We start from the raw sequence: 72089 nt of genomic DNA on the forward strand, positions 1-72089 counted from the left end.
AATACATGGCCAAGAGATAAAAAAAATTAAGGGCATAAAATAGAGATAATTTTTTTAAAAAATAAAACTGTTACCTCGTCATTGTTGAAAAATGATAGATATCATTGTGCCTCCATAACAGATAGAAGATATAAAAGTGAGGGAGAAGAAAAATTAAAATCTGTCAACCTGCTTCTTTTTCATGAGAAAATCAAACTTATTAAATTTTTTTACTCTCCCATTATCATTCAACCCGACAAAGCCAATGAATAAGGACGTGGTTTTTGCTGTGAAGAAATAACGATTTATTGTAATAAATATGAGTTATGGTAATATTTTCTATTATAGTTTAATTAGTAAAATCTATTTTATACAATCAGACTATACATATTTTTTCCAGACAAATTACAGGATACGCTATATTGGTAAATAATGAATAATCATCCTGCTTTCCTAACCCCTTATTTGGATAGAGAGAAAATGAGGGAGGAAAGAAAATTAGAGGGAAAAATGAAGACAGAAATGAGTTTTCTCTTGATTTGAATGAGGAAAGAAAAGCAGGATGAAAGAAAAATAGGAGAAAAAAATAAGGTGCGGGACCCATGTCATTTTCTTTTCAACTTTTTTCTCCACATATAGAGAGACTCACATTCCTCATATACTCCCCCATACTAGGTACATAAACATATATTTTGCCTTTAAAACAATTTTTTAATTTTATTTATGGCTATTTTTCATTTAGCAAATTATCTTCATGTAGCCAAATTTTATAATAAATTTTTATTATTTAGCAATAATTTTAAATAATATATTTTTATTTATTTTCTTTTATTATATTTAATTTAAAAATTATCCACTTTTTTGTTTTTTGTTAAAAATAACATTTTTATTAAACTATTTGATTTTTAAATAATAATATATGATAATATATTTTTATTAATTAATTTTATTTAAATTATTTGATAATGTAATATTTTTTGACATATAGATAAGGGTATTTTAGTCATTCACATGTTTGCTAATTTTTTCCTCTATATTTTCTCTCATTCATCCAAATAAGATGGGTAATAATATTTTCTCTTCACTTTCTCTTCTCTTCATTTTTTCTCCTTTTGTTTTCTTTCTTCCCAACTTTTTTTTCCCATCCAAACAGAACATAAGGAAATCGCCTCGCATGGAAAATTATTTCTCGATTTATTTATAAATTATTATATAATACACACAAGCGAAAAGTAACAAACAATAGAACAAAGCAATATTAATATTAATAATTTCTATTTTCTAAACTTGTGAGGGAGCACTCTACGAATCACACTTAAAAAAAAAAAAGTATATATTTGGTGTCACATAATGTGAAGGGAAATTATCATTAGATTTCAAGTGAGAAAACCAGGTATAAGTAGATTTTTCTAATTCCTTTTAATATTAATAAATTCTAAAAATTTAAGAGTAATTTTGGAAAAAAAAAAGTGTAAATGACCACAGTGCCCGTTAACTACGATCAACCTGGAATGATTGGTCGATCGAGCAAATATACTTTATTTTAATATAGTTTGCAATTTAAATATTATAAAAATTTTAACATTTACAAGTTGAGTTGATTCATGAATAATCATTCTACTTTCCCATAATAAAATTGCGTAGTAAGGAAATTGTTTGTCATGCTAGTTATTATACTCACATCACTTGGAGAGCAACACACATTCTAGGCGCAGTTATTGTGAAGCCAAAATAAGATTAACAATTTTTATGTTATAAAGTTGTGAGGAGGCCCTCCGAACATGAATTGCATATTAAAAAAACAGAAAAATTAATATTTCATAAAAACATAATATTAATATGCAATAAAAAAATAAATGAGACTGATTTAAATAATAATTTTATGACCTGAGAAATTTAAATGATAATTAATATCATCAGCAGTACTCCCGAAAGCTAACAGTTAAGAGAGGATGATCGAAATAATTATATGACCCGTATCTACTGTTGAATAAAAGAAAACGACGATATTGTGGCATGCTCTCCAAGTGGTTGTAAAAGACATGGAAAGAATGACGAGGTAAAGGGGATAATGTTGGGGAAGAGAGTTGTACAGCTAAGAGAGGCTGAATCCTCCTTCTGCAATCTTCATTAAGTGATTTCAGGATTATTGAAGCTTGAGGGATGATGCTACAACCTGTATTATTATTCCCAATAATAATATCACTCTCTTTTAATGTTAGTCGAACCAATAATGACCAGCGAGGAATGGTGTTGGGAATAAGTGTTGTTATTATTAATATGGTAGCACTCTCACTATCATCCTCATCATCATCCTCTTCTTGTTCATCTTCCATTAATAATAATGTCATCTCTACTACTTGATCACTTCTACTACTCATTTCTCTTTCATTCTCACTAATCATTTCTCTATCATCCTCATCCTCTTCTTCATCATCTTCCACACGACTTTCGCCTCTATGACCCCTCACCCTCACTTCAATACCAAAGCAATCATTTTGACTGTAATAATGATAAACATGATAGGTATGATGTTGGTTGAAATCATGCCCAAACTCAATTGGACTCTCAGACCATACAACTCTCCTCATAAATGGAAGTAAAGTCGCCATTCTCATGAATTCTGCCTTCTCTTTCAATGGCATTCTCACATGCTTAAATCCAGCACCACACATCATCTTCCCGCATACCATCACCTTCATTGTCACTTTATTAAATGTCAAATCGACAACATCCAAATAATTGTGCACAATCAGAAACCCTGATGAACTTCTCCCTTTCATACTGCCCCCAACATTTATCCGCATCGGCCCACAATCTTTTATAAATAAATGGACTTGCTTTTCCAGGACAGTTGAAGAATGGATTTGATCTAAATTCACACAACCATTAAGACTCATGTACTTAATCTTTGGGGCTTGAGACAAATCTGGGAGTGCCATGAGATTTTTTGAATTCTCTAGCCATATTTCCTTTAGATTTGGAAATTGCTGAAGAAAACAAAGTAGTGGTGTTAAATAAATCAGATAACTCCACATACGTACAATTTAATCAAGAATTTTTCTCATGCCCATTACAACAACAGTTGGACTCCCCCCAAATTGTACAATTACTACTCAACCATCAACTGAAAGATAATAATAGAGTAAACATTTGCATTTTGAATTATTTTAGTCAATGTTTCTTAGAATCACAAGAACAAACAATTATGACATATGAGAAATTATACGTACCTGATTTACATCCTAAAGCTAATGGACATTACTCTTTGGCAAATTAAGTTCAATAAAATTCTCAGCATAAAAACAATTAAACATTTGCATTGTGAATTATTTTAGTCAATGTTTGATGCCGCGTCTTAGAATCACATACACCAACAGAAACATTATGACATACATTTGAAAAAATGATGCGTACGTACCTGATTTCCATCCCAAAGCTGTTGGATATTACTGTTAGACAAATTAAGTTTAATGAGATTCTTAGCACAAAATTGTAATGGCACATATGGCAGTAGATATCCTTCCCAATGAAGAAACCTTAATTCTTTTGAAAGATAATCCAACTCTCCGCAAATATTCAACTTTGAAGGCTTTCTTTGATCAGACTTGTAAACATTAAGGCACATTAAATAATGCATCCTTTGGAAATGACTAGCCCTCAATGTCATGATTTCTATCTGGCTTGCATCCAATGACATGCATCGAATTGCCTCAATCCCCTGGTAATCATATCAAATCAAGGGAAACACAATTATCATTATCTAAAAAAATGACCATAAATACCATAGAATATTTAAATATATCAACTTTTAAAATATCCAAATTAACATCGCTATATGCATTTTATTCAAAATTCCTTACAATTCATGTTTTTCCCATAATAAATAAATTTCTAAAAAATCATAAATATGTAGACACATTGATGCGTATACCTAGCTATATGCATGCGCAGATATTTAGAATATAACTATAAAAGTGAAAAGTCATTTGTTTTTTATTTTCACATTGTACCTCAAATAACAGTTAGTTATGCTCACACGTGCGTATGCATATATCACTAATCACTGGATGAAAATTCTTTGTAGACTAATTTTGTCTTTTAAAATAACACTTGTCACAAAAGTCCTAGCTAATTTTAAATTATAATTCTTTTGAAAATTACTAATTGTTAATGTAATCCTCTTTATCGTATTTCTGATGTCTAATGATAAGCATTAAATTGCCTCAGCCGCCTACTGATCAAACTATGGGGAAAAACACCAGTAATATGTAAAAGGTGAACAAATAACCAAGACAATAGTTAAATATATTTCCTTTAGAAATTTCTTTGATGAACTTTATTCAAACAATTCATTTTATCTTGCAATAAATAAATTGGCCAAAACAAATACACAGCCACGCTAGCAGGGACAATCATATGAACGGCCTTACCATGCGCACATTTAAATTTTATTTAAGGATCAATATAGTTTTTGGTCCCCTCAAATTTATTATCATTTTGATTTTAATCCCTCGAATTTCAAATCATAAATTTTGATCTCTCCAGTTTTTTCTTTCCATCCAAAACATTGCTTCTTATAACTTAACAAAAACATGTACCATTTTGCTCCTTAAAACCAAAGCCCATTGTTTGAAACTCAAGAGAATAAAACTAAAATTTATGCAAATTTAAGGGACCAAAATTATATTAACCCTTGATATAACTGCTATTCTTAAAGAAAAATTAGTGCATATAAATCCCCCCGGGGCATATATAAAATTTTTAAAAATTTCTTTTATGTTCAAATTTCATAATTTGTACTTTTTTGCAATAGTAAATTTTAGGAGAATTACACTCAAGTCCCAAAAAAAAAAGCCTATAATGACAGGTTTCAAAATAAAAAATGACAACTTCTAAAACTTAGTTTGTAATTATTTTTCTTCCTTAAAACTTCATTATAATTCTCTCCTAAATTTTTATTAAGAAAACGCGTTAGAATGCAAATGCAGTGTGAGTATGCACACAATCACCTTTATACTACATCAACTATCAATTAATATAAAGATTAAGAATGTCAATCTTTGTGAATAACTGTATAATTTATTCAAGATTGTTCATGCTCTAAATTTTAGAAATGTCTTATACCATACTAATCATATTCTGTCTAAAAACTTAAGAAGAGGAATATTTCAAAGTTGAAGATTAATAAATCACTCCTAATAGGAAGACTATATACGACCCCTACCAATTTTAGTTGAAGAAATGACTTTTTTTTTAAAATAAAGAGTCTGATTCCGCATACATTGAGACTTACCAAAGATTTTAGAGAATAAACTAGTACTCCTCTGGTCCTAAATATAAGATCTCTTTTGTAGTGTAAATTATACTATGAAAGGGGTCTTATGTTTAGGACTAGAGGAATAGCTTTTATGAAAATATAATGACAATGAAATGAAATATTAAGAGAATAAAGAATGTAATAAAATCTGAAAAATAAATTATTACCTTGTCATTTTTCATGAAATGAAAAACATCCTGGGGTCTCCAAAGTCGAATGGGTTTTTCAGGGTTAGATATTAATTGTTGCTGAGAAATTTCAAGCCCCATCTCCACTAATAGAGCATGCATCTCAATATTACCATATCTATCCACTGAAATGAGGGATCTCTCTTTAAGTACACTTATCTCAATACGTGCATGAGAGCCATATAAGCCTCTTGTACAATCTAGAGAAATCCCATGTCCTACGTTCAAGAAAAATGCTAGGTCAAGAAATACATTCTTCTGCATGTCATCATCAAGTCCATCAAAACTCAATTTCAACACTTTAAAAATGTCCTTGTGAAGAGTATGATTTAGTTTTGTCAGAGCACTGTCCCATACTTCTTTTCCTCTGCCATGAAGAAAGCAACCCAACACTTTTAGAGCTAAAGGATTTCCATGACAATAATACACTGCCCGCTTTGATAACTCCAAGTAGTTTTTGAATGGCTGATTTTGCTTAAAAGCTTTCAAACTAAAGAGATGAAGAGCATCATGGTGATACATTGTTGGAACACGATATGTTAGAAATGCAGAAGTATTTTTAAGCACTTGCATGTCTCTTGATGTGATAATAATTCTACTTCCTTCCCCAAACCAACCACATGCTTTGATTAAATTTTCAGCCGCCATAAAATTGTCCACATCATCAAGTACCAGAAGAATTTTTTTACGGTGAAGCCTTCTTCTCACAAAATCAGACCTTAAATTGTAAGTGTTAATCTCCTCATCTTTTAATAATTCTTTAAGGCATTTTTCCTGTAATGCATTCAAGCCACCATTCTTTTCCAGCAGTTTTCTTACATCTTCAACAAAGCAGGAAGCTTCAAACTCTGCTCTCAACCTCTCAAATACGGCACTAGCAAGAGTGGTCTTGCCTATACCACCCATACCCCATATTCCCACAATGCGAGCTTCACTCAGTAGCTCTTCAACTTCCTGAATCTGATGATCAATTCCAACTAGTCCTTCCACATGAAAGGACGACTTGCGATTCAATTTGCTCAAAATATCTTTGACAATCTTTTTGACAAGTTTAGCTTCAGGCCTAGCATAAATATAAATTAAAATCATGGTTATGTTTAATACCCAAATTTAAGAAAGAAATATGTAAGAGAAGAATGAGCATAACAAAAGCTACCTGATATTTTTTGAATCCCACCCAAATAGACTTGCTATTTGATCAAAGCATTTTCCCACTTCTGCACTCTTTCTTGGTTGTGCTTAAATCTCTGCTTGAGCTTAGCAAACCCATCTCCAAAACTCCCATTCTGTTTGCGAATATTTGATGGATCTACCTGGAAGAAAATTGGGATGACAAGCCTTCCGTATTTATCCTTACATTTCATAATATGAAAGAGCTCATCCATACACCAAGTTGAAGAAGCATAATCTTTGGAGAAAATAATCAAAGATATCTCTGATTCTTCTATTGTTTTCAAGAGAATAGATGAGATATGATCTCCTTTGTGGAGCTTGTGATCCATAAAAGTATGAATGTTAGCTTCGCGAAGTGCTTCATAGAGATAACTTGAGAAAGCGTCACGAGTATCTTCCCCTCTAAAGCTAAGAAAGACGTCATATTTGGTCGCAGAAGGAGCAACAATGATATTAGAAGGAGAAGAAACCGTGGGAATCGAATCAACAGCATCTTTACAACTACAGATGGAAAGAAATCTTCATGAATAATAAATATTGGTCTATCAGCAAACCGTATAAAGTGAACAATTAAAGAAGATGTTACCTATCAGGAAGCGGAGAGATTAATCTGATAGCCTTAGAAATTGCTATAGCCAGCAAAATCAAGATAGCTTCTATAAGCGTTAAAGAAAAGGTTGCATCCATGTGACTGTAATCTCTTGTTTTAACCTGAAACTTTTCACCAACCCGAAATTAGCGTGATCAAGCAATTTTTTTTGGCTTTAACTTCTCAGGAGGTGCCATGGTTTGGTTCTTGATTAACGTGATAAAAATATCCAACAAAAATATTTAGGGAGCGAGAACAAGTTACAGAACGATTGATGCTAAAATGAAGAACATGTCTTTATGGATAGAATAATGCGAAAGAAAGAATTCATCACGTGATCAACTTACTAGTCAAGTGCACCCAACAACTTTACTGATTCATTTGATGTTTTTTATCAACAACTTAATTTATTCTAAAAGAAGCTATAGTGAGTAAAAGTCCATGTGTTGAAGGCACATCAGGCCGTGTGTTAATTTCTTTATTTTGTCAGAAGTTGTTGGACTGAATTAATGGATACGTATTAATGTTTGCATGATTTCTGTGAAAAATAAAACCGTATCTAGCAAGTGGATCATGAAAAAAAGAGAAAAAGCCCTGTTCGTTTGTATCAATGCCTTTTTCACGTGTAACAACGAAATGGGGAGTGATTAAGGTGAAAGGAAGAACAAGCACTTTGCTTTCCTATAAAATAAATAAATGGGCCATTTATTTCATTAAGGATCCATTTGTTATAAGGGAAACTAAATGGAAAAGCTTTTAATTAATATTATTACTATTTTATATTACTTCTTATTTTTATTAAAATTTTAAAAACACCACTTCTCTAATTTTTTTTAAATGGAGCTCAATAAAATTTTTCTTCCCCTCTCCTCCCCTTCATTTCCTTCATAACAAACAGTATTTAAAATTTGAATAAAATAAATGAAGACTATAATCAATATATCAAGTCCACCCATATCTTAGAAGGTTTTGGGACTTTGTTTTTCAGAAGTATAAAAAATTTCAAATGTTGAAGTTTTCTTAGATCCACAACTATAAGGTAATTAGGGAGGAGAATAAAATCAACAGGTGCCACAAGGAAAAGAAAACAGCAAATCTAATGCAGAATTTTTCTGTGAAAATTTCGCGAAAAAAGCTTGCAAAACAGTAGATGGAAGTAACAGAGAAGAACGTCAGCTTCATAACTTGCAAACTTGCTTTCTCTTTAGACAAGATCTTCAGATTCAGAGATCCCCGAATGCCTCACTCACATGTATTTATCTTTGTTTCAGAGGCTCTTATTCCTGTGCCGGGAAACTCGCGTGTTGATGGTTTGGCTCTTGATTAACGTGATAGAAAGGTCAAAGAAAAATATTTAGGAAGTTGCAAAAAGTTACTGACCGATCAATATATAGCAATTTGATGGAGAGTAACGATTGATACTAAAATGAAGAACATATATCTATGGATGGAATAATAGTGCGAAAGAAAGAGTTCATCATGGGGCGCAACATACCAGTCAAGTCCACCCAACAACTTTACTGATTTATTTGATTTTTTTTCACCAACAACTTAATTTATTTTAAAAGAAGCAGAGCTATAGTGAGTAAAAATACATGTGTTGAGGGCGTATTAACCAGGCCGTGTGTTAATGGTTTTTTTCTTTCAAAATAAGTTGGACTGAATAAATTGATATATCTTGATGTTTTTTAATTTTTGTTTTCCGTGCACAAAAGCAAAACAGTAGAAATTCCAGGAAAATACTGGTAAAACTGGAGATCGGCGGGATCAAGCAAATGGAACATGAGAAAAGAGAATACGCCCTGTTGGTTGCCTTTTTCACGCACAGCAACAAAGCGGGGAGTGATTAAGGTGAATGAAAGAAGCACTTCACTTTTTCAAATAAAATAAATAATTCAGCCATCTACCTCACTAAGAAAAATATGAATAAATAAATGAAGAACTTCATCAATAAATCAAGTGCGTCCATATCTTTGAAGGTTTTAGGACTTTGTTTTTTCAGAAGTTGAAGTATAAAAGAAATTCAAATGTTTAAGTTTTATTAGATCTATGACAGTAAGGGAGCTAAGGAGGAGATTGAATCAACAGCATTAGGAGAAGAAATAAAACAAAAAATCTTTTTCAGGCAGCAGAATAGAAGGATGATGGATTCATGGGATAAAGAGAGTAAAAGAGAAGAAATAACCTGGATGCGGAGGGAAGCAAAAGAAACAGCTCACAAGCTAAGGGCGGTCTCAAAAATGGCAGCTTTCTCAGAATTTGCAGACAATTGCTTTCTCTTCAAACAAGTTGCTCAGATAAAGAGATGAACAAATGCCTCGATCCCTCACATATTTATGTCTTGTTTCAGCCTTTGTTGTCAACAAGTGAAGTCAAGTCGTGCCGCGTCTGTCACTTTTGTGGATTGTTGCTTCATTGTATCATCATTCAGCCATTCGCTTTTTCGCAGGGTGAGAGTGTGTCTCTTTTTCTCTTTCCCTTTCTTTTTCTCTTCTTAAATGTTTCGAAAGTGGGACGAGGTTGCAAGACAACTAAACTTTACTTATTTATTCCATGTTTTTTTTTTTTATCAACAACAACTTTATTTATTTTACAACTAGCTATAGGGAATAAAAGTACGCATGTTGAAGTTGTTTTAATGGTTTTGGTTCTTTAATTTCTTTATTATTTCTTTTACAAAGAAATTTCCAAGCTTCAGCTCTTGTGGCCGACATAGCGTTACGTTCTTTATGAGTACCGCACTGTTTGACGATTAAGCAAATGCATATTTTGGAGGCTCTAATATCCCACCTCTCTCCAATGTTTATTGTAATAGCCCAACCTTCTTATTACTCTGTCCCGTATTAAATATAAGAACTACACATCTAATCTTAATTTTAAGAGATTAAAAAAAATTAGTTCAGATAATTATTTATGAAAAAATATTCTTACTATTATATGCGGTCAATGTGTAAATTTTCCTAAAATACCTTTTATATAATTGTGGTAATTTCGTATTCCACACCTTAGAATGAGAACATGTGGGATGCTTATATTCACTTCAAATTAAAAGAAAGAAGCAGGGATAGAAGTGTAGTAAATTTTCTTCTTCTTCTTCTTTTTTTGTGTGTAAAGAAGTTAAAAATGATTTACACAAAACAGAGGGAGCATTATTTACCGACATCTCTTTCTTCTTTGAGAGCTCTCGAGGTATTGGGGATGATTGTTTGTTTTGGTGCTTTAATGGTGTTCTTTAAAAATATATCTTTTTGGCAAAATGTTCTTTTTTTGTCACATATTTATGGGCTCTGATATGGCCGAGAAACAGAGTAAACCACACTCATTCATGATTTTGCATGTGAGAAATTCTTGTTAGGGTGCAACCTGATGATGCATTAATAGTTATCCTTCTAAGCAATAGCGATCTCTATAAACATCAAATTAGCGATGGAATTTAATGACAAAATTTTCATCACTAATCAAAATTACCCACGGATTAGTGACGGAATTCAGTTAGCGACGGAATTTTTTCTGTCACTAAAGAGATGGAAATTTTCCGTCGCTAATTAATGGTGGATATCCCACAAAAATTCTGTCACAAAATAATGATGGAGATGAAAATTTTCATTTTTTATTTTATAAATTTAAAATACCACATCATCGCCACGTGTCCATCACTATGAGCCACCACATCATCAATAGCTGCCACCTCACCAACTCCTCTATCTCTTTCCCATGTTGCCACGTCATCTCTTCGTCCACATTATTGCCACGTGTCCATCATTGGATGCCATGTCAACTCCTCCTCTCTCCCATGCAGCCACATCATCATATCATCCACATCATCACCACGTCACAAATTGAGCCAATTTCTAAAGAAGTGTTGGTTCGAACCTGAGAGCCTTTGCCAGTTGAGCTAAGAAACACCTGTGAAATTCTCTTACAAAAATAAATATATATAATATTTCTAATAACAAATACAAAAATATATAACAAATATTATGTACATAATTTAATATATATTATATAATTAAATATATTATTATTTATTTGAATTTAATTTTATATTTTAGTTAAAAATTTCTAATAATTTATATTTTTATTCAAATATTTAATAAAATAATAAGTATATTATATATTTTTATTTTTTTTTCTTCTATAATATTTGTATTTTTTAATTTTTATTATTTAAAAATTATGATATTTTTATTTTTATTTTAATAATAAGTTTAAAAAATAATTATTATATATTTATATTATTTTTTTGTGATGGATTAGTGACGGAATTGCGATGGAAATTAGTGATAGAAAAATTCCATCACTAGTTTCCATCACAAAATGAGAGTTAGTGATGGATTGATGACGGAATGTTTCCATCACTAATCATTTAAAACAAAATTAGCAACGAACTTGTAACAGAATGTAGTGACTGAATAAGATTCTGTCACTAATCCTTCACTAATTTAGTGACAAAAATTTTCTGTCATTAAATTCCGTCACTATTTTAATGACAGAATTTGTGAGGAATTAGCTACGGAATAAAATTTCATTGCTAAATTCCGTCACTAATACCCTGTTTTTTTTTTTTGTAGTGTATTAGGCTTCGGACATGATTGAACCTTTTTGTCGTTCTTGTTTTTCATCTTTTGTGTTAGGGGACGCGCTAGAAAATATTATTTCTTACACCTATGTGCATGTGCATAAAACTGATCAGATAAACACTGTGACATAATTAATGTTATTCATGATTGCATTTTGTAGATTCGCACCTTTCGGGGACAACTGGTGCTGCTGCATTTAAAGGCAAATTACAGGTTTTTAATCAGGTCTGGCTTTTTAACTTCACCAAGGATTCTGTTATGTGATAGGTAGGCTGTTTTACTCTTAACATGTCCATCGCAGGATATAAGCCACCAAGTTGCTACTTATATGAGGGATGCTAGTAGAATGATCAAACAAATAAGGCTGAGAACATCTATTGTTAGTATATTTGGAAATATAAGTCAGTGTTGTCATTTTTGTTTTTGAAACATGATTCATTTTACAATTTTCTCAAAGTCATAAAGATAGACCCATTCTCGCTTTTTTGGTTCTTTTCTAATTTTTGAGTGCCTTTCAGTTTATGTATATTGACATCAAGAATATGTTTAATAACCACCAACCTTTTTTTTTCTCATTTCTGCGTGCTCTGTCACTAGCATTGTCTTCAGATTCTTGAGACCAGGGATAACTCTAAAGAAGAGGTTAGTCAAATTCATTGCTAATTGAGTCAAAATAGAACCTTTATGTTTTTCTCCACGTTGAATCGTGTAGACAAAAGCAAGCCATTTTGGTGTGTACTATGTAATATTTTTAAAGGAAGCCATTCAAGTGTTTCAATATAGATTTTAAGTCTTCATCCTCTTAAAGCTTGGCTTTTTGTTATTGATTATTACTTTAATATCATTTTTACCTGTTCTGTTTGCTTGTGCTTAGCAACGTAGATCAATATTTATTTCCAACATAACAGTTATGAATTTGAATTTGTTCAGGAAACTCATATTGATGGTGATCTCGAACTTCTAGATGACTCTGAATTTTATCAGCAATTACTAAAAGAGTTTTTCGAGACAGACGATCCTACATCATTCGGTAAGTAATAATTGTCTTGTTTTTGGTTGAACAAGCATTATTTATACATTGTATTCATATTTTTACTTCTAATGATGTCGTTGGAATATTAGAATATTATACTACTCAGGACATCCTCTTTTATTTAACTTATAATGTATTTTGGCAATTATGACTGAATGAAACTTCATATTTAGCCTTAAAGGCTGTCTAGAAAGAGTGTAGAATTAGTATTGATTTGTTTTTTTCCATCTAAATAGTTTTGATGAAATTTTTGAGCCCAGAATTAGCACGAGTTGCTTTCCCAGAAATCATAGTGTTAACCTTATGCCATGTAAACAGAAGCCACTTTCTTATTTTCTGCTGTTGTGAATCATACAGAGAAATCACTTTATGCTTTAAAGAAGATGCAACCAAAAAAAAGGAAAATTGTCAATCGTCAAGCCTCAAAATGTCGCAAGATAAGGTTAGTTGATCAAGGTGGCATTTCCTTGTTTCGTGCCATTACTTTTTGTCATGTGTATATTCATATATATTATTAAATTCTCCAGAATTGAAAAGAGATTTTTGACTATTTTACTGTTTATATTGTGCAATGTGGCATTGAAGGTATAATGTTCATGAAAATATTGTAAACTTCATGGCTCCTGAGTCCATGAATCTTCCACCTGTGGTTCCTAAACTATTTGGAGATTTGTTCAGATTAAAGTCATAGAGATCATCTGTTGGGACAGCATAATCATACGCTTAGAAAACAGATAATACATCAAGTGTTGTGCAGTAACTTGTCATAACATATTAGTACTCATTCAACCAACGTTATATTGTTTATTGAGGAATTTTATTTTTCTCCTCAAAAGGCAACAATTTAGTGTAGTGGTGAGGATTGGTAGTTTACAGAAGGTTTTAGTTTCAAATCTTCTCTGTTCTTAATGTATTTATCTTTCATGGACAACATATATTTCTATAAGCAATCTGTCCAACTGAGGCATAGTTATCCATTACATTCATACTGAATAGCAATTCCATTATGTTGGATGATGCAGTGGGTCAGATAAATCTTGTTTAAGATACATACATTAATAGCAAGTGATTATTTTTTTCTCCCTCTGTTTTACATGCTTGAGACTTTAAGTTCACATCAAATTTCATTTTAATTTCTTAAGTTTTTAAAGTGTATTTTTAGTTTCTTAATTTTAACATCTTAAATCAACCTATAATAATAAATAAAAATCAACTACTAGCTGGTTTCTTTTCACTTTCATATCGGCTCCACTCAAAATATTGTTCTATGAACACTAATAACTTGAACAGTAACAACTTATTTTTTGGGTTTTGTGTTTTCTTTATTTTGTATATGACACTCAAAAGATGAGTTTTAAAATTTAAAATTCCCTCCATCTCTATCCTTTCTCTCTTTTTCATTTCAAAATTCAAAGCCTGCAAAATTTATGATTTCTCATGCTTTTTCCTTCGCAAGTGAAATATAAAATTATTCATTAATATTAATGGTTTTAAATTAAAAATTGATACACACATAAATGACTTGAATTTTATTCAATTTAAAAATTTAAATCTTTCAATTTTTGTAATAATTTTTATCTTTAACAATGTAACAATATTATAATATAAATTTTTTTTGACGTAGTAATAAAAATATTTTTACGTGGCCTTATAATATAGTAAAATTTTCAGATTTTTCAAGTTCGTAAATCTCTTAGATTTGTGTCAATTTTTATGGATAGATAATGATTTTGTCTTACAATTAATGTAATATTTTTTTCTCAAAACGAACATTAAAAACAAGATCTTAATAAACGAGCTGTTAACATTATTTCAAAAAGGTTGAAGTATACTTTTACTCTTTAACTTATATAAGGTTTTATTTTGATCTCTTAACTTTAAAAAGTAAACTTTTAATCCTCTAATCTAAAACTGTTAACAAAAAATAATATTAAACTCTTAAATGCTGATAAAATATTACTAAATGTTAACATATTAAGTTTAATGTTCAAAACAATCATATATTACAAACAATCATTAATTAAGACGAATAATTTTATGATTAAAAGATTAAAAGTATACCTTTTAAAGTTAAGAACCAAATTAAATCTTACGTTACGTAAAGTTAAAAGATCGTATACTTTAACCTTTCAAAAATGATTTCACTTTTGCTTTTCTAAAAACATTCGGACCGCAACACGTTTCTCCCTGCAGCACGCTTTCTCAGCTGAGTCACATCTGCACCTGATAAGTCGTCTCTTCATTGCCTCCATTTTTTGCTTCGTGTTTCATCTTTTTTTTCATTTCAGTTCTGCCTCCAACTCCCAAGTTTGCAAGTCGTTGGAGATTGTCGCCGGAGATGCTTCACTTCTTCTGTATGTTGAATCGTATCTTGTGGTAGTACTGATGCTAGAAGTTGCTTTCATGGCAGCATAAACTTTTCTCCGCCTTCTTTTTTCATTTCTCTCTCCATTCTTCATTTTTAAGAGTCAGGCATTTATATTGCTTCTCAATACTACAGGAATTTAATCTTTATTGTTGATTTCTGCCCCTGCAGTTTCCAGTCATCATGGACCCGGGGGGGAGCTATGCCTGAAGATGCACGCCAAGTGTTTGAGAAATTGACCAATAGAGATTCAACAGTAGTAGACCAGAGGACGCATGAACTGATGATTCAAGCACTTTGTGCTGGACTAAGGACAAAAGAGCAATGTGAGGTTTCAAAGGTGGGATTTTTTAAATTCTTTTTAATTTCTCATGTTTTTCGTTTTTCAAGGTCTGCTTCTGCTCACTCTCCGTATCTGTGTCTTTTGTTTTTTTTCCCCATTAGATGTACTATTTACTCTTAGGAAGCCATTGAAGCTTTTTGACCCTCCTTACTAATTAATTAATGTCTCTCAGATTTCTTTCACTTGAGAGCATTGGGCTAGGGTTGTTTGACACTATCGTTTACTCAAAATGTCCTTTTTTTAGAACAGATGGTTCAGATAATTGAAAGAGGTAAAAGAAAGGGAAAATTACAAAAAAAGAACTTGGAATTATAAAAATACAGATAGGGATCCTTAACAACTTCACCTTGTGTTTTGATAATAATAATATGTTATGAAATTGTCAAAACCCAAAGTAAAGTTGTCAAGGGTTCCCTATCTGTATTTTGTAATTCCAAGGTCTTTTTTTACAATTTTCTCTAAAAGAAATTATCCTGCTAGTTTATATATTTATTTATTTTTGGTTATATGTTATTTGATTATATGATTCTTTTGTATGCATATACACACATATATGTCTACGTGGGGTTTTTTTTTTTTTTTGGTGGAAGTAATATGATATGATTTAGATGCCTGTGAGTCAGCTAAATCATTTTTATTGTAGCTTTTCAAGATAGTTTAGTTCCTTCATATTCAACAATAATGTAAATACAGTGATATGACTTTGATGCCTGCTGGTGATTATCTTAACATTTTGTGACATTTATTTGTAAAAGCGTCTTCGATATCATATATTGACTTACTAAATATTAAGTTCTCCTTGCTTAACCTTAACCTTATAATTGATGTTGTCATTGATTGCATCTCTTATAAGGATGTGCTGGGACTTCCTTTGGAGGGGCTGAAATTGAGTCCCATTCACCAAAAAGCATTTTGAACTAATTGTATCAAGAGTGAAAATATGTATGGAACCTGATTCTTGCCTTTTCACTACTACAGTTTTTCTCTATATCTTTCACCTGTAAAGCACTTTCAAAATTGGTACTGCTATGAATATGCTATTTTAACTTATTGCCTATCTTTGATATAGATGTTTAAATTTATGCTGTGCCTTCCAACGTAACACATCATTGCCTCTTGAAATCATTGCCTCTTGAAAGGCACCTACCTGATATTCTTTGAATCCCACCCAAAGAGATTTGTTGATTGGATCAAAGCATTTGTCCAATTTTGCACTTCTTATTGGTTGTGCCTAAATCTCTGCTTAATCTTAGCAAATCCATCTCCAAAACTTCCATTTTGTTTGCGAACATTTGATGGATCTATGTCATAGAAAATAGGGATGACAACTCTTTTGTATTTATCCCTACAGTTCATAATATGAACAAGCTCGTCCAAACAACACGTTGAAGATGCATAATCTTTGGAAAAAATAATCAAAGATATTTCTGATTCCTCTATTGTTTTCAAAAGAAGGGGTGAGATATGGTCTCCTTTGCGGAGCCTGTGATCCATAAAAGTTTGAAGGTTTGCATCACAGAGTGCTTCATAAAGATAACTTGAGAAACTGTCGCGAGTGTCTTCCCCTTTAAAGCTAAGAAAGACGTCATAATTGGTTGCAGCAGGAGCAACAATGATATTAGAAGGAGAGCAAACCATGGGAATCGAATCAACATCATCTTTAGAATTGCAGATGGAAGGAAATCATGAATTAATATTGGGCTATCAGCAAACAGAACAAAGAGAAATTGCTATAGAAGATGTTACCTATCATGAACAGAAATAGGATGGATAGTATGAAGTGGAGAGATTAATCTGAGAGCTTTAGAAATTGCTATAGCTAGCAAAATCAATACAGCTTCTATGAGCGTTAAAGCAATGGTTGTATCCATGTGATTGTAATTTCTGGCTTCAACCTCAAGCTAATACTTGCTCTTTGGCTTTAACTTCTCAGCAGGGGTACGGTTTGTTTCTTGATTCACGAAATGATAAAAAGATCAAACAAAAATAGTTAGCGAGTGCACAATACATGTGTCTATATAATACGGTATCTCAGGCATTGCTAACCTAATGTTATAGTATCTTCAGAAGACTGGGACCTAATACTATTGGACTTCAGTGATGACGTAATATCAAGCTCAAAGTGTTCTGCAAAGTCCCAAAAAATAAATTGTCTACCAGAAAACGAAGAACAGAGGAAAATCAATGAAAAATGTGACGTGTGCTGTAAAAATATGATCTTCAGAGTTTGTTGAAAAAAACTAACTTTACGCACTTCTATATTCAGTTAGAGAAGATGATACCCGCACACATAGGCGGACCTATTTGATGCATAATTGATATAATACCCTTATAATTTCGCTGCAGATATCTTAACAAGGATCCCTTGGAAAACATAACCAATTGATTCAGCCAACTCCTCAAAGGCACCGAAGAATGACAATTTAAATTCACGCTTCTAATTTTGCGGACACAACTCGAGCCAAGCCATTTATCAGATCATGCATCACAAATACCTTGAGAATTTTCTAAATTGACGATAATATAAAGAATAATAAACAGAACGCCAATACATAATTGCAAAACAAAACAATCCGAAGCATATAAGTCACTAGTAATCAAAATGATGAGGGAAGAAACATGATAGCCGATTACACACAATTAAAGCGAAAACTAGTAATCAAAGTCACCAAAAAAAATTTCAAAAAACGACCAAAATGAAAGCGAAATTAAAATGAAAATTTTAAAACAAAGCAATAAACGGTGCGATGGCGTCCGACACATGGTTGAAAACCACGCGGGGAACTGATGACGCGGGGAACAAATTCAAATATAGATTCAAAGCCAGGCTGAAAAATCAATCTCACCGAATTTTGGAAGTAGACAAAGCGCTGAGGTTCGGACCCTCTTCAGTATTTGCAAGAGAACGACCACGCAAGGTTGCTAACGGCGGACTCTACCAAGCGTGGAATGCTCTTTGTCAGTCGACGCCCAAAACAGGATCCGCTGGCTCTGACTGGTTTTGCCGAGGTTACAATGTAATTATTAATTTATATTGGGGAAAAAGGCACTATTTTTTATTTAAAGTTATATATAGTAGTATGTATTTTGCAAAGATCTCAAGCCACTGCCGGTTTCTTTCATTAATTTTTTTTCCAGTAATAACTATTACCATTTAACCAGTTTTTCTCATTCCATTTTTCTAGATAGTATCATTACCATGTAATAATTTTTCTCTCCAATTAAATGATTAGATAAAGATTATTTTTTGTAAAGTCACACTTTTTTACATTATTGTTACAAGTAATAGATTTAACCAACTTTGTTAATATAGGTGAATTGGAAATGTAGTTATAAATATCATATAATTTCGCTTTCATAATTATTTGAATATAAAATTTTAATAAGAGGCCAAAATGAAAAGGCTCAATTAATGAACTAGACAAATTAGAAGATGATCTTTTTCTTTTTTGCCAGAAAAGAACATGGACTTATATCTTGGCTCAAGTAAACTTTCCTATAAGCATCTTCTATTAGTGACCAATGGGCTTATAAATTAACTAACTAAATGTTCAAAATCATTTCTAAGAGACAGGATTTTTCCAACACACACACACACACACATATATATATATATGACAATCAGTCAATCATCAATAAATATATACAGTTTACATTCACAAAATGAATTAACTAATCATGAATATTTGAATCAACTAATAAAAGAGTTATTCCAGTTTAATTAAAAGTCTCGAGTTCTAATCCCCATTTTGTTAGCTTTAAAATAGAGGTATTCAAGTGTGTCTCATATCAGGACGAGACAAAATATTATGTGTCACTGTGTGTACATATAGGTATATTCAATTAGTAATTTTATTAATTGTAACATTAAATGAAAATATGATTCATTGGGCCCAGAAGTTACCATTGCATAGGAACTTGCAGATAAGTTTTTTCTGCATAGGTAAAAAGATGATCTAGGTGCAACTGACTTTTCAGCAAAATCCTCTCATTCTATGACTGATAGTTTTTGCATTCTTGATCACTTCCACCGGGACGTTTTGAAATGGAATTTTCTTTTTTTACTAAAATATAGATATCTTTTTTATTGGAGGCAATCCTATTAGAGATACTGTCGAGCACTAACACTGTGTTTGACTCGACAGAGGGAAAAGGAGGGGAGGGATTTTAATCAAGAGAAGAGGAGGAAAGGAGAGGGTAGTTACAAAGGGGAGAGGAGGGAGGGGGAAGGGAGAAAAGAGATTTTAATGATCTCTTGTTTGGATTGATTGAAGGGGAGGGAAAGGAGGAATTTTAATAATACCTTATTTTGTTCTAAGGAAAAATTGACTATTTTAACCTTATAAAATTCAAATGAATTTTCTCACCTTTTTATTTTATCAAGATATAACTATATATATAATGTAATTAACCAATTTTGACTTGCAAGACACAGTCACACAGTTATAGGATATCAAGATAAAAAGTTGCGAGTGATCGATTTCAATTAGAGAAATAACCCTGAAGGTGAAAGAAAATACTGACGGCCTTTTAGAATTAGAAGAAGAGAAAAAAAAAGGGCTCAACAACACTCACTAATTTTGGAGACAACTACCTGGACAACCTCTTACTAGATGTTTAAAAGAACTCTCTTATGTACAAATGTTTACAACTAATTAGGGGTTAACAAATCGTAAGGGTATATGAGGAATTAAAATATTTTAGTTAGGCTAATTTTAAAACTTAAAATTTTATCTCTCATCTCTCCTTCAAAACTTTTGGAGGGAAAGCTAGAAGGGGAGAGGAGGGAAGAAGAACCCTTGCCCTCTTTAAAAAATATCTTAACCAAACATTGCTCCCCTCTCTTTCTAAAAAATTACACCGGACAAATAGGGTGCTCCCCTCCCCTCCAAAAACCTCATAGTAAACATAGTGTAAATGTGGACACCTTTTCAAATAGGAATTTTAATTTTGATTTGTCATGTTGTGATAAACCAACCCATTCTGATAGACCCGGTGTTGGTTCTTGAAATGCGTTTTAACCAGGCATTTTAACCTAATGAAATAAAGTCTTTTTATTTAAAAAACAAAATTACCTGGGCTTCAGACTCTAGTAGGCCTTCGCTTCATTTCAGACCCTCGACATTGCTCCTGGTTCTCATGCACGGCGACGGCGCCTCTGGCTCTCCCCTCTCGTCCTCTGCTAGTCACTCATTGATCTCTCATCCTCGCTTCCTCTCTGCCTCAGGGCTTCATACTCACTCATTGCTGCAGTCGCGCATGACACCTCTCGCTCTCAACTGCCGGCCAGAAAATCGCTTCTTTGTCGCGGGGCAGTCACCCGTAGCCTCACTTCTTAAGCTAATTCCACAGGTTTCTTTCAGTCTTTCAAACAGGTTTGTATCCGTACTACTAGGTATAATATTCATATGTAAGGTCTTTTATGGAGTTAACCGCTGCTACTTGAGAATAAGCCGGGAAGCATGTATAGGGAAACTATACATTGATTATATTTATGGAAAAATTGTTCTTATAATTTTTCTATGATTGGAACGACTGTATTGAAGTAAAATACGGTTGCAAATTTGTTTTTAGGGTAGGAACCCAGCATGAAAGGCTTTAATAGTTTTAGTTATCGCTGTGTCCTTTTTGTGGACTTATGAAAAAGCTATAACAATTTTGGAATGGGCATTCTTTAATACTTGGTGTAATTTATGATGTTTGGGACTTGTGAGTGTCTCTATAACAAGGATATGGCTGAATTACTTGTTTTATCTTTAAAGTATGTTTGGTTGATGTCGGGTTTTTTCCATTTAGGTTTAAGATGGGTTGTCTGGCAAGAGATCTAGAAAATCACAAAACAATGTTGTTGATTGGGATGACTATAGTGATATGGAGAATGAACAGGCAAGTAATATTTGTGATTTCTTTTTGGGGTGATTGAAGATTATATTTTGATGTAGGCGGAGTTTGATGCGGAGGATTATGACGATGATAAGGTGGAGGATGAAGATGATGAGGAGGGAACCTATGATGAAGAAGATGATACAGTAGAGGAAGATAAATGGAATAATGATGAGATGGAACAGCTTGAGAAAGAGTATAGGGAACTCTACAAACAGGAACAGTAAGATTTCCGTCTTTATGGATGTGACATGACTTATATTGCTAGATTTGAAGTTTCTCAATGAAGTTAATATGTTGGAGACTTTTCTTTGCAGTTGTTATCTTTATGTGCTGGATTGTTTACTAGTCTTAACGGTCTTCTGTGTATTTGTTTAAACTTTAAAGTTAAATCTTATATTACACCTCTTGTTACATGGTAATTATTAAAGTTAGAGTTAGTTAAGGGGATTGTTAGTTAGTTAGAGAAGGTTATTAGTATAAATAGAAGATGATAGTGAATGTACGAGGTGTCTTGGAATTCAAATATAGTTTCTCTATTACTTTCCTTTTGCATCAATGGTATCAGAGAGAAAAAAGTAGAGATAGAATGGTAGTAATTTCTTATTCCCCACCTCAGAATGAGCACATGTGGAATACTTATATTGATTCTCTCATTCTTGCTCTGGTTTAACAGACTAATAGAGTGATAACTCTTCTGTTACAACTAACTAGCTATTACTATTGCCATGTAGCACCGAAAAAACAAAAGAAAAAAAAAAAACTAAACACACAGAAATCAGCTAGACCTTGTGAAGAATTGCCATTTCACAAAGAAAACGAAGGTTGTCTTGGATTTAACAATATACGCTTGTCCATGACATGGCTGTTAGCTATATTTGTAGAGTGTGCCATGGCACATGGCACAGTGACACAAATGTCTTATGTGTTAGCAGCACTTTTTTCTTCTTTCTTCCAAAGAATGTGCCTGTTTTTCTCTGCAAATTCTTTGGAACTGGCTTCCAATTATTATCTGTAAGCAATCCCTTTACTCCTTTTCTTGCACTCCTATGCCCCAACTTTAACTTATTTTGGTGTTTTTATTGTGTTCTTTGAAAATTTATCTTTTCAGCAAAAAGTGCTTTTGTCCCATATTTACGACTGTTGGACAGAGTAAACCACATTGATGATTTTCAATGTGAGAAATTCTTGTTAGGGGGCAATCTGATGATGCATTAGTATTCCTTCTAAGCAATAGTGATCTCTATATTAGACTCTGGTCATGATGATTCTTTTTGTTGTTCCTTTTTTTATCTTTATGAGTGTATAAATTCTGATGCATGTAAAATTCTTTTTCTACCTTCAGAGATACTTTAAAGAATTTGAAGCGTCATAAAGATGAAAATCTCCTTAAAGGTCAAGCTGTGAAAAACCAGAAGGTATAACGTCAACTAACTATACCCTAAGACACATACGTATATTTGGTTTTTAAATTGATATAAATTATTTTATTGAGTAATGATTAATTATTTTCCAACTACTTAATCTTTTTTGGATCCATTTCCTTTTTTTAAATCGTTATTTTGAACGACCCATTTCGTCCTTATTGTAGTAACATGGAATTTTTTTAATTATTTCTTTTCTAAGTTCTTTCGATTATAGTTGTTACCATAATATGTATATAGTTCAATGAACGTTTTCCCTCCTTTGCTTAGTTTGTAATCATATTATTTTTGTGTTTCTTGAAGGCACTCTGGTACAAGATACTTAAGCTTAGAGTCTTACTTCAGAAGCCATACTCAAGTTCAAATAGGTTACCCCAGGTAATTTCCTATTCCACTGGAAAGATTACTCTGACTTTTTATTTATCACAGAAGAATTTTATGCCAAAGAGATGAATTTTTTACAGGAGCCAATCACGTCTTCATTGTATGGTTCTGATGAGGGTGTTAGTGCAACATATTCAGATCTTATGACCTCCTCCAAAGGAGACATTAGATTCTATACTGGAACAGCGAGAGGTATATATATAGAAGAAAATGTAGAACTGTTCCCTTACATTTCATGGCAACAGAAACTATACTTACCTATAATATCATATCTTTATTTCTCTAATTTTCTTATGCACTGATCATTTTCTCCTTATATTAGGCCCTGCTTGCCCAGAACCCATCTATTGCCCAAGCCTCAGATGGTAATTGATTTCTTTTTTGTTGCCCTTTGTTTGCCCCCTGTAATTTAACTACAACATTAACATATCCTTCTCTGTTGGTCGCTAAAGTGAAAGGGCAATATTTTGCACTAATGGAAATAGATGCCTTGTCTCTTGTCTGTGCATGTTGTTGAAAGGATTTTTATTTTTATTCTTTTGGGATGTGCTATAACTTCTATTTTGTTGCATATATGCTTGAATTGTGTTCTGAACTAACATGAGCTTGTTTTATCTTCTAAAAGGTTCAGAAAGGTCACCAAAACATTTAGACATTTCTAAGAATTTGGATGACAATTTTTATGAAGAGTGGTCACAGATTTCTCAGATGCATAAGAGGTATTTTTCATCATCATCTTCTTGGCGCACTCTTATTTTGCTAGGCGTTCATTTCCTCACAGTACATCATCATTCAGCCTTCTAAGTTTTTTCACTTGAACCCTACCTGCGGCAGTAATATTTGAAACTTACCTTGTTATGTATTTGGTGTGCTTTTTTTCTTTGTTTTTTTTTTTTTACTTTCTGTCGTGCTAAGCACCTGCCCCCCGAAAAACCCAAAGGAAGGAAAAAGAAAAACCACTGCACACAAAATTGATCCAACTGGTGAGCACCCCTAAATCATGGATCTTCACTACTATCTAGACCTTTTGAATTGATGAAGTGATCTACTTCAAATTAAATTTCAGAAGAAAATAATGTGACCTTTTGCTTTTTCCAGTTTCTGCACTTATAGCCTGAGGGCTTTTGTGCTAGGGGACGTGTTAGAAATATTAATAAATCCTATTATTGGTCTTAACTTAACAACCTGAGATTTTGAGTTCCAGCTATGCCTTTTGACATTTTAAATTTCTTATACTTATGTACATGTGCATAAAATTGATTAGATAGATACCATGACCTAATTGATGTTATTCATGATTGCATTATGTAGATTGGCACCTTTCAGAGATAGGTCGATCAACAAATGGCAGAGGATGACACAAATGACAATTGGTGCTGCTGCCTTTAAAGGCAAATTACAGGCTTTTAATCAGGTCTAGCTTTGTAACTTCACTGAGGATTCTATTGTGTGATAGGCAAGGCTGTTTTACTCTTAACATGTCCATCACAAGATATAAGCCACCAAGTTGCTGCTTATATGAGGGATCCCAGTAGAATGATCAAGCAAATGACGCTGAGAACATCTGCTGTCAGTATATTTGGAAATTTAAGTCAATGTTGTCGTTTTTGTTTTTGAAACATGATTCAGTTTATAGTTTTCTCACAGTCATAAAGTTAGACCCATTCACACTTTTTTGGTTCTTTTCTAATTTTTGAGTGTCTTTCAGTTTATGTATACTGACATCAAGAATATGTTTAATAACCACCAACATTTTTTTCCTCATTTCTACATCCATCGTCACTAGTATTGTCTTCAGATTCTTGAGACCAAGGATAACTCGGAAAAGGTCAGTCAAATTCATTGCTAATTGAGTTAAAACAGAACCTTTATGTTTTTCTTCATGTTGAATCGTGCAGACAAAAGCAAGTCATTTTGGTATGTACTATGTAATATTTTTAAAGGAAGCAATTCAAGTATTTCAATCATAGATTTTAGGGCGAAGGTGCAAAAATACCCATGACCTTATACCAAATGTGTGTCTGGCACCATAAACAAACCTTGGGTGCAAAAATACACGTGATGATTTTAAAAAGTTGCAAAAATGCCATGACCGTTAATTCTCGTTTTGTTTGACTAAAGGTGCTGACATGGATGCTGACATGGAGCTGATGTGGCTTAGAGGGTTTGATAAAAAAGAATAAAGGTGCAAATATATCTACGAACTTGTCCCGAATGTGCGCCTGACACCATAAACAAACATTGGGTGCAAAAATACCTATGATCATTTCAAAACAACCATAAAATGCTACAATTCTTTAATTCATCAAAGATAACTTCCTAATTCAAACTTTTGACTAAAAAAGGTGACATGGACCCTAAGCTAGTGTTTTAGTCTCCCTCCTTCAAGTGCACCTCGCTCCTCCCTTCAAATGATTGTGTTTTAGCCTCCCTCTGATCCCAATAATGTTTTCTCCTCACCATTGCACTTTCATTGAAGAGAAACAAGCTGAAACTCTCTATAAAACTTACTCATTCAATTCATCTATCAAAGTCTCTTTTTCTAAAAAGAGCAACGCTACTCTTTCTTAATTGTTCTTGTCACGTCTCCTCTAGTTTGCAAAGAGGAGGGACTTACACTTGAAGGAGGAAGACTAAAACACTAACTTAACGTCTATGTCACCTTGTTTGATCAAAGTTTGAGTTAAGCAGTCATCTTTAATGAATTAAACAACTATAGCCTCTTAGGGTTCTTTGGAATGATAGTAGGTATTTATGCACCCTAGGTTTGTGTATGGTGTTTGGCGCACATATGACAAAAGTTCATAGGCATATTTGCACCTTTATTCTTTTTTATCAGACTCTCTAAGCCATGTTAGCATCCACATCAGCACCTTTGGTCAAACAAACGGTCAACGTTACAAGAATTAATGGTCATGGCATTTTTGCAACTTTTGGAAATCATCATGTGTATTTTTGCATCCAAGATTTGTTTATGGTGCCAGACGCATATTTGGTATAAGTTCATGGGTATTTTTGTACCTTCGCCCTAGATTTTAAGTCTTCATACTCTTAATGCTTGGCATTTTGTTATTGATTATTATTTTAGTATCCTTTTTACCTGTTCTGTTTGCTTGTGCTTAGCAATGTAGATCAACATTTATTTCCAACATGACGGTTATGAATTCGAATTTGTTTAGGAAACTCATATTGATGGCGGTCCTGAACTTCTAGATGACTCTGAATTTTATTGGCAATTACTAAAATTTTTTTGAGACAGTCAATCCTACATCATCCAATAAGCAATAATTATCTTGTTTTTGGCTGAACAAGCATTATTTATACATTGTATTCATATTTTTACTTCTAATGATGTCATTGGAATATTAGACTGGTCAAGACATCCTCTTTTGTTTAACTTATAATGTATTTTGGCAATTATGACTGAATGACACTTGATATTTAGCGTGAAAGGTTTCCTAGAAAGATTGTAGAATTAGTATTGATTTATTATTATTTTTCCATCTAGTTTTGATGAAATTTTTTGAGTCTAGAATTAGCACGAGCTGCTTTCCTAAAAATCATAGTGTTAACCTTATGCTATGCAAGTGGAAGCCACTTTCTTATTTTTTTGCTGTTGTGAATCATATAGAGAAAGCACCTTATGCTTTGAAGAAGACGCAACCAAAAAAAAAAACAAAAGAAAATTGTTGATCGCCAGGCCTCAAAAAGTCGCAAGCTAAGGTTAGTTGATGAAGATCGCATTCCCTTGTTTCATACCATTACTTTTTGTCACGTGTATACACATATATACTGCTAAATTCTCCAGAGGTGAAAAGATATTTTTGACTAATTTGCTGATTGTATTGTGCAATGTGGCATTGAAGGTATAATGTTCATGAAAATATTGTAAACTTCATGGCTCCGGAGTCCATGAATCTTCCACACCTATGGTTCCTAAACTTTTTGGAGATTTGTTCGGATTAAAGTCACAGAGATCATTTGCTGGGACTGGATAATCATATGCTTGGAAAACAAATAATGACATCAAGTGTTGTGCTGTAACTTGTCATAACATATTTGTACTCATTTAACCAACATTATATTTTTTTATCGAGGAATTTTACTTTTCTCCTTAAAAGGCAACAATTTAGTGTAGTGGTGGGGATTGGTGGTTTATAGAAGGTTTTCGTTTCAAATCTTTTCTGCTCTTAATGTATTTATCTTTCGGGGACAACATATATTTCCATATGCAGTCTGTCCAACTGAGGCATAGTTATCCATTACATTCATATTGAATAGTAATTTCATTATGTGGGATGATGTAGTGGCTCAGATAAATCTTGTTTAAAATGCATACATTAATAGCAAGTGATTGCCCCTCCCCTTTGCATGCTTGATGCTTTAAGTTCACATCAAATTTGATTTTAATTTCTTAAGTTTTTAAAGTGTATTTTTAGTTTCTTAATTTTAACATATTAAATTTAAGATTAAACTAAAATTTGACGTAGATTTAGAGGACTGAGCATATATGTTTTTTTTTTGGGGTTCAATCTATGTATAACTAGGATAAATTCAGTAATTTAGTGAAAAGATTGATTTTATTTTCTGTGTCATGAACTTGGAAAGATTGATCAACCGTGTAAATGAAATCAATGTAAACAGGAACTTTTGTCAATTAACTGTTAGTCTTAGTGCTACAATTGTGCCACATTTCCAAGACATAATGACTATTTCAAAGTTGATTAGTAAATCACGTAAAAATTGTAGTCATATTTAAAGAAAGGATTTTTTTTTTTTTTAAATGGTCGAGTCTGACTGAAAATTTTCAACATGCAAACAAATAAAACTGAGGAACTTCAAGTTAAATATTGAGACTAACTGAAAATTTTAACGAATAAACAAAAATTAAGAGCATAAAATATGGAATAATTTTTTTAAAAAAAACTATTACCTTGTCATTGCCGAAAGATGATAGGTATTATTGTGCCTCCAATAACAAAGAAGTTATAAAAGTAAGAGATAAGAAAAATTAATTAAAATCTTTCAACCCTATTTCATTTTCATAAAAAATCAAACTTATTAAATTTTCCACTCTTCCATTATCATTCAACCAGACAAAGTTTATGAATAAAGATATGAGGTTTTTGCCGTGAAAAAAAAAAATAGTGACGTTTCATGAAGTGAACAACTTATTGTGATAAAATATGAGTTACAGTAATACTTTCTGTTATAGTGTAATTTAGTAAAATCTATTTTATGCAAGCAGACTATGTATATTTTTGAAGTACAGGTTAAAAGATACTCTATGTATGGTAAATAATTAATAATGCCAAGGAAATTGCTTCGCAATAGAAAATTATTTCTCCACTTATCTATAAATAAGTTACACAATATCCACGCGCAGAAAGTAACAAACGATGGAACAATTATTGAAAAGAAATATTCCTCTGGTCCTTAATACAAGACCCATTTAACTAATTTAATTAGATTAAAGAAATTAGGTAAGTTAGTTAATTATAAGAAATGTGACACATTTTTCCTAAAACACCATAATCATCTTTCTTAATATCCCCTCCCTCTTCTACTTGATTATGGTTGAAGGAGTATCCATAGGGTAATTTAGAAAAAAATTGATAAAAATGATAAATGAATCTTATATTTAGAACCATAACCAACTCAACAATTGGGTCCTATATTAAGGATCGGAGGAGTATTAAGATTAATAATTTCTAGGGTATTTTCTAAAGTTGTGAGAGAGCGCTCGATAAATTACACTTAAAATATACACACACACCTTTGATGTCACATAATGTGAAGAAAAAATTATCATTAGATCTCAAGTGAGAAAACCAAGAATATATATATATATATTTGGAAAAAAGTGTAAATGACCACAGTTCCAATTAATCACGTTGATCAACTTGGAATGATTGACCAGTAGCCGATCAAACAAATATATTTTATTTTAACGTAGTTTAAAATTTAAATATTATAACATTTTAACATTTACAAGTTGAGTTAATTCATAAGTAATCATTCCACCTTTTTATAATAAAATTGCTTAGTAAGGAAATTGTTTGTCACGCTAGTTATTATCCTCACATCACATGGAGAGAAACACAGAACAGGTGCAGTAATTGTGAAGCCAAAATAAGATTAACAGTTTTTTTTTTTATGTTATAAAGTTGTCACGAAGCCCTCCGCCTATGTAACCACCAAAGTAACGAATATTCAAATAATTATTTGACCGGTATTCACTTCTGAAACCAAGAAAAAGAGGATCGTGTGGCGTGCTCTCCAAGTAGTCATAAAGGACTGCGAAAGAATGATGAGGTAAAGGGGATAATGGGGAAGAGAGCTGTACTGCTAAGAGAGGCTGAATCCCCCTTCTACAATGTTCATTAAGTGATTTGTGGAATAATGAAGCTTGAGGGATGCTGCTGCAACCTGCATTATTATTCCCAATAATATCACCCTCTTTTAATGTCAGTCTCCTCAATAGTGACCAGCGAGGGATGGTGTTGGGAATAAGTGTTGTTATTATCAATGTGGTAGCACTCTCACTATCATCCTCATCATCATCCTCTTCTTGTTCGTCTTCTATTAATAATAATGTCGTCTCTACCACTTGATCACCTTTACTACTCTCTTTTTTTTCATTCTCACTAATCATTTCTCTATCATCCTCATGCTCTTCTTCATCATCTTCCACACCCCTTTCTTCTCCATACCCCCTCACAGTAATATTAAGGTAAACACGTCTCATGTGATGATGACAAAAATCATAGGGATGATCTCGGTTGAAATCATGCCCAAACTCAATTGGACCCTCTGACCATTCAACTATCCGCACAAATGGAAGTAAAGTCGCCAAACTTTGTATTCCCATTGTCATGAGTTCCGTCGTCTCTCCCAATAGCATTCTCACATGCTTAAATCCAACACCACACATCATCTTGCCACATGCCAACACCTTTATTGTCACTTTATCAAATGTCAAATTGGGAACATCCAAATAATTGTATACAATCACTAACCCTGATGAACTTCTCCCTTTCATACTGCCCCCAGCATTTATCTGCATCGGCCCACAACCATGTATGGATAAATTAACATCATGTTTCGGGATAGTAGAGAAATGGATTTGACCCAATTTCACGCAACCTTGAAGAATCATACGTTCAATCTTAGGAGCTTGAGACAAATCTGGGAGTGCCCTGAGATTTTTTGAATCCCGTAGGTTTATTTCCTTTAGATTTGGAAATTGCTGGAAAAAAAAAAGTAGTAATGTTAAATAAATTAGATAACTCCACATACGTACAATAATTTAATCAAGAATTTTTCTCATGCCCATTACAACAACTGTTGGACTCCCCCAAATTGTACAATTACTACTCAACCATCAATTGAAAGATACTAATAGAGTAAATATTTGCACTGTGAATTATTTTAGTCAATGTTCCTTAGAATCACAACAACAAAAAATTATGACATATGAGAAACCATATACACCTGATCTCTACGCCAAAGCTGTTAGACATTACTCTTTGGCAAATTAAGTTCAATAAGATTCTCAGCACAAAAACAAGTAAACATTTGCACTGTGAATTATTTTAGTCAATGTCTGATGCCACGTCGTAGAATCACATATACCAACAAAACATTATGACATACATTTGAAAAAAATGATGCGTACGTACCTGATTTCCATCTTCAAGCTGTTGGATATTACTACAAGTCATGTCAAGCTCAATGAGATTCTTAGCACAAAATTGTAATGGCACAGATGGCAGTGGATATTCTTGCCAACTAAGAAACCTTAATTCTTTTGAAAGATAATCCACCTCTTCCCAAATATTCAACTTTGAAGGCTTTCTCTTATCAGATTTGTAAACATCAAGAAATCTTAAATAACGCATCCTTCGAAAATGACTAGCCCTCAATGTCATGCTTTCTATTTGGCTTGCATCCAATGACATGCATCGAATTGCCTCAATCCCCTGGTAATAATATCAAATCAAGGGAAACATAATTATCATTACCTGAAAAAATGACCATAAATACCATAGAACAATTAAATATATCAACTTTTAAAAATATCCAAACCGCTATATACATTTTATTCAAAATTCCTTACAATTTTTCCCATAATAAATGAATTTCTAAAAAATCATAAATACGTAGACACACCGATGCGTATACCTAGCCATATGCATGCGCAGATATTTAGAATATAACTATAAAAGTGAAAAGTTATTTGTTTTCGATTTTCACATTGTGCCTCAAATAACAGCTTGTTATGCTCACATGTGCGTATGCATATATTACTAATCACTGAATGAAAATTCTTTGTAGACTAATTTGGTCTTTTAAAATAACATTTGTCACAAAAGTCCTAGCTAATTTTAAATTATAATTCTTCTGAAAATTTTTAATTGTTAATGTAATCCTCTTTATCTTATTTCTGATGTCTAATGATAAGCATTGAATTGCCTAAGCTGCCTACTGGTCAAACTATGGGGAAATCCAGTAATATGTAAAAGATGATCAAATAACCAAGAGAACAATTAAATATATTTCTTTTAGACATTTCTATTATGCACTTTATTCAAACAATTAATTTTATCTTGCAATAAATAAATTGGACAAAACAAATACACACGTACGCTGGGGGGACAATCAAACGAACAGCCTTACATGCACACATTTATATTTTATTTAAGGGTGAATATAATTTTTGGACTCAATTTTGTTGTTATTTTAATTTTAATCTCTCAAGTTTCAAATCATCCTCTAGTTTATTTCCATCTAAAACATTGCTTTCTATAACGTAACAAAAACATGGACCATTTTGCTACTCGAAAAATCAAAACCTACTGTTTGAAAGTTGAGTGATTAAAACCAAAATTCATACGGACTTAAAGGACTAAAATTATATTAACCTTCATATAACTACTATTCTTAAAGAAAAACTACTGCATATAAACCCCCGGGGGTCATATATAAAATTTTTAAAAATTTCATTTTATGTTCAAATTTCATAATTTGTACTTTTTCGCAACATTAAATTTTTATCAAGAAAACGCGATAGTATGCGTGTGCAGTGTGTGAGGATACACACGATCACTTTTATATGAACATTAAGAATGTCAACCTTCGTGGATAATCGTATAATTTATTCAAGATCGTTCATGCTCTAAATTTTAAAAATGTCTTAAACCATACTAATCATATTCTATCTAAAAACTTAAGAAGACGAATATTTCAAAGTTTAAGATTAATGAATCACACCTAATAGAAAGACTATATACAACCCCAACCAATTTAGTTCGAAGAAATGACTTTTTTAAAAAAAAATAAACAAATAAAAAGTCTGATTCCGCATACATTGAGACTTACCTAAGATTTTAGAGAATAAACTAATAACTTTTATGAAAATATGATGACAATGAAATGAAATATTAAGAGAATAAAGAATGTAATAAAATCTGAAAAATAAATTATTACCTTGTCACTATTGAAGAAATGATAAATATCCTGGGGTCTCGAAAGTCGAATGGATTTTCCAGAGTTAGATGTTAATTGTTGCCGACAAATTTGAAGCCCCATCTCCATTAATAGAGCATGCATCCCAATATAACCACATCTATCCTCTGAAATGAGGGATCTCTCTTGAAGTACATCTATGTCAATATCTGCATATGAGGCTCTTGCACAATTCAGAGACATCCACCATCCTTCGTTCGAAAAAAAATGCTAGGTCAAGAAATACATCCTTTTGATCGTCATCAAGTCCATCAAAACTCAATCTCAACACTTCAAAAATGTCACTGTAAAAAGCATGATTTAGTTTTGCCAAAGCACTTTCCCACACTTCTTTTCCTCTACCTTGAAGATAGCCACCCAGCACTTTCAGAGCTAATGGATTTCCTTGACAATAATCCACTACCCACTTTGATAACTCCAGGTAGTTTTCGAATGGCTGATTTTGCTTGAAAGCGCTCAAGCTAAAGAGATGAAGAGCATGATGCGGATCCAATCCCGGAACATGATATGTTGCTGGAGATGCAGAAGCAGAAGTATTTCTAAGCACTTGCATATTTCTTGACGTGATGATAATTCTACTTTCTTCCCCAAACCAATCACATGCTTTGATTAAACCTTCAGCTTTTGTAAAATTGTCCACATCATCAAGTACCAGAAGAATTTTTTTACGGTGAAGCCTTCTTCTCACAAAATCAGATCTTAAATTGTAAGTGTTAATCTCCTCATCTTTTAATAATTCTTTAAGGCATTTTTCCTGTAATCCATTCAAGCCACCCTTCTTTTCCAGTAGTTGTCTTACATCTTCAACAAAGCAGGAAGCTTCAAACTCAGCTCTCAACCTGTCAAATACGGCACTAGCAAGAGTGGTCTTGCCTATACCACCCATACCCCATATTCCCACAATGCGAGCTTCACTCAGTAGCTCTTCAACTTCCTGAATCTGATCATCAATCCCAACTAGTCCTTCCACATGAAAGGACAACTTGCAATTCAATTTGCTCAAAATATCTTTGACAATCTTTTTAACAAGTTTGGGTTCAGGCCTGGCATATACATAAATTAAAATCATGATTATGTTTAATGCCCAAATTTAAGGAAAAAAAGTATAAGAGAAGAAAATGCAGAACAAAAGCTACCTGATATTTTTTAAATCCCACCCAGATAGACTTGCTGATTTGATCAAAGCATTTTCCCACTCCTGCACTCTTTTTGGGTCGTGCTTAAATCTTTGCTTGACCTTAGCAAATCCATCTCCAAATCTCCCATTCTGTTTTCGAATATCTGATGGATCTACGTTGTAGAAAATTGGGACAACAAGCCTTCCATACTTATCCTTACATTTCATAATGTGAACGAGCTCATCCATACACCATGTTGAAGAAGCATAATCTTTCGAGAAAATGATCAAAGATATCTCTGATTCCTCTATTGTTTTCAGAAGAATCAGTGAGATATGATCTCCTTTGTGGAGCTTGTGATCCATAAAAGTATGAATGTTAGCTTTGCAAAGTGCTTCATAGAGATAACTTGAGAAAGTGTCACGAGTATCTTCCCCTCTAAAGCTAAGAAAGACGTCATACTTGGTTGCACAAGGAGCAACAATGATATTAGAAGGAGAAGAAACGGTGGGAATCGAATCACCAACATCTTTACAACTAGAGATGAAAAGAAATCCATGAATAAATATTGGGCTATCAACAAACCATAAAGTGAACATTTAAAGAAGATGTTACCTATCATGAAGTGGAGAGATTAATCTGACAGCTTTAGAAATTGCTATACCCAGCAAAATCAAGACAGCTTCTATGAGCGTTAAAGCAAAGGTTGCATCCATGTGACTGTAATCTCTTGCTTTAACCTAAAACTTCTCACCAACCCGAAACTAACGTGATAAAGTAATATTTTTTGGCTTTAACTTCTCAGGAGGCGCCGTGGTTTGGCTCTTGATTAACGCCATAAAAACATCAAACAAAAATATTTAGGAAGTGGGAACAAGTTACGGAACGATTGATGCGAAAATGAAGAACCTGTCTTTATGGATGGAGTAATGCGAAAGAAAGAATTCATCATATGGTCAACTTACGAGTCAAGTGCACCCAACAACTTGACTGATTTATCTGATGTTTCTAATCAACAACTCAATTTATTCTATAAGAAGCTATACACGGTAAGTAAAAGTACACGTGTTGGAGGCGAATCAGGCCGTGTGTAAATTTTTTGAGAAAATTGGACTGAATAAATTGATATATATTAATATATGTTTGTTTTCTGTGAAAAACAAAACCGTACCAAGCAAGTGGATCATGAGAGAACAGAATACGCCCTGTTCATTTCTATCGATGTCTTCTTCACGTGTAACAACGAAAAGGGGAGTGATTAAGGTGAAAGGAAGAACAAGCACTTTGCTTTTTTATAAAATAAATAAATGGGCCGTTTACTTCGTTAAAAAAGTTTGAATAAAATAGATGAAGACTTTAATCTATAGATCAAGTCCACCCATATTTAAGAAGGTTTCGGGGCTTTGTTTTTCAGAAGTTAAAGTATAAAAGATTCTAAATGTTGAAGTTTTATTAGATCTACGACTGTAAGGTAGCTATGGAGGAGAATCAATTAACAACCAACACTAGGAGAAGAAAAGAGAAAATCTTTTGCAGAATTTTTCTGTGAAAATTCCGGGGAAAAGTGCAGGGAAAACAGTAGAAGGAGCAATGGATCCATGGGAGAAAGCGAGTAAAAGAGAAGAAATGAACCTGAATGGATGTGGAGGGAAGCCAAAGAAATAGCTCTCACAAAAGGGCAGCTTCAGAACTTGCAGACTTGCTTTCTCTTGAAACAAGCTCTTCAATTCGGATTCTGAGATCACCAAATGCCTCACTCACGTGTATTTATCTTTGTGCTTCAGAGGCTCTTTTTCCAATTTCCAGGAAGCTCACGTGTGAATGGTGTTGCCGTACTTGAACAGCTTCACAAAAAAGAGAAATTCTTACGTACACTGGACGCACCACCTTATCGGAACCAGTTTCGGTGCTCATCTTTTTTATAAGCACTATAAGCTCATCAGATCTGAACCGTCTATATCTGATTTGGACGGTCCAGATTTAAAATCTTTAATTATTTATTTTTAAATAGAGAAAACTATTTTTTGAAAGAATGATAGTTAAGAGATCATTACTATTTTAGATTCTATACATATTAAAATAATTATTTTAAATAAATAAAAATAAAAAAGAAATCAAATCTGAACCATATAAAGGAAATACGAATAACTCAGATCTGATGAGCTTACGGTGCTCATCAAAAGGATGAGCACCGAAACTGGTTCCCCACCTTATCTGTGCATCACCTTATCTGTATTCTAACTAATAAAATTATGACAGATGGAGTACTGTTATCCTATGTGTGTAACTCCCCTCTCTCTCTACTATTTTAATTATTTTTTTGAAAAATATGCTTCTTTTGCTCTCTCCCTCCCTGCAATAACTTTATGAAAACTCCACTCTTACTTACTACCTGCTTCTCCCATTTCTCTCTTGTCTTTCCCTCAACCTCCACACCCCCATTCCCTCTCCTTTTTCATCCATCACATCACATCTCTAACAGGTCACAAATTTCTCTTACTTTTTGGTATTTTCAGATCGGATGCAAAGTCGCATCCTCTTTCCCTACTTTATTTTCAAATCGAAGAAACTCTCGCGAGCAAAAGCCATCAGCGACATGCGGCTACCCGTGGGGGGCCTCGGGCTGAGACAAGAGCCAACGCAGCCAGTGGAAGTGTTCAGGACAAAGCAAACAGTCAACAAAATGTGTTTGCAAAAGAATGAGAGGGATGAAAAGGACAGGGTAGAGGAGAAGGAAGGGGGGGTTTGGAGGTTGGGGAAAAAGCGAGAGAGATGAAAGGAGCGGGTAGTAAGAGGGAGGAGGAATTTCTCACAAGTCATAAAGCTGTTGCGGGGGTACAGAGAGAGAGAAAAAGAAGCACATTTTTCTAAAAAATAATTAAAATAATAATAGAAGAGAGGAGTTATACGTAGGCTTACCCATAAGATAAAAATATTCTACCTGTCATAATTTTTATTAGTCAGAACATAGGTGAGGTGGTGCACCCGGTGACAAAAAATTTCTTCCTACGTCCTGCTTTCAACTTTCCTTTTTTTTTTTTTTTGCTTCCTTGATAAATTTAACATCAGTCCCAAAAACAAGGAAAATCATTTTACATATATCCATATTTTTTCTCAATTTTTAAAAATAAAGAGGAAAAAAACTGCGTAGATAACAATAGTATAGCCACTGTAAAATCATCTTTAAAAATAAAAAGGGGCAGACGTGCATATGAAGCTATGGCTCTAATAGCGAGGCCATTGATTATGAGGACTGATTTTATAAAATAAAAAAAAATTATGAGGAATGACAATGATGAGATTTTTTCCGGAAAAAAAAAAGTAATATTGAGAAGGCAATTCATATAAATGTGTGTGTGTGTTTTGTCTTTCACCAAAGATTAAAAATAAAAACCCATTCCGCTGACATTTATACTTTTCCGGTTTTTATTAGGTATGTATGTTTTTCTTTTAAAAAATTGGAAAAATGTATTTGTTTGAAAAAAAAAATTCATTTTATTTTTCAAGTTTTCTCTGTTAAAATTCCATTGAAAATGCATTGAAACACCAAGGAGAAGATCGCATGCTCTAAAATCGAAAAGGGTGGGTTTTGTATAGGTGAATAAAAAATTTTATAAAAAAAATAAAGCATAAGACGATTTTTTAATCGGAAACGTAAAAAGAATTGAGGAAATAAAAACGAAAATGACATGAACTTTTTTTGTTTTTTTTTGGAAAACAAGGGGATATGGGTCTTAACTTATAAAGAGAATGGAAATTTTCCATCTTCCATATCCTTTTTCATACATAACGTTTTTAATGACTTTATAACTTAGTGGTATTAAAATTTTTGTATATGTAAAAGATTATGAATTTAATCTCAGCTAAAATCTCAGGTTATTAATGTATGTTTTTTGGATTAAAGGAATAGATTGGCTATTTTAAGGCATCACTTTTGGCACTCCTTACCTCTTACCTCCTCTATCATTGGGTCAACAAGCCAAGTCAAGTCGTAGCGCGTTTGAGTTTTGTGAATTGCCGGGTTGGTTCATTGTGTAACGTACACTTGTTGTCTTGCCCCACCGCCTTGCTCTTGGAAAAAGTCACGCCCTGGACGACTGTGTATCATAATAGAAGAATTTTAAGCTCAATAAGAGAATAATTATATATTAACCCTCATCTTTGATATAAAAACTAATTAACTAATTTAAATAAATTAAAAAATAATTAATTTAATTATTTATAATAAATAGGTATTATTTTTTTAAGTATTCTTACTAATAATGTGAATTAACTAGAATAATTATTTGATGAAACATTTAATATGCGTGACTACTACAATAACTAGCTTAAAAAATTTAAAAAATATGAGAGACAAAATGAATTCAGATATTATATTTAAAATCAAATTATGAATTAAATTAGCTCTTATGTTAAAAAACAGTATAATCCAATCCAATTCAAGCATATAAAAAGGATGGGCATTTCATAAGTAAATAGAAAAATGAAGAATATTTAAGCATAAAAAGAATTGAGGAAATAAAAAGGCACATGCCACGAATTATAAGCATGGAAAAGCTTTCTGATGAAAATGGATTTTACTATTGGAAACTTCGTAGTTCATACCCTCCTTCATATTTCCCACATCACGCGTGCCATTGAAGTCAACCAGTCAAGCCGTGCATTGCCGTGTTGTTTTATGCACCACCCTTTTGCTTTTCGCAAAAATTACACTTGATGGCCCACTTATCTCTGTATTCGAGTAAAACTACGCTCTAAAATATCCATGTATAAAAAAAAAACAAAAACAAAATTGCTTGTTTAGATTTTTCTTTCTTTGTTTATCTTGTTTTCTTTTAATACCCAACCCAAGTCGATTTTAGGCCATTACTAAGGTCGTGGCCCATGATAATAATATGATCTATAATATTTGAATGTTTTTAATTGCTTCCTTAAAATTAGAGAACGACTTAAAAGTATGTTTGGATTAATTTTTTTGATGTAATTTTATGCAGTATAAGATAATTATGTGAGAAAAAATTTATTTAGTAAAACCTTTAAAAAAATTTTAATTGATTCTTGGATTTTCTAAACACTTCTTAAAGCTAGGTTCTTGTTTGAATTTCATTTGTAATTATTTTTGTCCCAACAATAGAATTTATTCTGACAATATAAAAATGAAAAAATGGTTTTAAAAAAAAGACCCTTGAATTAGTAAAATGATGAAATACACACCTGAATAAGTTTAATTGCTTGGAGAGACCAGGTCTTAAATTGTAATTATGAAATGAAACCCAAATAGCTAAAATGCCCTTCCTTTTTTTTTCCTTCCATCACTCCATCCTCTCTTTAATTCTCTTCTCTCTCTCTCTTAGTCCTCTCCCTCTCTTCTTCCTTCTATTCTCCTCCCTCTCAAAAACAATCATCTTGTGGTGACAGAAATACAGTGACAAAAACACATAATTTGTTCTATTACGTCCATGTTAGTAGAGATTTTGAAGCAAATGATGAAGGAGGAGTTAAATATATTGGAGGGAGTGTAAGAGTCACCATTGTTCAAATTTCGCTAATGTTGTTAATGCAAACTTTTAACTATTATAACGGCAATGTAGTGATAGAAACACATGACAATCTGATAATGATGGTATTTTTATACTGTGCAAAGGAATATTAACATTTTATGTTACTCAGCTCTATATTGTAATAATGTAGAGCTATTTAATGTTATCCACTTAATCAAAAATATGGTGACAGAAATGTAGTAACAAAAACATAGAAATTCTGTTATTTGTCTTACTAAACTTGTTATCTGCTAGAGAAAAAAGATGGGTATTTCATAGGTAAATAGAAAAATGAAGAATATTTAAGCATAAAAGAATTGAAGAAATAAGTTTTTTGATGAAAATGGATTTTACTTTTGGAAACTCCGTACCCTCCTTCATATTTCCCGCATCACGCACGCCATTGAAGTCAGAAGTCCCTTGCTATGTATTGCCGTGTTGCTTCATGTACCGACCTTTTGCTTTTGGCAAAAATTACGCTTGGTGCCCCACTGATCTCTGTATTACGATCGGGGTCAAGCTACGCTCTAGGTATCCATGTATCATTAAAAAAAAAAATTTGCTTATTTAGATTTTTCTTTCTTTGTTTTGTTTTCTTGTAATACCCAACCCAAGTCGATTTTAGGCGATTACTAAGGCCGTGGCCCATAATAATAATATAGTCTATAATATTTGAATGTTTTTAATTGCTTCCTTAAAATTAGAGAACAACTTAAAAGTATGTTTGGATTAATTTTTTAATGTAATTTTATGCAGTATAAGATAATTATGTGAGCAGAAATTTATTTAGTAAAAGGTAGAAGAATTTTTTAATTGATTCTTGGATTTTCTAAATGCCTCTTAAAGCTAAGTTCTTGTTTGAATTTCATTTGTAATTATTTTTGTCCCACTGATAGAATTTAAGAAAAATTACAAATACAGACTCCTAATAAGTGAAATTGTGATTTGGGACTCTCAATTTGAAAAATAGCTTCAGAGGAACTAGTCCCAAATTGTAAATATAAAATGTGGGTAAAATATCTAAAATGTCTTTTAGCCAAATTATAAGTTAACGATGAAAAATGACAAGTTCACTTTAACGAATGACAACTTCAGTAAATCAAATCACAACTTGTCTGAGAGTATGCCAAATGACAAGTTGACTATGAAAAATGACAAGTTCATTTTGACGAATGACAATTTCAATAGACCAAATCACAATTTGACTGAGGGACATTTCAGATATTTCATCAAGATTTGATATTTACAATATGGAATCGGGTCTTTATTCGCTATTTTTCAAATTGAGAGTCTCAGGTCATAATTTCACATATTAGGTGGTCTTTATTTGTAATTTTTCCTAGAATTTATTCTAACAATATAAAAATTGATATATAATTAAACACATAGCATTGCCCACCGTTGAAATGTACTCCCTCGCATGTCATTTCCTTATTATAGCTTGTTTTTAACGTTTTCATACATCTTCAAAAGGTTTATTATATAATTAAATTTATTATAATGTGGATGAGATGGGAGTATTAGTCTTCTAGTTTGTACTTGTATGTACATTCTAATAATTTAACTTAATTATATGCATAGAACCCCAGCTGTAAAGTGTATTGTCTTGTTTTAGCATTAAAATCACATGAAATGAAATAGACAGAGAGACTTAAAGGCAAATTATAGGCTTTTAATCACCGAGGAGTCTGTTGTGTGATAAGCCACCAAATTACTACTTATATGAGAGATCCCAGTACGTAGAATGATCAAGCAGCCAATGATTGTCTTGGTTTTGGCTGAACAAGCATTCTTTATATATTATGTTTATATGTTTGCTTCTGATGTTGTTGGAATATTAGACTAGTTAGAACATCCTCTTTTGTTTAACTTGTAATGTATTTTGGACTGATTTAATTTGCTGTTTATATTGTGCAACGTGGTATTGAAGGTGTAATGTTCATGAAAATATTGCTGATTAATTTGATAAAAAGAGCAAACAAAAATATTTAGCTAGTGGGACCAAGTTACTGAACTCAAACAATCAACAGCATCCTGATGGAAGATTGACATGCTAAAATGAAGAACGTGTCTTCTTTATGGAAGGAATAGTGCGAAAGAAAGACTAAATATTTAGCTAGTGGGCTTGTTTGGTTTCTTGTTTTGAAAACAATTTTTTGTTTTTAAAAACAAAAAAAACTTGTTTGGCAATTTGTTTTTAGTTGATTGTTTTAAAAAACAATAATATGTTTTTAAAAACTGAAAAACCAAAACAACTTTTATATATTTTCTCACTTTTGATTTTGTCTTTTATTTTTTTATTTTGAAAAATTGGAGAAATCTTCTTCTCTTTTCTTCTACTATCTATTGCTTATCACTACAGGTGATAACTACGACTTGTCAAAGTGTAATTTTTTTTATTTTTTTCAAAAGTGATTTTTTAAAAATTATTTCCAAATTATTTCCAAACTAAGTTTTTTGTTTCCAAAACTTGTTCTTAAAAACAATTTTATAAAATTGTTTTGAGAATAGGAAAACAAAGAACAAAAACAAACAGGCCCTAAATTACATAGTCACCAAATTTACTTATTTATTTGATGTGTTTTTCATCAACAACATTCTTTTAAAAAAAATAGTACGTGTTGAAGGTGTATTAGGCCATGTGTTAATGGCTGTTGTGCTTCAATTTCTTTGTTTCTTTTCTAAAGAAGTTTGGCTAAATAAATTGATGTATGTGAGAGGGAGAGAGAGTTTTTTTATATTTTAAATCTAGTTGAATTATCTTTTTTCCCGCCCGAATTATAGGGACTTTTTTTTTTTTTGGGACCAGCCTGAATTATAGGGACTTACCCGTACAGAGAGGGACTTCTGCTATTATGGCAGACATATATAGTATTCTTTATACAGCCTAAAATTTTTTTTTTACAATTCTTGTTAAAAATACTCCAAAATTGTGCTTTTATCAGATTTCACATGCTGCATGCCCATCCATAGCCTTGGTAAATATGTTTATGGGATCTCACGCGTTCATGTTTCATTATTTACAAGTGAAAGTAGATAACAGTAAGATAGAGACTCAACATTACAAGAAGAAAACTATCAGAATTTTACGCAAAACAAAGAAATGGGGAGTGATTCAGGTGAAAGAAAGAAGCTCTTTATTTTTTTAATATAATAAAATAAATAAATCAGTCGTTTACTTCATTAAAAGAATAATCGTGCCTGAAAAAAAAAAAATTGTCTAAAGACGACATAGAGTAAAGATGGGCTGCCATACAAGCGCAACAAAATGTATGATCACAGTATGAACCATGAACGCGCATTCCCTCCGGATTTGGATCATCTCACAATTTTTTTTTCAAAAATCCCTTTTCCACTCTTAAATCAAAGCATAAATAACTTAAATGTATACAAAATTATTATTTAAATATTTTATAAATTAAATTTTTGCACTATATGTATAGATTGTCCGGATTAAATTTTAATATTTTAAATTGATTTGTTGGCAAAAAATAGTTTACATTGATTCCTTTATATTTTAATAATATTATACTAATTTTTTATGAGATATTGCATCTGGACCACCCATTTTTTTATTTATAAGGGTGTAGAAGTGATATTTTATAAGATATTATATCTGGATTCTTCAAACAAGTTGTTAAGATACAAAGGATCAAGTTCTCATCTCCATCTGCCGCATTTATTATTAATTGTTTAGATGGTAAATTGTCTCTGTTTTTTTAACCCACTCTCTTCATAAAATAGTGATATTTTTAGAAAAATCTTATATTTTTAACACTAACTAATTTTAAGTAATTTTTTAACAACATAATTCAATTATTTATCTCTCATAAAAAGATACAGAAAGTAATTAATAAATAATCATGTTACTTTTCAATGAAACTGCTTAGTAAGAAAAGTTGTTTCTTTTTTTTTTTTTTTAGTAGAGAAATCATACAAACATGGAGAGTAAAAGGCACAATAGAGCAGATCTCGTAAAGCCACAAGAAGATCAATAATTTACAGTTTATAAAGTTGTGAGGTGGCCCTCCATAAACTACATATAAAAAAAGGCAAAATTAATATTTCATCAAACGTTATGTTAATCTATTCACCCAAAAAAAAGAGACTAATTGAGATCAGGACCAGTCTTCATACTCGACGACTAAGTCATAATAAGGATAAAAAGGCCTATAATTATCAACATAATAGTTGAACCAAAGAGTACCAATGTAGGAACGTTGTCGCTTCACGTCCAAGTTATAACGGATATAGAAAGCAAAATCATGTAAAGCCGATGGTGGAATGTCGAAAGAGAGCTTTACATCCAAGTGAGGCTGAATCCTTCTGCAATAATCATTAGAAAGTGAAAGTGATTTCAAGATTGAAAATTGAGCAATGCTGCAACCTGCATTCCCAATAATATCAGCCTTGTTCAATGTCAGATGTGTCAATAATGACCAAAAAGTGATACTGTTGGGAAGTCTGGTTAACAATATTGCACTCTTTTCTTCCATTAACTCATCCTCCTCCTCTTCTTCATCTTCCATTAATAATGTTGTCCTCTCACCGTGCCTTTTTTCTTCTTCAAGTTCTGTTAATGGCGTCCACTCTTCATTATCAGTAATCATTTGTCTTCTTATCAATGGCTCCACCACAGCCCTTTCTCCTCTATCACCCCTCACCTTCATATTAAGACTAAAGTCAGGGCCCCGACGTTGATAGTAAGCATGATGAGGATCATAGGTATAGTGTCGCTTGAAATCATCCCCAAACTCCAATGGATTCTCTAACCAATGAAGTTTCCTAATAAACGGAAGTAAGGATGCCAAACTTTGTGTTCCCAATCTCAATTCTGCTATCTTTGCCAATGGCACTACCACATGTTTAAATCTAACACCAGATAGGATCTTGCCCTGTACGAAGAGTTTCATCGTCACTTTATTAAATGACAACTTGCGAATATCCAAATAATTGTACCCAAACACTAATCCGGAGCTTGTCCCTTTAATAGTTCCCCCAATATTTATCTGCGTTGGCCCACTGTCATCTATACATAATTGTACATTCTTTTCTGGGATCGTTGAAGAATGAACTTGAGCCAAATTCACACAACCAAGAAGAGACATAAATTCTATGTTAGGGATATGAGAGAGATCTGGGAGTGCACTGAGGTCCTTCGAATGTGATAGAAAGATTTCCTTTAGATTTGGAAAATGCTGGAAGAAAAAAAAGAAACTGTGTCAAATAAATAACTACATGTACATATAATTGAATCAAGAATTTCTCACATGCCAACTACAAGATGAAATGGACTCCCGGAAGAAAAGTTCAACTACTATTTAACCGTCAATTTAAAGGTCAAGAAGCAAACATCTGCATTGTCAATGACTTCGTCGATCTTTGAGGTGAGATCTTAGAATCACCTCATCCTCATGGAAAAAAAAAATTGTGACATGTAAAATATGATACGTACCTTATTTCCATCACAAAGTTGTTGGACATTAAGGCATTTCAAGTGTAATAAGATTCTCGGCACAAAATTGTAGTGGGACATATGGTAGTGGATATTCTTCCCAACTGAAAAACCTTATCTCTTCTGAAAGATAATCCAAATCTCCACAAATATTCAACCTTGAAGGCTTTTCCCGATCAGACTTGTAAACTTTCAGAAATATTAAATTATACATCTTTTGGAAATTACTAGCTCTCAATGCAATCCTTTTTATCTTGCTCGCGTCCAATGACATGCATCGAATTGCCTCAATCTCCTAGCAATAGCCAAAAAGGGAAACAATGCAATTATCATTACCTGAAAAAATGATAAAAATACTGCAGAACAATTAAATAGATCTGCTTTTAGAAACATCCGAATTAATAATTATATTGTGCGTTTTATTTGAGAATTCTTACAAATTCTATGTTTGCCTGATAATAAATGGACTTCTCAAAAATCATAAACATACAGACACACTCATACGTATACCAGCAGATATTTAATATAAATGTAAAGACGACTGACAAGACCAGTTAATACAAGACATTGAAAAACAAGTAGCCCTACGAATTAATCTCATGCGCTAAAAAATCAGTACTAAAAGCAAAAGATATGAAGCATGGAACAATCTAGACTACTTTATAGCCTCGCTCTAATATATGTCCTCTGTTAGTTTACAAACCTTCATATACTTTGGTAATAGCATGTGCTAGCATGCGTATGGATATACACACTTACACTATACCAATTAGTAAGAGAAAAATCAATCTTGTGAATCATTTCATTCATCACTTCATGAAAAATCTTTGCACAATAATTTTATCTGTTAAAATAACACGTCACGATATTTCTAATTTATATTCAATGTTTAGGTGGATGACTAAGTTGCACACCAATGCAACTTTAGTCATTTAAATCAAGAAAGATTTTCTTATAGGAATAATCTAATTAGTGAAAATAAAACAGAGGTAACTCGAGATGAATGTTGACATTTACCACCAAAGATTTTAACAGGTAAAACACATGTAGTCAAACAAATATCTAGGAATCTAACAATTAAAATGACAAAGGAGAAAAAAAGATGAAACAATAAAAAACATCATGCCTCCATAGTCGAACAGGGGTCTTAGGACTAGAGAATAACTGCTGTCTAGCAATTTCAAAGCCCATTTGCAACACAAGATCGTGCATCCCAATCTTTTCCTTTTGAGAAACCGAAATGAGCGATCTCTCTCTAAGAACACTCATCTCAATATGCACAGAAGAGCCGTATAATTGTCTTATTAGATCAAAAGACTTATAAACTCTTGCATTGATTAAGAATGCCAAGTAAAGAAAAAGATTTTGTTGTTTGTTATCAAGTCCATCAAAACTCAACTTCAAAACATCAACGATGTTCTTGTGGGGAGTTTGATTTAGTTTGTCCAAAGCACTTTCCCACTCTTCTTTCCCTCTGCCATAGAGAAAGCAACCCAGCACTATTAGGGCTAATGGGTTTCCTTGACAATATTTCACTACTGATTTTGATAACCCCATGTAACCTTTAAATGGCTCATATTGCTTGAATGCTTTCAAACTAAAGAGATGAAAGGCATCATCAAAATCCAAATCCAGAACATGATATGTTGAAAATGCAGAAGCATGCTTAAGTACTTGCATGTCTCTTGATGTGATAATAATTCTACTTCCTTCCCCAAACCAATCACACACTCTACTTAAATCTTCGGCTATTATCAAATTTTCCACATCATCAAGTATAAGAAGAATCTTTTTGCGTTGAAGCCTGCTTTACACAAAAGTGGATTTTATGTCATAGATGCTAGTGTCATCATCTTTTAATAATTCTTTGAGGCAATTTTTTTGTAGTTCATCCAAACTAATTCTTGCTACTTGCTCTTTAACACTTTCAATAAAGGAGAAAGTGTCAAATTGAGCTTTCAACTCTTGAAATATAGCTTTAGCAAGCATGGTCTTACCAGCACCACCCATACCCCATATTCTCCCACAATGTGAGAAGCTTTTCAATGTTTTCAATATGACAAGCAATGCCAACAAGTCCTTCAAGATGAGATGATGACTCACAGTTCAACTTGCTCAAAATGTCCTTGACAATCTCTTCAACAAGTTTGAATTCAGGTCTAGCACAATTGTCAATCAAAAGAAAAGGCAGATTTAATAGGGAGAAAATAAAAAGAATAAAACAACCATAATAATTGTTAGAATCTTAGAGATTAATTGAATAAGTCCCCAAAAACAACAACAAAGGGAGAATTCTGAGGCTACCTGATAACATTGGAATCCCATCCAGAGAGACTTGTAGATTAGATTAAAGCATTTCTCCACTTTTGCAATTTTCATGGTCATCTTTAAATCTTTGCTTCAATACACCAAATCCTTTTCCAAAATTCCCATTTTGTTTGCGTATGTTTGAAGGATCTACATTATAGAAAATAGGTATAACAACCCTTCCAAGTTTACGCTTGCATTCTAATATGTGAACAAGCTCGTCCAAACACCAAGTTGAAGAAGCATAATCCTCAGAGAAGATAATCACAGATATTTCTGATTCCTCTATTGTTCTTAGAAGAACCGGTGAGATCGATTCTCCTTTGCAGAGTTTGTGATCCATAAAAGTGTGAATGCCTGCATTTCGAAGTCCTTTGTGAAGATAACCTACAAAAGTGTGGCGAGCGTCTTCTCCTCTAAAGGTAAGGAACACATCATATTTGGCACTGGGAGGGGAAACCGTTTGAGTTAAAATAACATCATCTTTAGAACTACAGAAAGAAGCAAGCTGTGAACAGATATTGGGTTATATGTGGAAGCAAATCAAACAAGAAAAAAAGGAGTGTGAGGCTATTTAAGAAGCTAGCTACCTATCATCAACAGCAATAGGTTGGTTACCATTATGCAAATGAGAGATGAATCTAATAGCGTTGGAAATTGATACTCCCAATAGGATCAACAAAGGTTTTCTGAACATTGAAGCAGTGGCTGTGGATAGCAATTTCTAGCGTCAACCTTCAGCAACCTGAAACTAAGGCGATAGAAAGTGCAAGCAAAAGTTCATTATATCTACGCCAGTAAAGCAGTGAGGGACGGGATTCAACACTAGAAGAAAGAAGGAATTAACATTTTTTTTTGGCAAAATTTGTCCTGTGAGAAGAAAACCCTGAAAACTTCAGGACAATGCTTACAAAAACAGTATATTTTAATGGGATGAAGCAAGTGGAAGAGAAAAAGAAAAGAATTCATGGATAGTATTAACCTGGTGGATGTCAGCTTTGCTCACAAGCTCTCAAAAATGTCAGCTTCGCGGTTTGCCGACTTCCTCCGTTCTTCAAACAAATTTAACGAATAATTAATAATTCAATATGATAAAGTTTTCTAGGATCAACATAAATACTAGGGGAAATACTAGTAAAACTGGAGATCGGTGGGATCAAGCAAGTGAGTTGTGAAAAGAAGAGGATAAGCCTTGTTGGTTTATGTCGATGCCTTTTTTACGCATAACAAAGAATTGGGGAGTGATTACCAGCACTTTGCTTTTATACTATAAATTATAATAAACAAATCAGCCGTTCACTTCATTCAAAAAAAAAAGAATAAAATAAGTGAAGACTTTAGTCAATGGATCCAGCCCACCCATATGTTAGGAGGTTTTGGCACTTTTTGTTTCAGAAATTAAAGTATAAAAAATTTCGAACGTTTAAGTTATACAAGATCTACGACACTAAAGCAGCTAAGGAGGAGATTAAATATGATCAACAGCTAGCACAAGGAGAAGAAAACAGCCAATCTTATGCAGAATTTTTCTGTGAAAATTCCAGGAAAAAAGCTTGCAAAACAGTTGACGGAGCGAGGGATCCGCGAGATAAAGCAAGTAAAAGAGAAGAAATAAACGTGGATCGATATGGAGAGAATCGAAAGAAATAGCTCTCACAAACTAAGGTCTCAAAAATGGCAGCTTCAACACTTGCAAACTTACTTTCTCTTGAAACAAGCTCTTCAGATTCATAGATCACCAAATACCTCATGCACATATTAATCTCTTGTTTCTAGAGGCTCTTAGTCCAGTTTCTGGGAAGCTCGCGGATCGATGGTGTTGCCGCTTTGCATTGCTGCTAGTCGTATGATTGAACAGCTTTAGAAAAAGTTTCTCCCTAGAAGACAGACTCCCGATTTCAAATATAAAAATTTTAAAAAATTAATTAAGTTAATTTTTTATAAAATAAATAATTAATATAATTTTTAATCTCTCAGGTTTGTTTTCATTTTGATTTTGGTCTCTCAAATTTTAATACATAGATATTTGTCCTCCAAGTTAAACCATTTCACCCTTTAAGGGACCAAAACTTATAATTTGAAATTTGATGGACCAAAAACAAAATAAAAACAAACTCGAAAGACCAAAACTATATTAACCCAAAAACAAATATACACACATATTTTTTCTCTTAATTACTGATGCATTTATTAGTCATTTATATAGGATAGTACTTAATTGATAGAAAATTCTCTTAATATATATCATTAGTAGGAAAAAAATTTTAAAAAAATTTTAAATTTAGAAAATAAAATGAAATGAGATTTTATATTCAAAATTAAATTCATTAGTAGAAAAAGTGGTAAAAGTATTTATTTGAAAAAAAAGATTCTTTTTATTTCAATTTTCAATTTTTTTGTTAATAAATATTTAATCATAAGAGATTTTTTTACTGGAAACGTAAAACGAATTGAGGAATTAAACACGTAAATGGCATGAATTCTTTTTTTAGGAAAAAAACTAGGATATGGGTCTTAAATTATAAGGAGTATGAATTTTTTCATCTTTCACGTAACGTTTATAATTACTACATAACATAGTGTCATGTAAGTTTTTATATGAATAAGAAGTCCTAATATGGTGTTAGCCATAGGGTATTTTGGTAATCCTATTAAAGCATTTGAAAAAAAAAATAATTTAACACAAATCGAAATAAAATTTTTCTTACATATTTATTTCATATCTTATAAAATTACTTTTAAAAGATTAATCAAAACACTCTGGTAATCTCAAAAGTCACAATATTAATGTTTTTCAATTAAAAATAAATTGGCTATTTTTAGGTATACTTTTTTTTGGTGAATTTTAGACATATATTTTAAATGAAAAACTTCTGATGAAATTGAAAAATCAAGGAATGAAAACTCGGACTGGACCAGCCGATTCAGGCAGAATAAACCAATCACCTGTCCAATCGGGTAATTGACAAAATCGATGACAAAATAAACTAACATGACCCAACTAAACTCGGAATAAACCGGAATTAACTCACGCAACCCCTCAGTCTAAGCGAGTTATCGAGTTGTTTCAAAGCTCCCCATACTTTCAAAAAATTAAAAAAAAAAACACACAAACCGTCGCCGAATTCTTTCGCTCTTAAGTTTGAATCTTGTTGTTGTTGTGGCTGTCTCCTCGCCATCGTTTTTTTAGTCCGTGATGGCAAGATCTTCCTACCACTGTTCACTACCAACTCACTAGATAGGCGCGGAGAAGCCATGGATGCTCTCAAAAAAGAGAGAAGAGGGAAGTGTAAAAGAAATCTACCTCCAAGCTTAATGTGATGCATGTGAAGGAAACATAAATGAAAGGACAAGACTGACTTGAGCACATGATGTGTGAGGAGAGGAGGGAGGCAAGTGAACACGTGTGAAGTAAAGAGGAAAATAATTTAGAAAACAGGAGGAAAGATTGGGTCATAGGGAAGAGATTGGTCAAAAATTGGTTTAATTACTAGTTTATTGGCTTGATGGGTCAAATTTGTTAAAATAGGAGCAATTGTACTTAGTAATATGTCGTATTACTCAATACGACACTTAGGTTCTTTAACCTTCTTGGTTTTATTTTTCTTATGCTTATTATAAATAGGAGTCGGGCCTTAAGTCTCATCCAAAGGGGTCCATGAGTTGTACGTTACTCTAGTTCAATAATACAAAATTTCCATTCAGTTTTCTTTGTGCGTTGCTATGTTGGTACTGGGCCCAATACTCAACATGGTACCAGAGCCGAGGGTTTTTCCCTCTCTTCGGATAGCAAGCCCATTTCCTTCCCTGAACCGAGATTCAATCTTTCTCAACTCAACGAACAGAGTCTTCCATGGCGGACGAGAAGACTGCGGCAGAGAACCTACCATTCACTCATCCCCTGTACCTCCATCCATCGGACACGCAAGGGGCCTCTATCATCTCCCACGTTCTCATCGGTACAGAGAATTACACAGTTTGGAGCCGAGCAATGAAGATCACTCTGTTGGAGAAGAATAAACTCGGATTCATCACTGGAGCCTGCAAGAAAGGAAAACACGACAAGGCACTGCACGACCAGTGGGAGCGGTGCAATGCCGTGGTCTTGTCCTGGATCCTCAACTCGCTTTCAAAGGAACTTGCGAATGGGGTTATATTTTTCCAGAACGCACACCACGTATGGGTTGATCTCAAGGAGAGGTTTGATAAAAAGAATGGAGCTTGAATTTTCGCCCTTCACCGAGAAATCACCTCCCTGAGACAAGGATCCCTCTCAGTCGCCGCATATTTCTCAAAGTTAAAAGAACTCTGGGAGGAACAGTCGGCGCTAGTCACTCTGCCCTCTTGCACATGCAAGACCTCAAGAACCTATGCTCAAATCGTTCAAGAACAGAATCTTCTTCAGTTCTTGATGGGCCTCAGTGATTCGTATCATCAAGCAAGAAGCCAGATCCTCCTGATGAACCCTCTGCCAGGAGTAAACGAAGCTTACGCCATGATAATCCAGGATGAGACTCAGAGATCGATAGTCAGCAATGACAAGCCATCCCTAGGAGAAGGAATTGCAATGGCCGCCAGGGGACGTGGTCGTGGAAGAGGCCGCGAACGAGGGGAGAGCAATCTTGAGTGTACACATTGCAAAAGAAAAGGACACCTGAGGGAAAATTGCTACCAATTAGTGGGATATCCTCCCAATTTCAGAGGAAATAGAACCGAGCAAATCAAAGAAGGGGGACAAGCTGCGTCCAATTCAACTCAGGATCTAGAGGCATATGCCAATGAAGCAACCACGGTAGCACCAAGCTTCACCAACGAGCAACATCAGAAACTCCTGGAGCTTCTGAAGAAGGAGTCAAATACCACTGTTCATGACTTAACAAGTACAGGTTTGGCAATTCCTAATTCTTATAATGTAGCTTATGTCAATTGGATTCTTGATTCTGGAGCTACAATACATATGGTAGGAAGCCTAGACTTACTTGAGAATTATAAGATTTATAATGGTCCTATTCAATCAATTAAGTTACCTGATGGAAACCGTGTGCCTGTAACTCACATAGGAACGGCTAGAATATCTGATGATATAGTTATATCTGATGTCCTGCATGCTCCACTTCTGAAATTCAATCTCATATCAATTTCTAGATTTACAAAGGAGTATAAATGTGTTGTATCTTTCTTTCTTGACCTCTGTGTAATGCAGGCCCTTCAGGATGGGAAGATGAGGATGATTGGTAAAGAGATTAGTGGTTTATACTACTTGAAAATTGCTAGATCTGGTTGTGTTGCTAATGCTGTTCAAAGTGGTCATAAAATTGCTAATAGTTCTGATGTTTGTCTTTGGCACCAAAGATTGGGACATGCCCCTTTTTCTGTTATGAAGCATCTAAATTTTGTAATAAAGGATAGTTCCTTGATGAATAAAGTTTGTGATGTTTGTGCTCAATCAAAGCAGACAAAGTTCCCTTTTACTGTTAGTTGTATAAAAAGTAAGCAAATTTTTGAACTTTTACATATTGACGTTTGGGGTCCATATAGGACTCCAACACATCATGGATACCAGTATTTTCTGACCATAGTTGATGACTTCTCTAGAGGAACTTGGATATTCTTAATGAGGAATAAATCTGAATCTGTTATGCATATTAAAAATTTTTCTACCTATATATCAACTCAATTTCATACGAATGTTAAAAGAATTAGAAGTGACAATGGATCAGAATTTAAGAACAATGAATTGAGAAGTTTCTTACAAGAAAAAGGTATCATCCATGAAACCTCTTGTCCCTATACTCCAGAACAAAATGGAGTGGTTGAAAGAAAACACAGAACAATAATGCAAGTAACTAGGAGTCTGATGTTGGAATCAAATGTGCCTGTAGAATATTGGGGTGAGTGTGTGAAAATGGCTGTTTATTTGGTAAATAGAATTCCTTCCAAAGTATTAGGATACCGATCACCCTATGAGAAGGTTTATGGAACCCAACCGGATCTGAATAATTTGAAAGTCTTTGGTTCTCTAGCTTATGTCACAGATCTTAGGGTTACTGACAAATTGCAGCCTAGAGCTATTCCTTGTGTTTTTCTAGGATATCCTAAAAATCAAAAGGGTTATGTTCTCCTTGATTTAAACACAAAAACAATTCTAGTAAGTAAACATGTAAGTTTTCTTGAGAATAAGTTTCCCTTTAAGGATGCTGTGAGAAAAGAGCAAAGGGGAGTTAATCAAGACTTAAGAGAAATGTTCTGGTTTGAACCAGAAAATATACAGATACAAAATAGTACAAGAACTCCAGTTAATAATGAATTCAGCAGTGAAAACCACGAGTTAACAAGCAGAAATGAAACAGATATTTTTCATGGGCAAAATGAAATAAACAACCAACATCAATCTACCCCAATTAGACCCATTAGAGATAGAAGACCCCCCATTCGGTCAAATGATTATGTTTGTTCCCTCCTTACTTCTGGAACTAAACAAGAACGGCGACAGAAGCAATGTAAGTATCCTATTCATGACTACTTGTCTTATTTTAATATTTCTCCTGATTATATATGCTTTCTCAATGCCATTGACTCTGTATCTGAACCAACAAAATATCAGCAAGCAGCAAAAGATGAAAATTGGATAAGGGCAATGAAAAATGAAATAGAGGCTCTTAAGAGCAACCATACCTGGGATATAGTTCCATTGCCTAAGGGTAAAAAGCCCATAGGATGCAAATGGGTATATAAAATTAAGTATAATTCTGATGGGAGTATAGATAAATATAAGGCTAGGTTAGTTGCAAAAGGATACAATCAAAAGGAAGGGATAGATTATCATGAAACATTCTCCCCTGTGGTTAAAATGTTTACAGTTCGGTTAGTATTGAAATTGGCTGCTGTAAATAAATGGAATTTGTTCCAAATGGATGTACATAATGCCTTTTTACATGGAGACCTTGATGAGGAAGTGTATATGTCAATTCCTGAGGGATTTGACATTAAGGGGGAGAATATGGTGTGCAAATTAAGGAAATCTCTCTATGGGTTGAAACAAGACTCTAGACAGTGGAATCAAAAGCTGTCACAGGCTTTAAAATTAGGAGGCTTTGAACAGAGTAGGAATGACTATTCTTTGTTTATTAAGAACTGTGATGATGGTATTGTTTTGATTCTGGTTTATGTTGATGATCTTTTAATAATTGGAAGTTCAGAAAAGGGGATTAAACTTGCAAAAGATTTTCTGCATAATACTTTCAAAATTAAGGATCTTGGGTTAATGTAATATTTCCTTGGTATAGAAGTAGCTAAATCTAAAAAGGGGATAGTGTTATCCCAAAGGAAATATGTTCTAGATTTACTTTCTGAAACAGGAATGAGTGGGTGCAAGCCCTTAGCAGTCCCCTTTCCACAAAAACTCAAGCTTATGCCTTATGAAAATGGTAAGAGCAAAAAGGAGGAGTTGTTGAAGAACCCAGAAAGCTACAGAATGTTGGTTGGTAAGTTAATATATCTAACTATGACCAGACCTGACATTTCCTTTTGTGTGCAGACCCTGAGTCAATTTATGCATTGTCCAACCAAAGCACACATGGGGGCTGCACGAGGAGTACTGAGATATCTAAAGGGACAACCTGGACTTGGCATATTCCTTAGTTCAGAAAGGAGTTTCCAATTGGAGTGTTATTGTGACTCTGATTGGGCTTCATGTGGTTTAACAAGGCACTCAGTTACTGGATACTTGCTTAAGTTTGCTGGGTCTTTAGTCATGTGGAAGACAAAGAAACAAAGCACAGTCTCAAAGTCTTCAGCTGAAGTTGAATACAGAGCATTGAGCATGGCTACATCTGAGATTGGATGGGCATTGGGACTGCTTAAGGATCTGAAAATTCAGCACCAGCAACCAGTGAGTATTTTCTGTGATAGTCAAGTGGCGATACATATAGCAGCGAATCCAGTCTATCATGAGCGTACTAAACACATAGAGGTAGACTGCCACTTCATCAGAGAAAAATGGGAACTGAAGCAAATTGATTTAAAACATGTGAGGTCCGCTGATCATCAGGCTGATATTTTGACCAAAGCAGTTGGGGGAGATGTTCAAAGGAAGTTATTAGTCAAGTTAGGGACTATAGATTTGTACAGCCCCAAACTTGAGGGGGAGTGTTAAAATAGGAGCAATTGTAATTAGTAATATGTCGTATTACTCAATATGACACTTAGGTTCTTTAACCTTCTTGGTTTTATTTTTCTTCTGCTTATTATAAATAGGAGTCGGGCCTTGAGTCTCATCCAGAGGGGTCCATGAGTTGTACGTTACTCTAGTTCAATAATACAAAATTTCCATTTAGTTTTCTTTGTGCGTTGCTATGCTGGTACTGGGCCCAATACTCAACAAAATTGACTTCGGTTTTATGCATAAGCAGGAGTAATTAGAAACAAGAAGTGGGAACTGGAGGATGTTTTAGGGGGTATTTGTGTAGCACCAGAAGTGTTTTTGAAAAGTACTTTTTTACAAATTGAGATAAACTCCTCCATATATTTACTTCGTATACCGTAAAAGTACTTTTAAAACTATGATTTTAATTCCATCCAAACACCCCCAATTACTCTTATGACACATGGTTTTTGTTTGGAATGATTTTCTCAATATTGACTAATTAGAAGCTTTGTATTATTTCTGGGATAATTTGCACTTGTTTTGCTACAGAGCATTTCTCTTCCCCCAAAACTTCCTTGATAGCGTCTTTCAGATGAGCCAAATGCCCATGGTAGATTACACATTACTTGATACATCTGCATCACTTACTCAATTTTGATTCTTTATTTCTTGTTTTAAAAATTTTGAAACTATACATAATTAATAGTTGTTGATCTGAATATAATGTGTGTTGTGAAACACAACCAAAACAATGAGACTCCGGTGGGAGTTGCTCCGAAGTCAAGTTTCTTCTGCGATTTCTTATGCATTGCAGCAATGGACTTGTCAACCCGAACAAGATAGCAAAGACAATGAACAGTTAAGTTTGGCCCATTATAAGGCTCTAAAAGAAAAGTTTGGCCCATGCGTATGCTCACCTCATATAAACTTGATTTTAACACATTTCTTAGGTCCATTTTTGACAAACCAAGCTGGATAGAAATCTAGAATTGAAAGACACCGTTCCCTACTGCTGGAATGAGGGAAATAAAAAGAGGAAAAAGAATGAAAAATTTTAACCAGCTTGATCTTAAAAATAAAAAAATGGATTATAAAATTTTAATAAAAAGATGTAAAATAAAAGAGTACAAAAACTTAATAAATAATTGTTAATCCAACTTCTTCAATTTTTTAAATTGAACTCATTAAAGTTTTTTCTCCTCTTCCCCTTTCCTCATATCAAAAAAACCTATTGTGTAATGCGTAACTGAAAGTTGGTGTAATCATATCACACACACACATATGTCCAAAATAGAAATGTGTACGCTTGGTTTACTATATAGCCCCCCCCCCCGGGGGAGGTGAAAACTAAGATATCAATCAGTTTAGTTGCCTTTCATAACCGAGGTAAAAAGTAGGATGAGCCAAACAAACTGAATTTAATTCATTTCAGTTTCAGACATGGGATTATTATCACCATGATCATCATCGCCTCCATTTTACTGTCACATCAGAAAGTTATGATTTGAATAATATATAGCCTCCATATGCTCTGACTCATCGACCCAGGTGATGAAGGTGGTAGAAGGGGAGAAAGTTGTGTGGCTCAAATGACCATTTTGATTCAACCTCCATAGGCTTATTACGTTTTTTGATATGCAGTAAAGACAATAATCAAAAGACAATATCGGTCCCAAAAACGAAGAGTGATGCTTTTGGCAATACATCCATGGCCATGGCTCTGAGCCATTCAGGAGGATGAAAATATGAGGCGCAAAAGTCGCGGCCACACCAATCTCTGGTTGCAACATCCAAGGACAGTCTTATATCCTTCAGAGTTTGAAACCCTTCGCAACTTTCATGTCCTGCAAGTGCCCTCAAAATCCAAACTTCAGGAATGCTCGAACCTGCACTTCCAGTAATATCACTCTTCATTAGCGACACTTCTGTCAACAATGACCAGCGAGCGACGTCGTTTGGAACTCTTGTTAATCTCTCATTCTTACCATCCTCTTCTTCTTCTTCTTCAATATATTCATCAACCACGACATCTCTTACTATTAATGGCCCGCTTGGTGCTTTCTTTTTCACTCCCGCTACTCCTTTTATTTTTATTTGGCTCCTCTCACCATAGAAGGAGGAGTCATAGTGGAAATCATAGTCAAAATGTTGCTTGAAATTTCCAAACTCAATCGGACTCTCCGACCAATGAACAGTCCTAACAAAGGGAAGTAAGAGCGCCAAACTGTGTCCCCTCAATATTGACTTCACAATCTCAATATAATGCAGCACTCGGACGCTAAATTCTCTGAGAGTGGCATAAACATGAGTTTGAAGTCAAAACCAGTGATGATGCTGCCATCATCAGATACAAAGAGCTTCATTGTGGCTTTAGTGAGTGAGAAGTCATTAAGATCAAGAAAATTGTTGACAGTCACTAACCCAGAATTTCTTGTCCCATTCATAATAGAGCCACCAAAGTTAATGTGTCGTGACCTTTCGCAAGACTCAAGAAAGTTGGTAAGCTTGCCCAGGATAGTTGAAGAATCGATTCGATTCAAATTGTCGCAGCTATCTACGCGTAAGCTTTCAAGGAGTGGGACGTCAGATAGATCGGGAAGCGCCGCGAGATATTTGGAGTGACTTAGAACAATCTCCTTTAAATTTGGAAATTTCTGAAAGAAAGGAGCATTGTTAAATAAATTAGACAGGCAAACAATTTAATCTTGAGACGACAGGAAAAAAGAAAACTAAAGCACTTACTTGATTTCCATTCCAAAGTTGTTGGAGATGACTGTATGGCACTATAAGATGAACAAGATTCTCTGCGCAAAAGCTCAATGGCACAGATTGAAGAGGACAACCAACCCAACAGAGGAACTTTAATTCTTCAGGAAGACAATCCCGATCTCCATAAATATTCACTTTCGAAGGCTTTTTCCTATCTGACTTACAATTTAAGGAACTTTAAATTATACATCTTCTGACTTGTCAATGTGGTCCTTTTTATCTCGCTCATGTCTAATGATAAGCACTGAATTGCCTCAGCCCCCTAGCGATCAAACTATATGGAGCAAAATTATTAATATATAAAAGGTGATCAAATAACAAGTAATAGAACAATTAAATATATTTCTTTTAGAAAAATCTAAATGCATATGCTTTCGTGCAGTTTATTCAAAAAATTCACTCAATCTTACGATAAATAAATAATAAATTGGTCAAAACTTATACACAAGCTGGCTCGCAGGGCAAGGAAATAAGATATCAAGAAAATAAAGAATATAATAAATAAATTAATACATTGTCATTGTTGAAAAACTTATAAATATCCTCATGCCTCCATAGTCGAATGGGTTTTTCAGGGTTAGATATGAATTGTTGCCTGCAAATTTCAAGTCCTATATCTATTAGAAGAGCATGCATCTCAATATCACCATTTTCATGCACTGAAATGAGGGATCTCTCTCTAAGTACACTTATCTCAATACGTGCAGAAGAATTATATCAGCGTTTTGTACAATCCAGAGAAATCCTCCATGCTTCATTCAAGAAAAATGCTAGGTCAAGAAATATGTTCTTCTATATGTCATCAAGTCCATCAAAACTCAATTTCAACACACTAAAAATGTCCTTGTGAAGAGTTTGATTCAGTTTTTCCAAAGCACTTTCCCACTCTTCTTTTCCTCTACCCTGAAGAAAGCAACCCAACACTACAAGGGCTAATGGATTTCCTTCACAATAATCCACTACCCACTTTGATAACTCCAAATAGCTTTTTGATGGCTCATTTTGCTTAAAAGCTTTCAAACTCAAGGGGTGAAGGGCCGGCATGGTGGTGATCCCGTTCCACAACATGACACATTGTAGGTGCAGAAGTATTCTTAAGTACTTGCATGTCTCTTGATGTGATAATAATTCTATTTCCTTCCCCAAACCAATCACATGCTTTGATTAAATCTTCAATGGCTATAGAATTGTCTGCATCATCAAGTATGAGAAGAATTTTTTTATGCTGAAGCCTACTTTTAACAAAAGTGGATCTTAAATTGGAAGTGTTAATAGCTTCATGTTTTAATAATTCTTTAAGGCATTTTTCTTATAATTCATCCAATCCAATCCTTGCTATTTGTGCTCTTATATTTCCAACAAATGAGAAAGCTTCAAATTGTGCTTTCAACCTATCAAATATGGCTCTAGCAAGAGTGGTCTTGCCTATACCACCCATACCCCATATTCCCACGACGCGAGCTTCACTTAGTAGCTTTTCAATTTTTTGAATCTGATAATCAATTTCAACTTGTCCTTCCAAATGAAAGGATGACTTGCGATTCAATTTGCCCAAAATGTCTTCGACAATTTTTTTTAACAACTTTAATTTGGATTCAGGCCTGGCACAAATGTAAATTAAAAAAAAAAAGATATGTTTAATGTCCAAAGAAAGAAAATATAAGAGAAAAATGAAATGAACAAACGCTATACCTGATATTCTTTGAATCCCACCCAGAGAGATTTGCTGATTGGATCAAAGCATTTGTCCACTCTTGCACTTTTTCTTGGTTGTGTTTAAATCTCTGCTTAAGCTTAGCAAATCCATCTCCAAATCTTGCATTTTGTTTGTGAACATTTGATGGATTTACGTCATAGAAAATAGGGATAACAAGCCTTTGGTATTTATCCCTGCATTTTATAATATGAACAAGCTCATCCATACACCATGTTGAAGAAGCATAATGTTTGGAGAAAATAATCAAAGATATTTCTGATTCTTCTATTGTTTCCAGAAGACTTGGTGAGAAATGCTCTCCTTTGTGGAGCTTGTGATCCATAAAAGTTTGAACGTTTGCATCACATAGTGCTTTGTAGAGACAACTTGAGAAATTGTCATGAGTGTCTTCCCCTCTAAAGCTAAGAAAGATGTCATACTTGGTTACAGGAGGAGCAACAATGATATGAGAAGGAGAAGAAACTACTGGAATCGAATCAACAACATCTTGATGACAACTACATTGGAAAGAAATCATTAATAAATATTGGATTATTCCCAGCAAATCAAACAAGCATATAATGAGTAGGCTGGGGGACCATTTAAAGAAGATATTACCTATTATGGAGTGGAGAGATTAATCTGACAGCTTTAGAAATTACTATAGCCAGCAAAATCAATGCAGCTTCTTTGAACATTAGAGCAATTGTTGCATCCATGTGATTGTAGTTTCTTGCTTCAACCTTCGGTAGCTTTGCAGGAACCTGAAACTAATTAAGTCCTAGTTTTCCAGCCTTAGTGAGAAATGATATGGTTTGGTTCTTGATTAACGTAATATAAAGAGATCAAACAAAAACATTTTGATGAGATGGGACGCAAGTTGAGAATGATCGCTGGTCAAGTCCACCCAATAACTTTACTTATTTATTTGATTCTTTTTTTTTTTTAATCAAACAACTTTATTGGCGTTCTTTACACTCACCGTACCATCGCCTCCAAAATAGGGTTGGGGTGTCAGTAACCAATTTTTTTAAAAAGTGGTTTGATTTTGACCAACATTTTCATTCCTTTTCTTTCTTTTTTTTTTTTGAAAAAAGAAAAGTTTTCCATGGCTTAATCGCTAAGCAGGCAACTATAAATTAATGTTTCCAACTGAATAATGACTCCCTCCGGCAACTATAAAAACAATGAAAATTAAAATCCAACGTAAGCCTCTATTTTCTTAGGAGGAAAGTCTCAATTCACAGGGAACATGATATATAATTTTCACATCTTTTAAAAAAATTCGCATAACTAAGTGGGCGTTTCTTGATATTTATTGAATGGTTCTGGGGAAATATACAAGGCAGAAAGGCGCATAAGGACCTAAGCAAATTCTAAAATAGTCTCACGCAATGGCCTAATTTTTATGAAATTTTTAATAATTATTTTGAAATTAATTTTTTATTAAATTATTTTACCATCCTTTCATTTAAAAATAGAATCTCCACCACCTGCCACATAATAATTATCTGCAAACAGGCATCTTATAAATAAAAGTTTACTTTATTTTTTTTAAAAAAAAAAAGCAATTCTGATTGCATGTAACGACTGTACGACCTTAATTATTCATCTATAGTCTCCCTTTTTAATGGCTAGCTGCCAGAGCTTTTGTTACGTTGTTGGCGTGATCACGTTGTGTCTCACATCATCATTTCGTTTAACTATTTCATGCCCATGCATGGCTAACATATTTTGGTACCCAATCAAGATACCACAAGACAAGATCAGTCTCAAAACAAGGAAAATGATTTTACATATATCCATATTTTGCTCAATTTTTAATTTGTTATTTATACATTTTTCTTCCTTTATTAAATTCATTAACTTTGCTTTGTTCATCACTAGCCCTTATTGCTTTACTTTCTTAGGGTAAAGTTGAAAGCTGTAATAAAGAGAAAAAACTGTATAGATAACAAATTAAAAAGAATATAGCTAGCTATCTATAAAATGATTTTTTTATATACAATCTATAAAATGATTTTCTTTAAAAATAAAAGGGGGGCAGACTTGTACATGGGGCTATGGCTCAAATGGGCCATGGATTATCAGGAATGACAATGACGAGATTTGTAAAAAAAAAATGGTAATATTGACTAGGCGATTCATATATATATGTTTTGTCTTTCACCAAAGATAAAAATAAAAACCATTTTGTTGACATTTATATTTTTTTTGGGGTTTTTATTAGGTATCTATGCTTTTCTCAAAAAAAAAAAGTGGAAAAAATATTTGTTTGAAATTTTTTCTATTTCGTTTTTCAAGTTTTCTCTGTTAATTCGGTTACCCTCTATATATTGGAAAATGTAATGAAAAAGACCAAGGAGAAGATAGCATTAAAATCGAAAAGGATGGGTTTTCAATGGGTGAATAAAAAATAAATAAAATATTTAAGCATAAGATGATTTTTAACCGGGAAAGTAAAAAGAATTGAGGAAATAAAAACGAAAATGACACGAATTTTTTTTTTCCAAAAAAGAATAGGATATTGGTCTTAACTTATAAAGAGTATGAAATTTTCCATCTTTCATATCCTGTTTCATACATAACGTTTTTAATTCCCTTATAACTTAGTATTAGACAGTGGTATTAATATTTTTATATATGTAAAAAAAATCATGAATTTGATCCCAGTTAGGATCTCTATCACCCCTTTGCTTTAGGAAAAAGTCACACTCTCTCTTGAGGGTCGACTTAATTGCGTATCATAATTTGGGCATATGCTTGTTTGGCAAAAACAAAGACATTGCTATTTTCTTTAAACTCAAATCCATGTTGTTTTAAACTCAATAACAGAAATATATATAATTCAACCCAATTGATCGGTTCAGTTGTTTATTAGTTTGATCAGACAAACCGAGTTGGATTTTCATACCATATGCAAAAGCGATTAGAAGCAAAAAGTGGGAACCAGAGAGAATACCTTAAATCTTACGAAACTTGGCTTTTGTTTGAATTATTTCATCTATAAATAAAACAATAATAATAAACACAAAGAACCGAACCACTTTTATTATATACTGTAATATCCCAAATTTTATGGATTTGAGTAAAGCATGATGAAGGAGAAATTTTTAGAGAAATTGTTGAGATTAAGACCCTTAAAATATGGTCTGAATAATTATAAAGTTAATTTCAAGAATTTAGAACCTATTTTCTTGGAAATTCAAGGAAAAATAGTTAGAGGATAATTTTTGAACCGAGATTTTTTTTGGAAAATTATTTCATGGACTAAAGAAGCTAATGGAAGAAGAAAATCCATATAAAATATCCAGGTTTGATTTCTAGAATTATCTGATTATCCTGGAAAGATAGAGGAGGATCAAATTGAAGGGAAAATGAAGACCAAAGGGTATAATAGTTAATTCACACCCCCTTGCCGACTTACTCTACCCTAATATCTTCTCCCTTCTTATTTTTCCCCTGCTGCACGACTGAAACAGAGCAAGAGTGAGACGGTGGACTAGGGGAAGAACGAGGAAGAAGAGGAGGTGATTAAAGGAGACAATCGGTTCATCTAAAAGTGGAAATCAAACTAGGTGAGTCTCCTGAATCTTCTTCCATCTTTGTTTTCTGTTATTTGGTCATGTGTTGCAAGACGATGATGAAATGAAATCTGGTTTTTGAGAGAGAAAGTGAACAGCATGAGAGCTAAGTGAAGAGCATGAGAGCTAAGCCATAAAAATCGTGCTTAATGGTGAGGATAGAGTTTGTGGTTGGAATTTTTGCACTTGCTTATATAGTTGATTACTCTGGTTTTAGTTACCGAAACAGGGACGTTCAGTTTGTTCGGTGGTAGTTTGAGAACCTTGGAGGTGTAGATGTAATATATACACACACACACGTATGTGTGTAGGTGTCGTCCGTGTCAAATCTGGAATTTTAGTGGCAATATCTCAAGCTGGAAAATTGAAGGTATCATTACGGGTTGATGCTCTACAGCTATTATTGGCATATTGAGTTATTGGATCAGGTTTAAAAGCTCTATTGTGATAGTAAGAAAATAGTTTTAAAGCTGGAGAATTTTTAGAACTAAAGTAAAGAGTGCTGTTCCAAATTGGGAGTATGTTTAGAATCTGGAAAATTTTTCCAGAATTGCTTATGACTGTGGCGTGAAAAATAGGAAGGGAAGAGAGATGATTAAACCTCAGTGTAGACATATTAAGATATTTTTGGAATCATGGGGTGCTGTCCGAAACTGATTAAAGTGTGAAGATGGATATTGAAATCTGAAAAAGTTTACAGCTTAGCAAGGTTGTTGAGATTAATGTAGAATTTGAATACTGATTTGAGAGGACTGAATCAAGATTTTTGGACCTTAAAATGGGAAATAGAATGACGCATATGAAGCTGGAATTGTGGGAGAAATATCCGAAAAGATTAATGTATGCTAATTGTTTATAAGTTTGTGGAGTATAATTGTTATATATATATATATATATATATATGCGTGTGTGTGACTTTTGGAAGTATGACCGTGGGAAGCATGAGGGAAATGGGAGAGTACTTAAATACTTATACCTATATATATATATATATTAATCTATCCTTGCCTATATAATTTATAGGATTTGATATTTGTTCAAGTCCATTAAGAAGGGAGCCAAGGAAGAAGCAAGGGGAAGTTAGTACGGAAGAAAAAGCAAAAGGTAGTAACTCTTTTCCTTTAATGTGATTGTGCATTGATTGCCACATGCTTGGATGTGCCTTTATGCTGATTGTGCATGAGAACATGTAAGTTGCCTTTGCATAATAATATTTGTCATGACAATATGCGCTGGTTTCCATTTATTTTGGAATGTGGGCGCGATAGATAGCGATTAGCTATATGGGTGTATGGTGTATATGCATCATTGATTATGCTTGGATGCAAGGTGTTGTTCTCTTTGGCCTGTGTAGCATGTTGTTTGTGATCTTGTATGATTACGTGAGGGAAATTGTTACTACTGGGATTCTTTAGAATCTCACCCCTTCTTCCATGTAATACAGCAAGAGCAAGTACTCCTAAGGGCAAGGGAGTAGTGATCGATGGAGTTTAAAGGTGCAAGAAGCTGGCGATCATTTGGACATATTTTTTGCTTAAAATGCATCTTATTTTGGAGTAAAGATATATGTTGTATATCTATTGTGGTATGTAAATATTCCTCCATAAGGAGATGACTAAGGGCAGATAGATCATAATGACTGCTATTGAAGGAAATGGTCAAATTTTTTTGATATAATTATTATTTGGCCTAAAATTTTGTGTATCTAATTACATATCTCGTCGTGTGAGCCAATGGCCAGGGTGTCAAATGTTTAACCCTATTGGCTATAGTTGACTTAATTTAGGATTCGAAAGGCCGAATGGAAACAAAAATTATATATATATATATAATTCCCAGGATGAAATCTGGCTTTTAATGGATCATGATTAAATAGAATAATTCTACTAGTATATAAGGGATAGGTGTGACATATACTCCCCTTGTGTGCCACATCCTTAATTATTTTAAAGTGTTTTCAACATTCTCATGTGGAAGGAAGTGAAAGAAATAGCTCTCACAACCAAAGGTCTAAGAAATGGTACCTTCAGAATTTGCAAACTTTTTCTTCTCAACCGAGTTCTTCAGATTCAGAGATCAACAAATGCCTTTTTCACATATTTATCTGTTAATTGTTTCAGTCCCTTATTCCTGCTTCTGGGAAGCTTGCAAGGCTTACTTTATTGTAAATCTTGGGCAGCTTTATTAGAAAAAGTTTCTCTATTAGAGTCCACACTTCGTAAAAATTACTTTCTTTAATATTAAATTTCATATAAGCTAAATAAGTAATTTATAGAGATTAAAGAAAATTAAATTATTGATAAATCATTAAAATCTTATATTTAAAACCACATAAATCAATTCATGAGCTCTTTATAGTTAGGGTTAGAGAGAAGTAGTAGTATAATTTACCATAAAAAATAATTTATGCAAAAAATGATATCATGTTTTTTTCCCAAAAAAAAAAGTAATATTCAGAAGGCATTTCGTTCACATGCATGTTTCTTATTCAATAAAGGGAAACCATTTTGCTGATATTTATATTATACGTTTTTTTTTCCTCCTTTTGAAAGACAAGGAGGAGAGAACACATAGAAAAGGATGGGTTTTCCAGAGGTAAATAATAAAAAAATAAAAGGATATTTAAGCATAAAAAGAATTGAGGAAATAAAAAAGAAAATGGCATGAATATATAAGCGTGGAAAAGCATTTTAATGAGGAGAGAATTACAATCAAGTCTCACAAAAGAGAAATAGTAACTCAAAAGTCTTAATAACAACCTAAGCAGCCTATAATGACAAGTTCTACAATGAAAATAACAACCTCTGAAACTTGTTTTGTTATTTTTTTTATTTCATGAGACTTGATTGTAATTCTCCTTTTAATGAAATTGGATTTTATTTTTTTTGAAAATCTGACCCTCCTTCCTCTATCGCGTGTGCCATTGTAGTCAGCAAGTCAAGGCGCCCTTTTGCTTTTGGCAGAACTTACACTTTGGAGAAACCCCACTTAATTTTGTAGACACGATACAACGCTAAATATGAATATCTCTCTTAATAAAAATTTTAATTTTAATTTATCACGTTATAAAAAACTAATCACTTTTACTAGACACAATTCTCGTTGGTCTCAATTTTGTATTATAATTGGGAAAAAACTACGCTTTATATCTGTGTATCATAAAAAAATTTGCTTGTTTAGATTTTTTTTTCCCCTTTCTTTTCTTTTTTGTTTTCGGTTCATTTTTGTAATTCACAGCCCAAGTCTATTAAGCCATTACTAAGGTCGTGGCCCACAATAGTAATATAGTCTATAATATTTTAATGTTTTCAACTGCTTTCATTAAAATTAGAGAACAGCTAGTTACGGGGATTGAGTCCAATAAAAAATATTAATTCCTCGTAACGTGGCAGATCAAAAGTTTAGATTTTTGATGAAAAAGATATTCATATTTAGTATCTGATAGTATCTCTAATGGTATTACCTCTAATAGCAGAATACCTAAGCATAGAAACAATAAAGAAAATTTTTTAAAGTAATTTTATATTGTATAAGATAAGTATGTAAAAAAATTTAATTCTATAAGACATAAAAGAATTTTTGTAATTAATTCTCGAATTTTCTAAACAACCCTTAAAGCTAGGTTCTTGTTTGAATTTTATGTCTAATTATTTTCGTCCCAACAATAGAATCTATTCTAACAGTATGAAAACCGATATATAATTAACACATAGCATTGCCCACTATCATAATCTATACCTCACACGTCATATCCTTATTATAACTTGTTTTTAACATTTTCTTACACGTTAAAAATGTTAATTATATAATTAAATTTATTATAATATGGATAATATGGGAGTATAGTCTTCTAGATTGTACTCGTATTTACATTCTAATAATTTTTAACTTATTATGTGCACAGAACCCCGGCTATAAAGTGTATTGTCTTGATTAAGCATTAAAGTCACATGAAATTAAATAGATAGAGAGATTTAAATCTTAGATCATTCGGACATAAGATGGAGTTTTTTTTTAATATTTATTCTGATATTGTGAAATTTATAACGAAATATAATAACCGTTTATTATAGATGGAAATATACATATATGGATATGCATGATACACATTAAAGAAACGGTGCAATCGGTTGTTTACTTATTCTGCCTTCTTGTATTGTCTTAGAAAAAAAAACTATATGGTTTTATAGTAAAAAAAATAATTAATTTACTTCATATAGAAATAGAAACGCTCTTCTTATATTTTTATTTACCTCAATTTTAGTTTAAAAAAATTCAATATTTTGTCTTAGTAGTTTAACTTTAATTCTTAATCCGTTCCCTATATATTAAAAAAGTTCGCCTCACTATTGGAACTGCAAGACGCATAGTTATTTAAAGGTATAGAAGAAAATTCATCCAAAAAAAAAAAACTACACTTGTGTATAATATTATGTCTTTACTTCTCTAATTTTCTTATGCACTGATAATTTTCAACTTGGACCCTGCTTGCATAGAATCCATCTGTTGCCCAAGCCTCTGATGGTAATTGATTTATTTTTTGTTGTCCTCTGTTTCCCCCCTAATCTAACTACAACGTTAACATATCCTTCTCTGTTTATTGCTAAAGCCGATGGGCAATATGTTGCACTAATGAAAATAGATGCCTTGTCTCCAGTTGTCTGTGCTCATTATTGAAAGGATTTTATTTTTTTGAGATGTGATATAACTTCTATTATGTCGCATATATGCTTGAATCGTGCTCTGAACTGACATGGGTTTGTGATTTTTATTTTTTATTTTTTGAGATGTGATGTAACTTCTATTCTGTCACATATATGCTTGAATCGTGTTCTGAACTGACATGGGTTTGTGATTTTTATTTTTTAAGATGTGATGTAACTTCTATTCTGTAGCATATATGCTTGAATGGTGTTTTGAAATGACATGGATTTGTATTTGTATTTTTTATTTTTTATTTTTTATTTTTTGAGATGTGATGTAACTTCTATTCTATCGCATATATGCTTGAATCGTGTTCTGAACTAAAATGTTCAGAAAGGCCAACAAAACATTTAGACATTTCTAAGAATTTGGATCACAATTTGATGAAGAATGGTCACAGATTTCTCAGATGCGTAAGAGGTATTTTTCACCATCTTCTTGGTGCACTCTTATTTTGCTAGACGTTCATTTCTTCACAGCACATCATCATTCTGGATTCTAAATTTTTTTAGTTGAACCCTACCTGCAGCAGTTATATTTGAAACTTACCTTGTCACGTATTTGGTGTACATTTTATTTACTTTTGTCTTGCTAAGCACCCCCCCCCAAAAAAAAAAAAAACCATTGCACAGAAAACTATCCCAACTTGTGAGCACCCCTAAATCATGGATCTTCACTACTATCTAGACCGGATTGATGAAGCGATCTACTTCAAATTAAATTTCAGAAGAAAATAATGTGATCTTTTGCCTTTTCCAGTTTGCGCACTTACAGCCCAAGGGCTTTTGTGTTAGGGGATGTGTTAGAAATATTAATAAAGCCTATTATTGGTCTTCACTTAACTCAAGACTTTGAGTTCCAGCTGTGCCTTTTGAATTTTGACATTTTAAATTTCTTATACTTATGTGCATGTGCATAAAATTGATTAGATAGACACTATGACCTAATTGATGTTATTCATGATTGCATTTTATAGATTGGTACTAATTTAAAAGTCAAACTAACTTTTATATTAAGGACTGGAGGTACTACGAGTTATTGTAATACTTTCTATTATAGTTTAATTTAGTAAAATCTATTTTATACAATCAGATTATATAAGTCTTTTTAGTACAAGTCAGGGGATACTCTATAAAGGTGAATAATGAATAATCCCAAGAAAATTGCTTCCTAATGGAAAATTATTTATCCACTTATTTATAAATAAGTTATACAATATACACACGCGGAAAGTAACGAAAAATAGAACAATTATTGAAAAGCAACATTAAGATTAATAATTTCGAGAGTACTTTCTAAAGTTGTGCGGAAGCTTTGACCCAAAAAAGAAAAGTTATGAGGAAGCGCTCCGTGAATCACACTTCAAAAAAAAATATATCTTTGATGTTACATAATGTGAAGGAAGAATTACCACTAGATCTCAAATGAGAAAACTAAGTATAAATAGATTTTTTATTTTGAAAAAAAAAGTGTAAATGAGAACAATGCCTATTAACCATATTGATAAACTTGGAATGATTGACCAGTGGCCCGTCAAACAATATATTTATTTTAATGAAGTTTACAATTTAAATATTATAACATTTTAACATTTACAAGTCGAGTTAATTCATAAGTAATCATTCTACTTTCCTATAATAAAATTGCTTATTAAGAAAATTATTTGTCATGCTAGTTATTATGCTCACACCACATGGAGGGGCAACGCACAGAACAGGCGCAGTTATTGTGAAGTCAAAATAAGATTAACAATTTTTTATGTTATAAAGTTGTAAGGAGGCCCTCCGTACATGAATTACATATTAAAAAACATAAAATTAACATTTCAACAAAACATAATATTAATATGCAATAAAAAAATAAATGAGATTGATTTAAATAATAATTTCATGACCTGAGAAATTTAAATGATAATTAATATCATCAGCAGTAATCGTTAAAGTAAACAGTTAAGAGAGGATGATCCAAATAATCATATGACCGGTATCTACTGCTGAATAAAAGAAAACGACGATATTGTGGCATGCCCTCCAAATGGTTATAATAGACATCGAAAGAATGATGAGGTAAAGGGGATAATGGCGAAGAGAGTTGTACAACTAAGAGAGGCCGAATCCTCCTTCTGCAATCTTCATTAAGTGATTTGAGGATTATTGAAACTTGAGGGACGCTGCTGCAACCCACAATATTATTCCCAATAATAATACTCTCTTTTAATGTCAGTCTCTTCAATAATGACCAGCGAGGAATGCTGTTAGGAATAAGTAGTGCTGTTAACAATATATCATCCCTCTTACTATCATCCTCATCGGCCCCTTCTTGTTCATCTTCCATTAATAATAATGTCGTCTCTACTACTTGATCACCTTTACTACTCATTTCTCTTTCATTCTCACTAATCATTTTCTCTCATCCTCATCATCTTCCATCATCTCCACGCTCCTTTCTTCTCCATCACCCCTCACCCTCGCAGCAACACTGAAGCCGCGATTATCTTCAAAATAATAATCATCATAGGTATGATGTTGCTTGAAATCATGCCCAAACTCAGTTGGACCCTCTAACCATTCAACTCTCCTCACAAATGGAAGTAAAGTCACCATTCTCATGAATTCTGCCGTTTCTTTTAATGGCATTGTCACATGCTTAAATCCAACGCCACACATCATCTTGCCACATACCAACACCTTCATTGTCACTTTATTGAATGTCAAATTGTCAAGATCCCAATACTTCTTCCCAATCACTAACCTTGATGAACTTCTCCCTTTCATACTGCCCCCAACATTTATCTGCATCCGCCCACAATCATTTATAAGTGAATAGATATCCTGTTCCGGGACAGTCAAAAATGCATTTGACACAAATTCATACAACGATTAATGCAAAGATTTAACTTTAGGGGCTTGAGACATATCTGGGAGAGCCATGAGATTCTTTGAACCTGTTAGATTTATTTCCTTCAGATTTGGAAATTGCTGGGGAAAAAAAAAAAGAAACAAAGCAATAGTGTTAAATAAATTACATAACTACATGCATGTACAATTTACTCAACAATTTTTCTCATACCCATTACAAGAACAGTTGGACTCCTGCAGATAGTACAATTCCTACTACCATCAATTTAAAGACAGTAATAAAGCAAACATTTGCATTGTGAATTATTTCAGTCAGTGTTTCTTAGAATCACAACAACAACAAAATTATGACATGAGAAACTATACGTACCTGCTCCCAAAGCTGTTGGATATTACTGTCAGGCAAATTAAGTTCAATGAGATTCTCAGCACAAAATTGTAATGGCACAGATGGTAGTGGATATTCTTCCCAACTAAGAAACCTTAATTCTTTAGAAAGATAATCCAACGGTTCACAAATACTCAACTTTGAAGGATTTTCCCAATGTGACTTGTAAACTTGAAGAGACATTAAATAATGCATCGTTCTAAAATGACTAGCCCTCAATGTCATGCTTTCTATCTTGGTTGCATCCAATGACATGCATCGAATTGCCTCAATTGCCTGCTAATAATATCAAATCGAGGGAAACGCAATTATCATTACCTAAAAAAATGACCATAAAAACCATAGAACAATTAAGTATATCAACCTTCATCCAAATTAACACTGCTAGATCCATTTTATTCAAAATTCCCTACAATTCATGTTTTTCCCGTAATACATAAATTTCTCAACAATCATAAATTCGCAACTAGTGTGGGTATACCTATATGCATGGGTAGATATGTAGAATATAACTGTAAAAGCAAAAAATTATTTGTTTTTTATTTTCCCATTGTACTTCAAATAACGGTAAGTTATGCTCACACATGTGTATGTATATATCACTTAATGAAAATTCTTTGTACACTAATTTTATCTTCTAAAATAACGCATCACGAAAGTCCTAAGCCAATTTCAAATTATAATTTTTCTGAACATTATTGATTGTTATTGCAATCCTGTTTATCTTCTTCATGT

At 33.1% G+C, this 72089-nt stretch overlaps 7 protein-coding genes and 1 pseudogene across 12 annotated transcripts in view; 1 reads left to right on the plus strand and 7 right to left on the minus strand.

Moving 5' to 3' along the window:
* Nucleotides 1–4998: 4998 nt before the first annotated feature.
* Nucleotides 4999–6659, minus strand: LOC114714314 (TMV resistance protein N-like). Its single transcript, XM_028899038.1, has 3 exons — nt 6644–6659; nt 5467–6550; nt 4999–5007 (listed from the first exon to the last, which is right to left on the minus strand). The coding sequence occupies exons 2-3, from the start codon at nt 6391–6393 to the stop codon at nt 4999–5001; spliced, it is 936 nt and encodes a 311-aa protein (XP_028754871.1). The 5' UTR covers nt 6394–6550; nt 6644–6659.
* Nucleotides 6660–6677: 18 nt separating this feature from the next.
* On the minus strand, nt 6678–7347 carry LOC114714315 (protein PHLOEM PROTEIN 2-LIKE A8-like). The gene is made up of 2 exons (XM_028899039.1): nt 7247–7347; nt 6678–7161 (listed from the first exon to the last, which is right to left on the minus strand). Exons 1-2 carry the CDS (start codon nt 7345–7347, stop codon nt 6678–6680), a joined length of 585 nt encoding a protein of 194 aa, XP_028754872.1.
* A 9441-nt stretch (nt 7348–16788) lies between these two features.
* Nucleotides 16789–17208, minus strand: LOC114714316 (disease resistance protein RLM3-like). The gene has a single exon (XM_028899040.1). It carries the CDS (start codon nt 17206–17208, stop codon nt 16789–16791), a length of 420 nt encoding a protein of 139 aa, XP_028754873.1.
* A 1109-nt stretch (nt 17209–18317) lies between these two features.
* On the plus strand, nt 18318–24681 carry LOC114714317 (uncharacterized; annotated as a pseudogene).
* Nucleotides 24682–32931: 8250 nt separating this feature from the next.
* Nucleotides 32932–34623, minus strand: LOC114714318 (TMV resistance protein N-like). Its single transcript, XM_028899041.1, has 3 exons — nt 34523–34623; nt 33926–34444; nt 32932–33832 (listed from the first exon to the last, which is right to left on the minus strand). Exons 1-3 carry the CDS (start codon nt 34621–34623, stop codon nt 32932–32934), a joined length of 1521 nt encoding a protein of 506 aa, XP_028754874.1.
* Nucleotides 34624–43565: 8942 nt separating this feature from the next.
* Nucleotides 43566–44927, minus strand: LOC114714319 (uncharacterized). The gene is made up of 2 exons (XM_028899042.1): nt 44903–44927; nt 43566–44645 (listed from the first exon to the last, which is right to left on the minus strand). Exon 2 carries the CDS (start codon nt 44553–44555, stop codon nt 43566–43568), a length of 990 nt encoding a protein of 329 aa, XP_028754875.1. The 5' UTR covers nt 44556–44645; nt 44903–44927.
* Nucleotides 44928–44930: 3 nt separating this feature from the next.
* On the minus strand, nt 44931–46912 carry LOC114714320 (disease resistance protein RML1B-like). Its single transcript, XM_028899043.1, has 3 exons — nt 46818–46912; nt 46022–46706; nt 44931–45197 (listed from the first exon to the last, which is right to left on the minus strand). The coding sequence occupies exons 1-3, from the start codon at nt 46910–46912 to the stop codon at nt 44931–44933; spliced, it is 1047 nt and encodes a 348-aa protein (XP_028754876.1).
* A 23091-nt stretch (nt 46913–70003) lies between these two features.
* The window catches only part of LOC114714346 (TMV resistance protein N), a 6106-nt gene continuing 4020 nt past the window's right edge, over nt 70004–72089 (minus strand). For 2 of the 6 annotated variants that reach the window (XM_028899073.1, XM_028899074.1), the window contains 2 exons: nt 71337–71633; nt 70004–71086 (listed from right to left, as the gene is read on the minus strand). In XM_028899073.1, coding sequence (XP_028754906.1) covers nt 70988–71086; nt 71337–71633 — 396 coding nt within the window. In that variant the 3' untranslated portion in view covers nt 70004–70987. The other 4 variants (XM_028899077.1, XM_028899075.1, XM_028899076.1 and 1 more) reach the window with 4 other exon arrangements.

Source organism: Neltuma alba, unplaced genomic scaffold (genome assembly GCF_004799145.2).
Source record: "Neltuma alba isolate B1F8T4 unplaced genomic scaffold, ASM479914v2 tig00011499_pilon, whole genome shotgun sequence".
Classification (NCBI taxonomy): domain Eukaryota; kingdom Viridiplantae; phylum Streptophyta; class Magnoliopsida; order Fabales; family Fabaceae; genus Neltuma; species Neltuma alba.

Coding starts and splice junctions, on each gene's coding strand:
- LOC114714314 (XM_028899038.1), bottom strand. CDS start 6,393: ATGGGTGGTATAGGCAAGACCACTCTTGCTAGTGCCGTATTTGAGAGG.
- LOC114714315 (XM_028899039.1), bottom strand. CDS start 7,347: ATGGATGCAACCTTTTCTTTAACGCTTATAGAAGCTATCTTGATTTTG. Junction 7,162..7,246: donor ATCTCTCCGCTTCCTGATAG/GTAACATCTTCT, acceptor TTCCATCTGTAG/TTGTAAAGATGCTGTTGATT.
- LOC114714316 (XM_028899040.1), bottom strand. CDS start 17,208: ATGGTTTGCTCTCCTTCTAATATCATTGTTGCTCCTGCTGCAACCAAT.
- LOC114714318 (XM_028899041.1), bottom strand. CDS start 34,623: ATGGATGCAACCTTTGCTTTAACGCTCATAGAAGCTGTCTTGATTTTG. Junction 34,445..34,522: donor ATCTCTCCACTTCATGATAG/GTAACATCTTCT, acceptor TTTCATCTCTAG/TTGTAAAGATGTTGGTGATT. Junction 33,833..33,925: donor TGGGATTTAAAAAATATCAG/GTAGCTTTTGTT, acceptor TGTATATGCCAG/GCCTGAACCCAAACTTGTTA.
- LOC114714319 (XM_028899042.1), bottom strand. CDS start 44,555: ATGTCTCTTCTTGGTTGTGTGAATTTGGCTCAAGTTCATTCTTCAACG.
- LOC114714320 (XM_028899043.1), bottom strand. CDS start 46,912: ATGGGTGGTGCTGGTAAGACCATGCTTGCTAAAGCTATATTTCAAGAG. Junction 46,707..46,817: donor TTTATTGAAAGTGTTAAAGA/GCAAGTAGCAAG, acceptor TGTGTAAAGCAG/GCTTCAACGCAAAAAGATTC. Junction 45,198..46,021: donor TTCGACTATGGAGGCATGAT/GTTTTTTATTGT, acceptor GGCTATTGCTAG/GAGATTGAGGCAATTCGATG.